This window comes from Pistacia vera, unplaced genomic scaffold, assembly GCF_008641045.1.
Source record: "Pistacia vera cultivar Batoury unplaced genomic scaffold, PisVer_v2 Contig583, whole genome shotgun sequence".
Lineage (NCBI taxonomy): Eukaryota > Viridiplantae > Streptophyta > Magnoliopsida > Sapindales > Anacardiaceae > Pistacia > Pistacia vera.
The window spans coordinates 51,615-123,703 of record NW_022196427.1 but is presented as its reverse complement, the minus strand read 5'-3'; the positions used below and the strand labels follow the sequence as shown (position 1 = coordinate 123,703).

General features: G+C 34.0%; 6 protein-coding genes and 1 long non-coding RNA gene across 10 annotated transcripts; 6 read left to right on the top strand and 1 right to left on the bottom strand.

The window, feature by feature from the left end:
* Window positions 1-2,339: 2,339 nt before the first annotated feature.
* LOC116109584 (mediator of RNA polymerase II transcription subunit 18-like) lies at window positions 2,340-6,405 on the top strand. Of its 3 annotated transcripts, none has more exons than XM_031395813.1 (6): window positions 2,340-2,480; window positions 2,907-3,041; window positions 4,233-4,332; window positions 4,985-5,042; window positions 5,121-5,477; window positions 5,874-6,405. In XM_031395813.1, the coding sequence occupies exons 2-6, from the start codon at window positions 3,006-3,008 to the stop codon at window positions 5,974-5,976; spliced, it is 654 nt and encodes a 217-aa protein (XP_031251673.1). In that variant the 5' UTR covers window positions 2,340-2,480; window positions 2,907-3,005; the 3' UTR covers window positions 5,977-6,405. The 3 variants fall into 3 exon arrangements, with proteins under 3 accessions (XP_031251673.1, XP_031251672.1, XP_031251674.1); XM_031395812.1 differs by having other exon boundaries at window positions 2,343-2,480; window positions 2,943-3,041; XM_031395814.1 differs by having other exon boundaries at window positions 2,344-2,480; window positions 2,958-3,041.
* A 1,594-nt stretch (window positions 6,406-7,999) lies between these two features.
* LOC116109585 lies at window positions 8,000-8,328 on the top strand. Its single transcript, XR_004124776.1, has 3 exons — window positions 8,000-8,031; window positions 8,135-8,179; window positions 8,278-8,328. It is a non-coding gene; the product is annotated as an uncharacterized LOC116109585 (long non-coding RNA).
* Window positions 8,329-17,031: 8,703 nt separating this feature from the next.
* Window positions 17,032-19,073, top strand: LOC116109583 (linamarin synthase 2-like). Its single transcript, XM_031395811.1, has 2 exons — window positions 17,032-17,631; window positions 18,082-19,073. Exons 1-2 carry the CDS (start codon window positions 17,124-17,126, stop codon window positions 19,011-19,013), a joined length of 1,440 nt encoding a protein of 479 aa, XP_031251671.1. The 5' UTR covers window positions 17,032-17,123; the 3' UTR covers window positions 19,014-19,073.
* Window positions 19,074-30,698: 11,625 nt separating this feature from the next.
* LOC116109600 (linamarin synthase 2-like) lies at window positions 30,699-33,246 on the top strand. Its single transcript, XM_031395834.1, has 2 exons — window positions 30,699-31,234; window positions 32,094-33,246. Exons 1-2 carry the CDS (start codon window positions 30,727-30,729, stop codon window positions 33,032-33,034), a joined length of 1,449 nt encoding a protein of 482 aa, XP_031251694.1. The 5' UTR covers window positions 30,699-30,726; the 3' UTR covers window positions 33,035-33,246.
* A 13,644-nt stretch (window positions 33,247-46,890) lies between these two features.
* Window positions 46,891-50,202, top strand: LOC116109601 (linamarin synthase 2-like). Its single transcript, XM_031395835.1, has 2 exons — window positions 46,891-47,495; window positions 49,205-50,202. The coding sequence occupies exons 1-2, from the start codon at window positions 46,979-46,981 to the stop codon at window positions 50,149-50,151; spliced, it is 1,464 nt and encodes a 487-aa protein (XP_031251695.1). The 5' UTR covers window positions 46,891-46,978; the 3' UTR covers window positions 50,152-50,202.
* A 2,711-nt stretch (window positions 50,203-52,913) lies between these two features.
* LOC116109592 (periodic tryptophan protein 1 homolog) lies at window positions 52,914-60,538 on the bottom strand. 2 transcript variants are annotated; one of them, XM_031395824.1, is made up of 17 exons: window positions 60,487-60,538; window positions 59,781-59,926; window positions 59,444-59,640; window positions 59,081-59,160; window positions 58,902-58,997; window positions 58,632-58,755; window positions 57,211-57,269; window positions 57,025-57,111; window positions 56,385-56,455; window positions 56,164-56,260; window positions 54,363-54,437; window positions 54,095-54,193; window positions 53,776-53,919; window positions 53,658-53,687; window positions 53,512-53,574; window positions 53,305-53,382; window positions 52,914-53,210 (listed from the first exon to the last, which is right to left on the bottom strand). In XM_031395824.1, exons 2-17 carry the CDS (start codon window positions 59,900-59,902, stop codon window positions 53,133-53,135), a joined length of 1,500 nt encoding a protein of 499 aa, XP_031251684.1. In that variant the 5' UTR covers window positions 59,903-59,926; window positions 60,487-60,538; the 3' UTR covers window positions 52,914-53,132. The 2 variants fall into 2 exon arrangements, with proteins under 2 accessions (XP_031251684.1, XP_031251683.1); XM_031395823.1 differs by lacking the exon at window positions 60,487-60,538 and adding an exon at window positions 60,169-60,467.
* A 383-nt stretch (window positions 60,539-60,921) lies between these two features.
* Window positions 60,922-62,551, top strand: LOC116109602. The gene is made up of 2 exons (XM_031395836.1): window positions 60,922-61,843; window positions 62,350-62,551. Exons 1-2 carry the CDS (start codon window positions 60,985-60,987, stop codon window positions 62,397-62,399), a joined length of 909 nt encoding a protein of 302 aa, XP_031251696.1. The 5' UTR covers window positions 60,922-60,984; the 3' UTR covers window positions 62,400-62,551.
* The last annotated feature ends 9,538 nt before the right edge of the window (window positions 62,552-72,089 follow it).

The following is a 72,089-nucleotide window of genomic DNA, read 5'->3' as shown; positions in this document are numbered from 1 at the left end:
GATTAATTTGTAAATACCTAAATATTTTAAATGTCTACATATATATTTTGTATCAACACCCATAAATTTATAGTGGTATGAGGGTTTATTGTGCTATATGATCAATAAAATGTATGATTAATTAAGTTATTATGTTATTAAATTCATCATGTTATATATCATTTGTTATACAATATGTTATATTCATAAATTTGTTATACTATATTTAATTAAGCTATTATATTATTAAATTTGTCATGCTATATATCACTGGATTATACAATATGTTATGTTCATCAATTTACCATACTATATTTAATTAAACTATTATGTTATTAAATTTGTCATGCTATACATTAGAGCTGGGCATTTGGGACCGGGCCCAAAAGCCCAGCTCTAAAACTCGGTCCTTAAGAGGACCGGACCTAGGAGGCCTAGTCCCAAAACGGGACCAGGCCTAAGGAGGAGGGCCCGGGCCCTCCACTGGGCCCTCCTCTAAGGCCCGGGCCTGGGCCCAAATTTTTTTGTATTTTTTTAATGTAGTCCCCTGCCAAATTACTAAAACCCCCTGTTAATTTTAAAATAAATATAAATTATGAGGGCTAAAATGAAATTTTATAAAAAAATCTTCCAGGTCAAAAAAATTTATAAATTTTACCCTTAAAAAATACTAAAAACCCCCTATAAAATTTCGTTTTGCCCCTAAAATATAAAAAAAATTGAGGGGGGAAAATGAAATTATCTAAGACCCATGGGACCGGTCCTGGGCCCATGGGACCAGTCCCGACCAGGCCTAAGGCCTGGTCCGGGTCCTGGTTTTTCTCATGGGCCTGGGACCGCTCCTAGGCCCATGAGTGACTGGTTCCATTTGGGACCAGTCCCAAACGGGCCCAAGCCTGGGCCCGCAAGGGACCAAGTGATGTATAGTAGAGGTGGGCAAGGGACCGATCATCATACAATATGTTATATTCATCAATTTACCATACTATATTTATTATTTATTAATTGAAATGCTATCTCATAATGTTTAATTGTTGATTACATTTGGAAAAATATGAAACCATTATGTTATTAGATTTGATATGTTATATATCACTTGACTATTATGTTATTAAATTTGTCATGTTATGTATCATAATAATTTATTATTTTTTAATTAAATTGATATATACTTATATATTTAATTATTGATGACATTTTAAAAAAAAATCCAAACATATTACAGTAGAATCTCTCTATAATAATACTCTATAATAGGAATAACCTCCATATAGTCATAAAAAATTATGGTTCTAACTTAAGCCAGTGAACTTGCCTCTACATAATAATAATTATATGTATATTGCAACCAAAAAAAAAAAAAAAAAAAACATATGCTATGTTACACTAAATGTTTAAGATATCTAAAGTTGTTTGGGACAGTGATTTATGTTTTATAGTTGTTATTATATATTTTATCTTGTGGGTATGTAATAAGTCGTCAGCATGGACACCTTATTATTGAAGCCTAAATATTTCTAGCTTCTCAAGTATGTTTAGAGTTTCTTGACACAAAACTTTTGATATTTTCATACTATCATCCTCAAGATTATCTTCTTCATCTTCTTGTCTAATTCCAATGATAATTTCTTCTTCAGTCAAAGCATACACGACTTGTTACTTATTTGGATATTAATATTCATTTCATTAGTATAGTGAAGTTGTTGAATTTGTTCATTCAATTTATTTGTACTCCTGAAACATGAATTATAAAATAAGAAATCAAAACAATAATTTTTTTAATCAAAACAACAATTTTTGTAACTACACCTCTATTAAGTTATAACCTCCTTATAGTAATAAATTTAGTTGATCCCAATATTATAACTATAAAAAGGTTCTATTGTATATATATAAGAAAAACAAAAACATTATAGTATTTTATTATTGATTACTATTAAAAAAATTCATCTAAACTAAACCAAACATAATATAAAAAAGAAAAAAATATAAATATATATAATAATATATACCATGTTTTTTGAACATAAACGAACGAATAATCGAACAGATTATTCGTGAATGGATGGATTAGTCAAACGCAGTATGTTTGCGAACATAATCGAACGAACAACATATGTTCGAACTCGGATCAAACATATTATCGAACGACCATCAAATTGTTTACAAACAGTTTGTTATCAAGTCCAATCAAATGGTTATCAAACAAATATCGAACTGTTTACGAACCGAGCTCGGTTCGTTTGCAGGCTTAGTTCAAATTCAAGTTTCCGAATTTAAAAAATTAAATAGTCCCACCGACCCACGCTGGGGATAAGACTGTGTTACCCTTAATGTTGCATTAAATTACAGAAAACCAATAAAGGTTTGCTCATTACTGCGATCATCCTCGCTAAACTTGCTTGGCCACTGCCAGAATCGGCGTTTGGTAGAACAAGTCACAGCAGAAACGACGTCGTCATCTCCCTAAACTCCCGATAGTTGTGCGTCGTTCGTCACAGGTTCCACCTCTAGACTAACGGTTCTTTCTGTAATTTCTATTCATTTATATCTTTGTGTTTTATTTGATTTTCGAGGGTTTTAACTCAACTTAATTGGGTTTTTATTAGAATCTATGTTTTGAATTTATTTGAATAGTGTTTTCTAAAGCCTTTTAGTTCTCTGATTTGATCCATCTAAATTTAGTTGTTTTTTTCATTTACAAATTCTGGACCAAATTAGGACTTAATACAGTTGATTTTATATTGCTATGTTATAGATGAAAATATGCATTCTTGTGGACTCTTTGTTCAATGAATTATTATGAAACTTAACATAGTGGGGCTTGTTTGTGCTGAGCCAAAAATGAGGTTGAGCCTTAGGGAAACCCCACTGTTTTATTTTTATTTTCTTTGTTTTATTTTTATTTTGTTCTTGTTTGATTTCAGTTGTTTGATAAATACTGTTGCTCAAAATGTCTATTGTCTTTGGCAATTCAGGCTCTATGTGCATCAAAAACTTTTGAGATGAACTAAAAGTTTATTTTGATGGAGTGCATCGTGCAAGGAATTATAGAGACACAGGTAAGTTACATAAACACAGAGAATGTTTTTTAGCTTTATTTAAATCATGCAGATTCTAATATATATATATGCACACACAATTGCACAATGGTAAGATTTTTGAGTGTTAAATTTATTGAGGACGGCCCATCTTGCTTTTAGTTTTGTTTGTGTGAGTTTGATTGTGGTACCCTATCTGAAGTGGACTAAGGAGAATTAGTAGCGTGGGAGAAAATGGTGTCGGTGTTGATTTTTGAATGAAATTTGACTACTGATTTTCAAAACTGAGATATTTCTCAAAAATGATTACAGTGATATGAAACTTTTATTGTTATATTGGGACACAAAACCAAGTCTAATTTATGTCATATATGCTGTTGGGTATTATGCTTTACTTTAAGATTTTGTGGACTTTAGAAATTAAGTGATAAAAAGAGTGGGAGCTTTTAAAAATTGGTGCTGCCATTTCCATGTTTCTTTTCCTTGTATGTTGACTGTTTCATTGGGATAGAGTTTGCTTATTTTTCAATCTTGGTGTTTAATTTAGTTGTGTCAGAATTTTACCAAATAATACTGTGCAATTATTATGGACTAAGTTGTACTTGCCGGACTCTCTGGTGAGAGGTACTCAATAGTGTAGTTTCTGCTGCTGCTTTATAATGCTTGGTCATTGTGTCTAAATGTGTGTATGTCATGGACTTGAGTGCTTCCAAGCACATGTTCATTAGATGTATGTACAAAAGTAAGTTTTTGATTCATTTGTCAAGCTTTAACAAACCTTGAGATGTTTTAGCAACCCACATTGTAGTTCATTAATGTTTTCAAATCCAAAGTACTTAATCTTTTGATTTTTGAAGTTTGGCTCAGTATTGCTATGCTGTCTTGCTGTTTGTCTTAGTTAACTACTTCGTTTAGTATCTTATGTTTCCATTGCCCGGTCACACTTGGTACTTATTGGTCTCAATTGATTTTGTCATTAGGATAGAAATGATGTAAAAACATTAGCTCAATTAGTCCTTACATGCTCAAAAATATCATTTATGATAATCAGTTTCGTTTTTTTCTTCTGTTTCTCACCTGATAAACTTATTTTCTTCCTTTCTAAAGACAAAAGGGAAAAAAAAAAAAAAACATAAATTTTTTCTTTTCTTTTTATTTATGTGAAGATGGTGCTGGTAGGAATTTCTTTAATATATAGTTCTTATCTTGCAGCATGTGGAGGCCCTTGAGATTCTTCTTCAGGGACTATGTGGTGTTCATAGAGAACGCTTGAGGATCCATGAAATTTGCTTAAAAAATTCTCCCAACCTTGGTAAGTATTTAGATCTTCTGTAATTTAAGCTTCATAGAAGGATGATGCACAAAATTTTAGAGCATGGGTAAATTAGGATGAAGATGAAACTTGTATGGTTTTAATATTGACTCATCTAGAATCTTATTTTGGTGCTATACACAATTGCCGGCTCAAATAACTGTCAGTCTTTTTTTAGCCAATTCTCTTTTTATATATTTTACAATTATATTGCTGTTGAAGAAGAAAAATAAGATTGTCACCCCATCTTATTCATTGATTCATTCTTATTTCGCATTTGACTCTCACATTAAGTTCACATTAACCAGTTACCCTGATTTTCTCGTTAGTTTAATTAACCAGTTGAGTTTTTTGGAAGCTAAATTTATGACTATAACCTAGAATGCATCAGATATATTATCATCAATCATGCTTTGCTTACTGGATAAATAAAATGATCATCATAAACCTCATTCATCCAAATATTACATGGATATATGTTGGATTACATGTTTAATACTTCTCATTATACGTACCCTAATGGTACTTCATATTTAGAGACACTTTCAACTCCCATATCTATATTTTCACTTAGAAAGCCTAGTGCTGATTATATATAATCTGGTCGTTTTACTTTTTGCTGACATGTAAGCTCATGAACTTCATTTTCCAGGGAATGTTGCTTCAGAGATTAGACTCTTATGTGATCTTGAGCAGACTGAACACATGTGGTAAAAATTGGAATTTTTCCTTTTAGGTGTAAAATTTCGTGTGTTTTATGTGGTTGAGAAATTTTATTTGTGTTGTAGGACTGTTAAACATGTTGGGGGTGCAATGAGGGGTGCTGGTGCAGAGCAAATCTCTGTTCTTGTAAGAACTATGGTGGAGAGCAAAGTAAGCAAGAATGTGCTTCGTCTATTCTATGCACTTGGCTACAAGTTGGATCATGAGCTGCTGAGAGTGGGCTTTGCCTTCCATTTTTTAAGGGGTGCTCAGATTACAGTTACTGTGTCATCTATTAATAAGATGCTAAAATTACATGCAACCGATGAGGCTGTGCCAGTAACTCCTGGAATACAAGTAGTTGAAGTGACAGCACCTGCAACCTCTGAAAATTATACTGAAGTGGCTGCTGCAATGTCATCATTTTGCGAATATCTTGCACCGTAAGAACTTTTGTTCATTCTCAAGACATATTTAGAAATCCTGTTGTGACTAGTTTTGAGTAATCCAATTGTATGTCATATGCCAAAAATTAAAATTTCTGTGCTTGAAACTTGTCACTGTGGTATATCCTGTGCTTCACATCAAGTTACCTTGTGATCCAACTGTTGTGGATATCAGAAAGGCTTGACTGGTTAGTCATGCTTGTAAGGCTGTATAAATAAATGTATAATACTGCTGCATGTATTAAGATATTTTGAATACATAGTTATGATTATATTGGTACGATTAAGTATGTTCAGAATCAAATGAAGGTCAAAGTTGCATTTCATGAAACTTGGTTCACTATTGATTCTATTTAAGAACTAATATGTAATCTTCTTGCTTTTGCTTTGCAGGCTTCTACATTTGTCAAAACCAGGTGTTTCAACAGGGGTTGTTGCTACTGCTGCTGCTGCCGCTGCGTCTCTTATGTCAGATGGTGGAGGCACAACTTTGTAGCCAGGTTGTAAGATTGCTAGGTGTTAGATACATTTTATTAATACTCGCTTAATTATCGATTGCTGCTTTTAAATCGTCGCTCAAGATGCCTGTGCTGTAACCACTTCAGAACGGCTGATATAGTTGTTTTCATTAACTTAAAACAAGATATGAAGTGGATATGGAAGAGTATGATGTTATTCAGGGCTGTACCTTTCAAAGCTCAATTTTCTGTAGATTTTCTTCATGCACAGGCGTAAGGAAAGAGTTAAGCGTTGGATTGACTGGCTGAGCCTGGAATGAGAAATTTTAACTGTGACAGCTTGACAGAATTGCTTGCAAATGAAGAAAAAGAGGAAAAAGCATGGTTGTTGAATGTGAGGGACACATATTGGCATAAATCTTAAAATGGTTCTTGTGGAGTAGGTATCTTTTTCTGTCTTAAATATTTTCCAGCATTGAACAAAGAAGGTTTCATTGTAAGACTTTCCACAATGGTTTACGGTATTGGTTGAGCCTTATTATATGCACGACATGGGTTAATACTCTTGATTGAAAGATCAAATACTTCATGTCGATGTATTGTTATTGCTCTTGGTATCTAGGCACTCCAGAGTTAGGATTAAGACCTATATCTGCTGTACTGTGATGAACTTGAAATTTATCTCAAGTCTGCATTTTAGAATATGTTTTAAATGTAGAATTTAGTCTTTATCCAAAATAATTGCATAATTTTGGAGAAGCACAGACTGATGGTATATTATATGCTGGATATGAAGTGCCTTTTCTTTCGAAGTTGGATCTTTGGACATCAATCATCGAGACTATTACTGAATTTTTGAAAAAGTGTAAACAATAGAGGGGATGAGCTGAAATAAATCTTTTACATCATATGATCATGGTAAGTTGCTCTACTAAATTAGAGGTTTAAAGGGTTTATTTCATTCACTCTCGTGAAGGGTTTTTATTTATTTCGTGAGAGATGTTAAGTTGCCACAGCCATACTCTTGATCATGGGGTACTTATAATGTGTAGGGTGTTTTTGATATCTATAAGGGATTTTTTTTTTTTTTTTTTTTTTTTTTTTTTTTTAAATCTTGAAGGGTGTATATATTTAGTGGTTGGTTTTGATAATTGGGGAAGTATCTTACTTGCTCAAGAGAAAATGAAACTAACCATGGTAAGTCTTAACTATCTTCAGGGGTGAAAGAAGTTAACCCATGGTTAAAACCATACTTTTGAGAATATTCAATGGATATAACTACAATTTGATAAGTAGTTTCACCTGTTTAGCTATTGGATTTGATCATTCTCAATTTAACATAAAGTTTGTGTATCTGAACAGGTGGTCTAAGCCAACAATGACAACGCAACATAGCCGAGTTGAAGCTGCTTTGCTTCTCACGGCTTCAAATCCGTTTTAACTACCTCAAGTCGCCTACCACCACACAAGTTTAACCCGCCACATCTGACATACTGAAAAACAACACTACACAATCCACATAAAATTTCTACGCAAAAAAACTCATGGCCTCTCTGATGTCCTCTCTCAAACTACTCTCTCGCATTCTTCTTCTTCTCCAAAACTTCTTCTCTTACTCTTAATCCTCTCTTTTACACCAAATCTCTCTTTCAAACCCTACAGAAATCTATCTTTATCTACAAAAAAATTTTCAGTCTCAGCTTCTTCACAGTCTCTTCAAGCTCTCATTTTGACTGCGATGAGTCATTCTGAATCCGAACACTTCATCGCCAGCTTACAACGATGCCTTTACTTCAACGTCCGTTGCGACTCTTCTTTCAGCAACCCTCCACTGGGGCTCTGAGTTTATGATGTGCTACAGAATCAAATTGGTGGTGGCAAACCAAAAATGAGATGGTCTTTTCTCACAAACTGTATTCATTTTTTCTATCTTAACTTTCTGTGATTGGTTTTGGGTATTTTAAGGTACTTTAAGAGAATGGATGGCCATCTTCAACCATATCGAGAACCCCCAGAAAACGATGACGACCGAAGCAAATTGATTGATACACTTCAGTACAACAAATAAGGGTCGGTTTTCAGTTACTGTTTGGGTTAGTAGTTAATTTATGGTGATGCTTATTGTTGGCAATTGATTATAGATATTGAATTTTAGTTACTAAAGAGTGTTTGATACTCAACTGTTTGTGTTTTGAGGACTGGAAAACTGAAAGATACAAACAAATTATCAAATCTGGAACTGTAAGGAGAATTTTAAATTACTTTATACAGATTTTCTTTTTCATTGTGGATTTTGTTGTGTATTGATGAGATTTGCTGGTGTGATGGCATTTGACCAGGTGGAGCCTAGACCTGGAGTTCTTAGATTGATGGATGAAGCAAGGCCAATGTAAGATAATACTTTATTGTTATTATTCAATTGTTGTATCATGGTAATTGAAATTAGTCAGTCTTCATGTCTATCATCTGTTAGTTGGACTATGTGGTTTCTGTTTCTTTCTTTAAGATTGTATTACATTTTTCTATTTTGTGATGATAATTTGTGATTTAATAGCTTTTATTCTGTTTTTTAATCACAGTTTCATATTTAATATATTCTTCTTGTAGTATTCTTTTTTCCTGCTGCATCACAGGGAAAAAAACTGGCGTGTGTTCTGCAGCAACTAAAAGGTCAGTTATCTTTGTCTTGAAACCTTATAGGAATGGTAAATTCTTTCGCTAGCTATATGAAATGGAGGTGTTTTCATCCACAAATGTTTGTTCATTGTTATATGTCCTTGTTAAGGAGCGGTTTCAAGTCTTGATTGCTCTCGGGGTGTCATTAAATTGAAATGAATAGCTATGTAGTTTGCTAAAAGATGTGCATACTCTTGCTGACAGTATGAATGCTTTTCTAAGTAGTTTACCCTAGCTGAACCTGGCGGCATATAATATTATTTGGTGCGCTTGAGACTGTGAAGCTCATGTCGTGATACATACGGAATATAGCACATTGATGCCAAATGATTTGTTTCAATTTCTTTTAAATTAACCTTCTACAAACTTGTACCCACAAACTGAGGTCAAATATGCTACATCCTCATATTTCTTTCCAGATTAGCTCCCTTTAAGGTGTGTGTTCTGTTTGATCCAATTTTTTTTGTTTGATTTTATTCTTAATGATTTTGACCCATATATTAGCCTTGTTTTGCTTCTGTACTTGCAGGTGATGATGTAAAACAAAAGAAGCCTGATCGTCATTTATGGACAGCAGCTAAGGTAGTTAATGTAACATAGTATGAACTACAACTTGTTCGATGAAACCATAGAGTTCTGCATACATTGGTGTTTATTGGAAATTGATCTTAAATTTATATTCCTTGCAGAGATAGGCGTGTCAGAGAAAGATGTTTGGTGGTTGAGGACAGTGTCATAGGGTTGCAAGTAAGTAATCTATTGTTGGATTACATTATTTATTTGCGGCCATTTAAAACCTTGGAGAATCCTCTTTTCAGTTTCTATATCACTTTGAGCAGATCATGATTTAGAAACCAATGAGTACTTATATGTAATTAATTGGCCATTCAATCACAAATTTCAAGTCTTAGCTTCAATTTTATCCTCCATTTTATTGGCCAGTTGCACATTAAAAACAAGTTCATTAACCATATTAACCTCTAAAGTGAAGCAAGTTCATTTCTGCAGGCAGCAACAAAGTGCTGGAATGTCATGTGTGATTACCTACACATCGTCAACGGCAGACCAGGTGAGGCCTTACCCTCCCACGAGATGATCATAAATACGTGTTCAAACAATAACACCAAGATCGCCTCGAGAGATAACGATCCTATTTTTAATTAAATACAGGATTTCAAAGATGCTATAGCAATACACCTGATTTGAGTAATGTAAGGTAAGGTTTCCAAAATTATCAGCGGTACATATTGGTACTTTCAGTTGACATTCTTCAAAAGCTATCCTTGTCCTCTGCAGATTGAAGGACTTAGAGTTATTGCTTCAAATGTTGTGCTGCCAGTTAGGATTCCGCATTTCCTTAGAACCAGCGATAAGAGCTTGTGTGCCTTTAAAGAAATTGGTGCCTGCGGTATTTGGTTAATGGCATTGATTCTTGTACAACTCATTTAAATGCATCGCCTAAAATTCAAAGAATAAAATGTAACATTAATTACTAAGATGTGCTAATATATATATAGAATATTTTGTAAATTTTTTAATTAAAATAAAAAAATCATTACAATAAAATAATATATGACATAATTTTAAAAGTATATACTCATATAATTGGTAAATTCATGTTTAAACTTTGATATTATAATTATTAATATCAAACAAACCGAAATGAAATAGCTTTAGAATATGAAAGAACAAACTAATTCTTTCAAAACTAATACAAATAGATTGAAGGGAGAGAGTATCCACTCTAACTCAAATGCTAAACTAATTATCACTAGGTTCGTAATGAACTCTTAAGTTCATAACTTTCCACAATGGATCAAGTGTCCAAACATATTAGGATGAGTAAAATACAACTTACAAAAACTTATACAAGTCATCCATACAAAGTAACTAAATTCCCTATCGTTATTGAGCCATTAGTGTGTCGTTAGAAATTATAATATGACCGGTTAATGAATATTTAACAATGCCCATCTGTCGTGTTTTTTTTAACACAACTTAACAGTTGGGGGATTTATTATTTATAACTAAAACGGGACTTTGTTGTTTAATTATATCTAAGGGGGATTATTGTTATTAACCTTTTAAAAAATATTTTTTTCTTTACTGATAACACTAAAAAAAAAATATATACATAGGAACTTTTATCCATCCAAAAGAAAAAAATATATAACAGTATTTTCTTATATCACTTGCTGCGATTTTGTTTCAATTTTATAGTACAAGCTAACAATTAAAAAAAAAAAAAAGCCTCGCATGCCCCACCTCCTCCCACCTCATGTCATCCCTACCCTTATTGTAAACACATATATGACAAATGCTCCTAGTGGGGGGTGAATAGGAGATTAAAGAATTAATGCGGAATAAAAAAGATTGATTGTTAATTGATATATTTTGATCACCTTTAATGTAATTAATTGATGTGTGAGACAAGGTTAGGTAGACGCTATATGCCAACTTGAATAGCTCTTTGAATGAAGAATGATGTATTTGTGCACACACCTGTTGAATGCGAATTGGTCTTTGTTACAACTGCTTTTTGTTCTAATGGGTTTTTAATTATTAGACTAGACTAGTGTTAAAGATATTTGGTGTAATCCGCCGTCAAATGATAATACCTTAATAGTGGAAGTAGAAACCGTAGAAATTGGATTGAGATAACAATGGATTGATTATTGAATATAAATTGGATTATTATGGTAAATTGGATATCATTGTTTTGGTTCATTGGTTTTAATTCAATTGAATATTGGTTTTTGATAGTTTATTTTTATTTAGTATTAGTTCTTCAATTTTACTGAATTTATTAGTTTCATTAAGGCATGGTATATTAGGATTAATTGAATGCTTACAAATCTCTTCGGGATGACCTTGCAACTAGATATCGATTGTGCACCTTACGGGAACTAAAATTGTTCATCATGTGTTGGTTGGAAAAGCTGATGAATAAGCTAAATTTGAGGTGGAGCTCCGAGATAGCTTGAATTCAAGGTAGCTTGATATTCCATAAACCACAAAAAGAGCAGATGTTGAGGATCAAGTAGAGTTTGGGCAGATTCACATGGAAACATACCAAGTGCTCAAAGATAGAACAATGAAGACTTTTGAAACGACTCTGAGGTATGGTCATGCAGATCTCATTTCATGTGCATTGTCTTTTGCTAAAGAGATGGATGAAGATGGACCTGAAAGCTTTAAAGAGGCGGTGAGCTGTAGAAAGGAATCTTAGTGGTTGGGTTCCATGGTGGACTCATTGTTGAATGAGTCCTGCGTACTTGTAGCTAAACCACTAGACCAAATGAGTGGATTCTCAAGAAATTCGAGTGTTTTCCTAGAAGACAGAGATCATCTAGAAGTTAAGGATCTCCCAAGAAGAAGAAATCTCAATTTGTGTAGAAGATCGATATGGTGAAAGTAGAGGTAATGTAGGTGAGGTAGTGTAATGCCTGGAAGTAGTCACCTCGAAAGTTGTATCTCAGGTTTGATGATGAGTTTACGACCAGGAATAAGTATAGAAGAAGTATGAAACATTAGTTTGTGTTTATTTAAAGGTGATAGATAGTCATGTGGGAGTCTTTTTGCTTCTATATGTGAAAGACATGGTTATTGTATCCACTGGAAGTGGAGAGGTCTAAAAATTGGAAGAACAATTAAGGGACGTGAGATGAAGAATTTGAAAGCTACGAAGAAGATCTTAGGGATGGAAATTGAAAGGTGTCCAAAAACAAGAAATTAAAAGGTGTCCGAAAAACAGGAAATTGTTTATTTCTCATGAGAAGTATATCAACAACGTCTTAGAGAAGTTTGGTGTGGCAAGTTGTATACTAGTCTTGTCACCATTGGTAGCTTACTTTAAGTTATAATTAGATGAGTCGTTGAAGACAAATTCTTTATGCAAGTGTTATAGGTAGTTTTTTGTACTCTACGGAATTCAGTTTTTGCTGCAAGCTTGATGAAGTGGTTCATGTCTAAGTCTAGAAAATATTACTGGCAAGCTGTAAAATGGGTTCATTTATTTTAGAAGAAACTGTTTTGACGTACTCTATGAAATTGCTAGAGCGGATAGTGAGGAGCTTAGAGAATATGTTGGTTTTGAATTTGCAGGGGATCTTCATAAGAGAAGGTCTTTAACAGGTTACACATTTACACTATAAAAAACTTCTTCCTTCTTTATGTTCGCTTTCTTGGTTGTGCGATTGCCTTGTTGTGGCCAAATTCTATGTGCATTTGCCTTGTTTAACAACACTAATTTATAGGAATTTGAGTATTAACAAAAATCTGGGATGTATTGGTTCCTTTGAAGCAACCGAATTTTTTGTTTTGTGAAAGTCTTATTCCTTAAATACACATTTTAGCGATAGGTCCAAAGGGCTCATGTAGTGTGTATGTACCAGTTAACACTTTTCTACTAAGCATTATCTTTAAAGTTTTCTATTGATTTTAAGCATTATCTTTTCTATTGAACTTGTTGAGCCAATGTGACATTCAATTTTTCTACTGGGTTGTGAACCATTTTAAGATATGTAAATTTTACTTGACCCCACAAATTAAGTTAACGAGTTAAGTTCGGATAAGAAAATTTTAGCACGACAACCGGCACAATGCATCAATTATTATTGAGTCAAGATATAAACTAAAAAACATATGTAATTGCGGTACCCGAATTTCTCTAAGGGCATAATGATAAATTCTCTATATGATATTACTTGCCCATCAAGTGAAATATCAAATGGATATCCTTCAATAAAAGATATAGAATTACAATTAAATAGGGAATCAAGGTGAATAGGAAGTGAATGTGACAAGACATGATTCCTCCTAAAACTCCAAGAATCCTTCTACAACCTAAAATCCTATAGAGACAAGGAAAGCAACTCTCTTAAACCCTATTCTATTTCTTAATGATATAATCAAATATTCATACGAAAAAATTTGCACTTAGAGCATTCCGGATTGAAGCTGACTGTCGCCATTATTAGCCTCTAACCCTCACAGTCCCGCAAAAAGCCTTTTTTGTTTTCTTACGAGGTACAAATCAAGTTTTCTTATCAGGATAGAAATCAAAGACAGTAAGTCAATGGATCGAGGGTAGAATTGTGAAGCCATTGTGTTCTCAAGGGCAAGACGATCAACCCCAGTTTGGTGCGAATTTGGCATTAACAGTAATATTACTCAAACTCAAAATAATATTTAGTATTTAATATTATAACAAACTCTAATACAATTGAAATCGTTAAATATGTACAGTTAAACATCTGTATAGTGATACTCTATATAAGAATAACTTTTATGTAGTCATAAAATATTCTTTAAGATAATTATAAATAAAAATAAATTTTACATTATAATAATTTATAATTTTTCTAATTCTTATCTTAAGAAAATTGCCTCCACATACATAGTAATAATTATTTGTATATTACAACAAAAATATGTGTTATGTTATATTAAAGATTTAAGATGAAGTAAAATATTTATCTAAAGTTGTTTAGGATAATGATTTATGTTTTAGAGCTGTTACCACATCTTTTAACTTGTGGGGTATGTAATAACTCGTTAGTATGAACACCTTCTTGTTGAAGCTAAAATATTTTTAGCTTTTCAAGCATGTTTAGGGCTTCTTGGCATGAAACATTTTGTATTTCCGTACTATCGTCCTCAGGATTATTTCTTTTCTCTTCTTGTCTAATTGTGTACTGAAGTTGTCGAATTTAATTACTTAATTTTGCAATGACTCTATTATTATCCTCATCTACTTCATTTATAACTTGCAATTCATCGACATCAGATATCTTAGATATTATTGCTTGTGATACCTTAAGACCATGAGTATCTTCTAACCACTTCACAAGATCTTTTTGTTTCAAGTTGGGGTTTGAATCTTTAATTTTGCACAACTCAACACGAATATTTTTAGTCAATTGAGTTTGTGTATTAACTTTGGGCGGCATGGTTGATTTGCAAGAGGAAGAAGGAAATGTATCACTTGAATTGGTTGAACATTTTATTGAAAATCTGATTGAATAAGTTGAAACATAACAAACGTGTCTTTAGTAGGCTAATAATCATAATTCTACTAGGAAAAGTAAATAAAAAATCATAATACTACTAAAATAATGAATTAAAATCCTAATACCACTAAAACATGAATTGAAATCCTAATACTACCAAAATAAAAATTATAAAATAAGAAATAAAGTAATATTAAAAGTAAATAAAAAATCATAATACTACTAAAATAATGAATTAAAATCCTAATACATACTACTAAAATATGAATTATAAAGTAAGAAATTAAAACAATAATTTTTCTAATTGTACCTCTATTAAGTTATAATCTCTTTATAATAATAAATTAGTTTGATTCCACTGTTATAATTATAAAGGGTTTTACTATAGTATAGTTTCTAAACTTAATCACACAAATATGGTAATATGAAGTAATATTGTACTTTTCAATTGTTTTGTTTATTTCTCTTATTATTCAAAAAAGGCTACCTGTTTATTGCCGTAAATTGGATTTGAGTTATTTTTTAAATTTAACTTAAAGATTTTGTGTTAATTTAAAATTTCACTAAACTTTGACGTGTACTTGTTTTAAGTATCCAATAAATACAAAGACCTCGTAAAAGTCAAGGCAAATGGAAAATAATAATGATAAGTGAGAGGGTGTAGAATCTCTGGTTTGCTCGAGAGGTAGATTGGAATTTCACCCAAAAAAAAAAAATTAATAATATTGAGGAACTCTATCCCACCCACAAAAGAAATCGCTGTTTAGAAATTGTGTTTCCAATGCCTTTTTATATCCCTAAATGATATTAGTATTGTACCTATTTCTACTTTGTATTGTTATATATATTGCTCTTGATGTTAATATTACTATTATATTTGTTATTAATTCTAATTCTAATTATGATGGAAGGAAGCCCGGAGGGTGTTTATGTCTGTACACTGAAGATTTTGTTGAGATGACCCAAAATCTTCAAACATTCGTCAACTTCAAGGAAGAATTTTTTTATCTTTGGAAAAAGCTGTCCTTACCTGATAGTTGGAAAAACTACAGGCACTGAAAATTTCCTTGCCCACAATGTCGTAACCAACCAAGACTCTAGTACCACGATAATTCATTAGTGTTATGATGAGGACATAAATGTTAAAATATTTAATATATGGACACCCAATTCCAGGTACTTTGGCAGGCAGTGTCCCAAACGGCATGGCAGCTCCACTACGCTGACAAATTGAATGAGCTTAGCTAAACATGACATGGTTCACTTGGTTCTACATCAACCACGTATTTATTTTAACCAAATTGGTTTGCTTGCTAAATTCAAACTATTCACTGTTTGTCTTCACCGAGCGATAAAAAAAGAGATCCATATATTTTTAGAACCGAAAAAGATACAGCTATCGAAGGTTATATACTGAATTTATGCACCGAATAACATGATAAAATCTTGACCGTTGATTAATATTAAGTTAAAATTAATCAACGGTCAAGATTTTGTTACGTTATTCGATACATGAATTCGATGTATAATCTTCGGTAGCTGTAACATTACTCTTTCAGAACACTCTATGACATGATTGACGGCGGCGCTATGATTAGCAAACCAATAAATCCATCACACACGGCCACTAAAGGCAGATCATGCTTATCTTTGTTTCCAAATGTGGAAATCTTGTATAACTTTAAAGCATTACCGATTGAGATAATACAAAGATAAATGATATATATATAATTTCATTTAATCTAGTCAACACACCTGTCTCTATTCCTCTAAATTTTCATATATGGACAAACTTAGAGGTGGGTAGTGATGAGGAAAGAGAATTAGAAGAATCTCTAGGATATTAGAAAAAAAACAATTTGCTATTATGATCAACAATCTTATAAACTAGGATATTTTGTTTAATTTCCTTTTCATCAAATTATTAACAACACCTAAATAGTACTATTTATATATGTATTCAACTATCATATAACCATAGTATAAATAATTCCAACAAGTAAAATAAATTATTTGATAATAATGATCAAAATTTACACAAGAAGATATCTATTTTCTCGTTCCGAAATAAGAAAAAGATTATATTATGAAAAACAAAATTCTCAAATTGAAGTCTATCATATAGGATAAAAAAGAGTTCTGAACTAAGCATGTGTTTTACAGTTCCATTTGTTCTATAAGCATGTTACAATTACAAATTATCTATAATGGAAATTATAAATATAGATATATAAAATGTAATAAGACATATAATTTTGTTAAAAGGGAACAAATTACATAACCCGACTACACCGATTTCCCATATGATGGGGTAGCGACCTAGAAATACTCAAACATACTGTAGTTAGTTGTGTATAAACTGATGTCTAAACTACTAAATATAAAAATTATTGAGATTGATGTTCAACAACAAACAAATGAATTAATCCAAATCAGCTACTTAAGTCTCCATAATTCTCGATATTGAATCCATACGAGAATTGCGTGATTTGATAAAGATGGAACCAAACCAAGAAACAAAAACCCATCTAGTCTGTGTTCCATATCCATCTCAAGGCCATGTTACTCCCATGATGCAACTAGCCAAACTTTTTCACTCAAGAGGTTTTCATATAACCTTTGTCAACACTGAATTCAATCACAGACGTTTAATCCGCTCCAAGGGTCCGGACTCCGTTAAAGGCTTACCCGATTTCCGGTTTGAAACCATACCAGACGGACTGCCACCTTCTGATCGTGATGCAACTCAATATGTTCCGGGTTTGTGTGATTCTACACGAAAGAATTGCTTGGCTCCATTTTTAGAGCTGATTTCTAAGTTAAATTCATCAGCAGAAGTTCCCCCAGTTACTGGCATAATTTCGGATGGAGTCATGAGCTTTGCTATTAAGGCCGGGGAACTATTTGGTATACCGGAGATTCAGTTTTGGACAGCCTCAGCCTGTGGCTTCATGGGATATTTGCAGTTTACTGAACTTATCAAAAGAGGCATAGTTCCATTCAAAGGTGTGTTTCATTTAAGATATCTACAATTTTTCTTATAACTTGATCATGCATAAATATTAATACTTTTGTTTGGATCAGTAAGGGAAGAACTAGGATTTGGTTTGCTAACACCAAATATCACTTTTCTTTGCAAAAGAAAGGAGACAATAAGATTTAAAAAAGAGGGTCATTGCGAATTAGATTTCATTTCAATTTAGTCATATAATCATATAGTTGTTACTTCTACCATATGTTAAAATTATTTTATGTCATTATAACTTTCAAAATCTGATGCATAATTAATGTCTGATAGGCTCTGTTATGCTGATATCTAAAACGCAAGTTTCTTTGATTCTGAGGGGATTAATTGGTTTCCCGGTCATATAACTTTATGTCACCTCATTTTACTACTTAACAATTTTATGGCCTACAAAATATCTGACCCATCATTTCAAAATTATTGTAATTCAGATGAAAAATTCCTTAGTGATGGCACTCTAGAAACACAGATTGATTGGGTACCTGGAATGAGCAACGTTCGGTTCAAGGACTTGCCAAGTTTTGCCAGAAACACTGATCTCAACGAGACTATGTTCGATTTCATGGGATCAGAAGCACAAAACTGTTTAAAATCTTCTGCAATTATATTCAACACTTTTGATGAGTTTGAACAAGAAGTATTAGAGGCTATTACCTCCAAATTCCCCAACATTTACACAATAGGTCCACTTCCCCTGCTCTGTAGGCACGTCCCTGATAGCAGTTTCAAGTCATTTACATCAAGCTTGTGGAAGGAAGACTCGGAATGTCTTAAATGGCTTGACAAAAGGGAACCAAATTCAGTTGTATACGTTAATTATGGTAGCGTGACTGTGATGACTGACCAACACTTGAAAGAATTCGCATGGGGTCTGGCAAATAGTAAGCACCCATTTTTATGGATTGTTAGGCCGGATGTGGTGATGGGTGATTCTGCTGTTTTACCTGAAGAATATTTTGAAGAGATCAAAGATAGAGGACTTATAGCAAGTTGGTGTTCTCAAGAACAAGTGCTCACACACCCATCAGTTGGTGTTTTTCTAACACATTGTGGGTGGAATTCTACACTAGAAAGCGTATGTGTCGGCGTGCCTGTGATTTGTTGGCCTTTCTTCGCTGACCAACAAACGAATTGTCGCTATGCTTGCACAACTTGGGGCATTGGCATGGAAGTCAATGAAGATGTAAAGCGTGATGACATTGAGGCTCTTGTTAAAGAAATGATGCAAGGAGATAAAGGAAAGCAAATGAGGCAAAAGGCTCAAGAATGGAAACAGAAAGCAGAAGCAACAACAGATATTGGAGGGCAATCTTATAATAATTTTAATAGATTGATTAAGGAGGCTCTCCATCATCGTAACTAACAAAACTACGTGGGCATGTCCTGGTTATACGCAATGAATGTGCACTACTTTTATGTGTCATCCGATGTATTATTATTCTCAAATTCACTCGTTTGTTGTGTTTCAAGACTTCCTATGTATTATTATGAAACCGAAGAATTGAAAATAAGGTACTAAATTGTGGGTGCATGCAAACTGGTTTATATTTATCAAGCGAATTCAATAGATTGTCTTTAAATAGGGACAATCAAGGGCTGTGAGGTTGAGCCTCGGTATGCTCTCCCAACACAGCTTAACCCACGGTATGTTCCCTCAGTCAAGGGATCGTGCTGGAAATTTTAAATCTTGGTCAACTCAATTGGCGCATTCTTTAAATTTTTTATGTATTAATATTAAATTTAATAAAAACAAATTAAAAAAAATTAATGAGATTGGCTCTTTATCCAGGGGTGGGCGGTTCTAGGTACCTACCCTTTTTTTGGAGGAATAAGAACCCGTCGATTCCTTTGATTTGGAACCGGAATCAAAACCGATGATTTCGATTTCTAAAAACTTGGAAATGAAACCTGTTACAGGTTTTGGTTCCAGTTCCAAGTACCAGAAAAAATATTAATTACCCCCATATTTAAAAAAAATAATAAATAAACCCTTATAAATTAATGATACCCCGAAAGTTTTTTGAAATGACAAATACACCCTACAAACTTTACAAAAATTACAACTATTCCAATATCCATTTCAACCTCCCAAAATTAAAATTACATAACACTTTGAAACTTTAAATAACACAAGTACAACAACATAATAACATATCAACTATCAAGTTTCACCCTCCCAAAATTAAAATTACATAACACATTAAATAACACAATAACATCACATAATAAGTTAATAACATATCAATTTTCATCCTCCCAAAATTAAAATTATGTAACATTTTAAATAACACAAGTACAACAACATGATAACATATCAAGTTTCATCCCCAAAATTTGCAGTGGTAATAGCGACAACAAAAAAGAAAAGAAAAGAAAAAAGGAAGTCAATTAGTAATTTAGTATGTTAAAAAATTGAATAAAACTATATTAACTAAATGAAAATATAAGACATTGATATTAATAAGTTACCTAAATCATAAGTCTCTGCATCCACCAAGTAATCTTCAAAAGGAGTAGGTGTGGGTGCACATCTTAACAAATCTTGTGTACAAATTAACGCTTGTATAGACAACACCCGGAGATAAAGAACTCTGAAATTGATCAAATACATGACCCAATATACTGAAAGTTGACTCGAAAGCAACTGTAAACACTAGAATTGCAAAGACATCTCTTGCCATATGCGAGAGAACCTTATTCTTTCCTTTATTTGATTTCCACCAATCCAAGATACTCAACTCACACTTCAAGGGTTCACGTTTCTCCTCAAGGTACCGCTCTAACTCTGAATTGTTAACATCAAGTACCCCTATATCCATCTCCTCCAAAAATGTGTCCTTGACAAGGTGATACTTAACAGTAAGCATTAGGAAGCAACAACACCATCTAAAGATTGATTAGTTCCCATTGGTGGAAAGGAACTGGAAGCTTGACTTTGTTCTACACTTGAGGCAAGTCGGTCATAAAATCCAAACAATCGTTCTAATACATCTCTCAAAATTGTAGTCATCATTTCAGCTTTTTCCAAGTCATTAGCGTAAATCTTTTTATAGCATCAGCTCACATATATCATCTTATACCAAGGATCTAATATCGTCGCAATCAGCACCATCACATTGGTTTTGTCAAGACTCTCATAATACTTGTCAAACTTCTCTCTCGTTTTCTTAAACATGCTGTGAAGACAAGGATTAAGGTCGTTCTCCCAATCATTCAAAGTAAAGACAATGGAAACTATCTCATTAAAATAATTGTTAGAAGTCACATATTTTGTCCTTGACATCCTTTTAGTAGCTTTGAAAAACATTTCCAAGAATTTGGCAAACACAATTGCTTTTTCCTAATCATAAGCCGAAGGAGTTTCATGTGACAAATCAATAGCAAAGTTGGGGTCCTCATCTTCCAACCTCTAAAAAGCTTTCCTGAATTTTATTGCAATATCTAACATGAGATAAATGGAGTTCCATCTAGTGGCCACAGCTAGACACACACCACCTTTATAAGTTATTTTTTCCTCTTTCACACATCTTTCAAATGCTAAAGCTCTACCAGGAGAACTCTTCACATATTTAACTGAACTATGGATACGACTAATATTATCCTTTACCTCACTAAGACCATCCCTCACAATCAAATTCATAATATGAGCAATGCATCTCATATGAAAATATTGACCATTCATAATTAAGACATTCCTATCCACCAATCTATCCTTCAAGTAATTGATTACCACATTATTAGCACTAGCATTATCCATCGTTAAAGTAGACACATGATCTTCAATACCCCATTCAAGAATGCATTTCTCTTCCATTTTCCCTATCTCCGTACCTTTGTGACTACTAATGGTCACAAAACTCAGAATCCTCATATGTAACTCCCAGTTCTCATTAATAAAGTGAATAGTGAGACATCAATAGCTATAGTTCTAAATGGAAGTCCATATATCAGTTGTTAGAGCAATCCTAGACTTTAGAGAACTCAGCTGTTTTTTTAATGAAATCTTCTGACAATTGTAAATCTTCAAACAATCCCTAGCCACTGTATAACAGGAAATATGCTTCCATAAAGGTTGCAATGAACTTACATATTTCCTAAAACCTGGCCGCTCCACCTTTGTAAATGATTTTTCATCAATAGTTATCATCTCAGCAAGCAGTTGCCTAGAGACCTCTTGACTAAATCTCCAAGTGGTAACCATACTACATTCCTTGTTATCTTCTTTGTTTGTGCTTCTAAAAGATGAGAGAATTGTCTGGCTTTTATCAGCATTGTGGGGGTATTTCTTACAACTTGATAAATGCTTGTGCATAGATGAAGTTTCATTAGTCACACTGTATGCCAAGAACTTCTCACAATAGAAATACTTCATCTAGCAAAAGGCTTGCATAACATAGATAGCCAAATACTTGAAGGTGAAATATGTGGAGGTTTGTGATATAATATTTAAAAGGGTGATTGGAGGTAGGAAGTCTGTTGAGAATATAAGTAGAGGCCAAGATACATTCTCCCCAAAAAATGGCAGGTATGTGAGATTGAAATTTTAATGTTATGGCTATATTAAGGATGTGTCTATGCTTTCTCTCTACAATGTCATTTTGTTGAGGGATATAAGGGCAAGAACTTTCATGAATGATTCCATGTGAATTGAGAAAAGTTGTAAAATCATTGCTAAAAAATTCAATACCATTGTTTGCCCTGATTCGTTTGATGGTAACACCAAATTGATTGCTAATCATGAAGACAAAATTTTTGAAAATAAGAAATGTATCAGATTTAACAGTCATCAAATATGTCCATGTGGCATGACAATGATCATCCATAAGAGTTAAAAAATATTTAAAGCCATTATAAGTGGAATGTTTTAAGGACCCCATATATCAATATGAACTAAATAAAAAATGTAATTAGTAGAAGAAATGCTAGTAGGAAAAACTTGTCTGCATGGCTTAGCCAAAGGGCAAGTTTTACAATATGAAATAACATCTTTGACAAATAGGTCATGTAAAGAAGAAATTGGTTTCAACCTATAGAAGCATGACCTAGTCTATGATGTCATATTACACTAAAAATAGAATTATATGCAGTAATGATTTTATTGTAAGATGAAAACAGACTAAAACTTTGTTGTTTAATCAGATAGTACAACCCATGGTGCGCTTTACTAATCGCTATTGTCGATCCATTCCATAAGTCCTAAAACAGACAAAATTTTGGGGAAAAATGACATGGACACTATTATCTTTACAAAACTTAGAGATGGATAACAGATTGTATTTAAATTGTGGTATAAAAATGACTCTATGTAACATAAGATTTGGAGATAGACAAACATCACCAGTATGAGTGACCAAAACAGATAAACCATTTGGCAATCGAACATTATGATGTATGGAAGAAATAATATGGTTTAACATTATTCAAGCAATAGAAATCACATGTCATATATATGTTCATTAGCCCCGGTATCTAAGATCCAAGCACTACTCAAGACAGAGGCCCTAAGAGAAACAAAAGTACCTGCAACATTGGTTGAGATATCAATACCTTGCACAACATTCGCAATGATAGGAGATTTATCTTTCCCCAAGAGTTGCAAAATTTCTTGATACTGTGTAAGAGAGAAGATTGAGTTACTGACAGTTGCAAAAGGTTGTGAAGGTTGAGGTGAAATTGAAGATTGCTCCTCTAATGTGTAGACAGTATTATGAGCTGTGGGCGATTTATTGGTTTTCTTATTCCTGTTCCTCTGTTGATTATCAAGATAGCTATGAAGCTTCTAGCAAAAATCAATTTTGTGGTTCTTCAAATGACAGAAATCACATTGCATCATTTTCTTCTTAAAGAGATTATCTCTGTTACTCATATTAGATGAATGGGTGATAGTGTTTTGAGTAAGAAAAGCCGCAGCATTAGACTAAGTTTGGACAGAATGGGTGATTCCCTCAGTTTTTCTTCCTGAATAAGCATACCAACCATATTCATCGAAGGCAAAGGATTCATTAAAAGAGTAGAACTGTGAATAGCGACATATCCTTCATTCAATCCCATCAAAAATTGCATGACCTTTTGAGTTTTCTCATGTTCTTTATAGATGGTAGAAGAAGCGCAGGTGCAAGTTGGGGTAGGTACCATAGATTAATATTCATCCCAAAGAACCTTCAATTTCATATAATAAACAGAAATTGAGTTTGAACTTTGCTGCATTGTGGCAATTTCTTGCATAATTGGGTATATTCTTGAACCATTGATTTTGTCAGAAGTCTCCTGAAGAACTTGCCAGATCGTCACAACACTGGTCCCATAGATGACCCTAGCCACTAGATCTTTAGAAATAGAATTCATGATCCAAGACATTACTGTAGCATTGCTGTGATCCCATTGTTGTGCTTGGAGAAGATCAATAGGATGTTCAATGGTTCCATCAATAAACCCTAATTTGTTCTTCGCAAGTAATGCGATCTTCATTGCGTGACTCCACGTACTATAATTGTCACTGCCAGTCAAAATTTGACTTACAATCTGACTTCCCAGAGTGTCCGAAAGATGTATGTACAATGAATTTTTGTAATAGGTGGCCAAGATTGTAGCATGAAAGGTTCTAGAGTAGTGAGATTCCATTATTGAGAAAAGTTTCCAAGAAGAAAAATTGGGAATTGATTGAGTGAAAACAAAAGAATACAAATTGATTTAGTCTCGATTTTGAAACAAAGTAGCAAAAATTTAGTGGTTTAGACCCAAGATTGAAAACTCTAATACCATGTTAGAAACAGTGCATAGGTCCTAGGGAGAATAAAGAAGAATCAGGAAGACGGAGTTTCATTTAATCAAGTCTTCTATTTTACAACTAATGTCGTTGTCTTAAATAACTAATCACTATGATCAATTACATTGAGACATTTGGACTTACTATTCGCTAACCTGTATTTTAAAAATATTTATGCCCTATGATTAGATTTACCTAGTAATGTAGTTAAATATAAATGAATGCGCGGAATCATGTGAAGAATTAATAATTGCGCACTGCCGAAGAAAGCAATATTTTACAAGCTGGACCTGATTGAAAGATGAGGCATGGTTGATGAATGATGAACATATTCCGGTTCACGTATCTCACATGCTCTAATATTTACAAATTATCTTATTAAAAGATAAAACTAATAATGCCCACTGAAATTGGCAACTCTGATTGGGACAAAGCTCAAATTTGATGCTGAGGTAGAGATAAAATGTTTTCATATGTAACAGAAATCGAATAAATAATTCTACACTATTGTACTAGAGATGAGATATGGTCTTGTCATTTCAGCTATTAATTATCACTAGAGAGTCCTGTAATTTAGTGATATTTAATAGCTAGATGATGACAGTATGAGTGTATGACAGACACATGCTCCTATAAGCAACTCGTACAGGCATGCGTATTAATTAGCAGCCCCACTAACTTATAGTTTTGAGAAAGTTGGAACATTACGGGATTAAAAAAAATCAAAGGTTTAAAAACATAAATAAATTTAGCACGTTTAGAAATGGAGTATAATATAATATTCTATTAAACAAATCCATTGGCCAGTGAGAATTCAAATCATCAAAGGGCATCCATTAACAAAAATACAAAATTATTTTATGGGAATTAAGTATCTTGTTCTACCCCACTGATTCCCAAGTCAAACACTTCTCCACACCAGATTAAGACTTAGCTAAATTTAACTGTAATAAGGACAGTTCAGTAATAAGATATGTTTAACTAAATGAAAAAACAATTATCACGAATTAATCTCTTGCAATTTTCTCTTATAGCAGCCAAATAATGAAACTCTTCTCTGCCACCAATCCATATTACTAACAAATTGCCAATGAGCAATGACGGAACTATAACTGTTCTAAAACCTAAGACTAATTCCCTATAACATAATTGGTGATGCAAGTTCAAATTATATTAAAATTAATATATATATTTTTATAATATGACCTCCCCTATTAAGTTATTGAATACTATTATATGTACAAAGTTTTCTTTATATATAATGATGTGATGCAAAGTTTGTATACAAACTCAATTTTATAAATACTAATTAAGATAGACGAACGATATAGTAATAAAAAAGTAATATCACCTAAGTTTGTATATGTAATTTATATATTTAACACCACTCAACATGAAATGATTAGATATCGAATATATTTTATAGTTACTGATCTACTATAGTAACAATTTCTTTATAGATTTATCTCTATTGAAAAATAAATAAAAATTGTGCTATAAAAATTATAGAACTAGGATTTGTGAGTTAAAAATTATAAAGTTAGCAAGGTATTCAATGAAGATGCTTGCTAGTTGAGAAAATATCCTTTTGCTTTTGTACGTGGTTTAAATATTTTTGTTTTAATTTTGGTATCATTTGTTTTTCTTTTTTTTTTTTTTTTTTTTTGAGAATGTGACGCAACGAGTTAACGTAACAACAAAGATAGCATTCGACTATACCTTTAGAATTGATAAATAAATCTCAATCACCAAAACTTAAGTCATAAAATTTGAAGTAAAATCTGAATAATCATTGAATAATTTCCAAAACAAATAAAATGTTTATATGGGGTGATGACAACCAACCCTTATAAGACTCCCAATCAAACAAGGAAATAAAATCCTAATTAAACACGCAAATTAATTAAAAGAATAAATCCTGATTGTTGACTAATTATAAAATAAGAAATTACTCTAAATAAAATAGGAAAAAGGCTCATATAATTTAAACAACCCCGAAACATGCGGAAACAGTAGATTTTGGCCTTGAAAATGACCCCTAATCGGAGGACAAGGTTGCCATGACATTAGGCTCGAAACGAATTTTCCGTTGATATTTTTACGGGTCCCATAACTTCTCCCGAATCAAAAGTTATGAATGTTTTAAGTTTATTTGTCTACGTTTGGGCTTTTGATGCTCGACCCTCACCAGGAATTCATCTATTAGAAGTTTTACATCAGAAAGAATGAGTGGAATTAGTGTAGATGGACTATAAGTATCAGTAATATTTTTTTCTTTTATTGAGAGGAATTTGTATGTAAATTGTATTCTAACTACTACCGGAAATTGCATGCATGTATAGAATAGGTAGAATTGTATTTTTTTTGTTAAATTGAAAGGGTTTTTCTATCTTTCGTTTGGTAGAATTAATTCAATTTTATAAAAATTATTTTCTTACTATTTTCTGATTTTATATCTATTATAAAACCAGGGAAATTGTTTTGAAATATCTTCTGAATAAGACAAGAAGGATAATATGGTACTTGCATAAAGTTGTCAGTTCAGTAACAGGATATGTTTAACTAAATGAAAGAACAATTATCACGAATTAATCTCTTGCAATTTTCTCTCATAGCAACCAAATAATGAAACTCTTCTCTGCCACCAATCCATACTACTAACAAATTGCCAATGAGAAATGACGGAACTATAATTGTTCTAAACCTACGACTAATTTCCTATAACATAATTGGCGGTGCAAGTTCAAATTATATTAAAATTAATATATATTTTTTATAATATGGCCTCCCCTGTTAAGTTATTGAATACTATTATATGTACAAAGTGTTCTTTATGTAAACTCTTTCATATTGTTGGGGATTGACTAACACATTTCGGTGTTAAATTATCCATTTTAACATGCAACGGAAGTATTATCAAGTTGTTTAAGAGATTTTCAATTTTTAACCACACCAAACACAAGTGCAAAAAGTAAAGAATACAGCCATATACATGGTTCGACTAAATCCACTTTTAGCCTACATCCATGGGACCTTGTCTAGATTGAAGCAAATCCACTAATTAACAAACATTACAATATATAGTTCAAAGTTGATCTAAAATATAGTAAAAAGAACTCCCTGTTTAACTTTACACTTAGCACCACACTCTGAATCTCTAATGTCTTGTTGTACCACAGATCTCTTCACACCAGCTTCACTCTTAGAAAACGCTTGAGCTTCAACCAAGCTTCAATCGTTGAAGACACGCTCCAACATCAGCAAAGGAGCCATGTTCCAGTTGCCATTCAATAATGAAGATAAACAAGAAAGTTTCTAGCATAAACCCATATAAAAGAATCCAACCATGAACAACTCTCTGTAAAGTTCAGAGCACCAACGAAATTTATATTCAGGTTCAAAAAGAAAAAACAAACAAGGAAGAAGATGAACTTCCTTTTAGCTCAACAAAGATGAAGGATGATAAGCGTTTAGCACAAAAACATATGGGGAACCTTTACGGAAAAAACTCTCTAAAAGTTTCAGAGCACAAGGCAAAAACAAACATAAAGGTTAGTTCACAAATGAGCAAGAATGATGAAGATATAGACTAATTTCGTGCTCCCCAATTCTTGTCAAGTCAGCAAACAAGACTTGACATATGTTGGTCCAGAAATGGAAAATATTCTATCTATCTTTTGGGACCACAACCAAAAGGGAAAAATGTTGATTTTCCCTGGACCACAAGAGGATATTGGGACACCTGTAAGTGGTCTTCATGATAGCACAACAGATGGGAAAAAATATCTCAACTGATAAAGATAAAAACGCAATTTGTGCAAAATGAGTCAGATATGCGATGCTAGCACAGCAGAAAAGTGTGCGCACACACGAATTGAAAAAGCAAAAAGACATAAGTCTGACATAGCTGAACATGTGGAGGACAAAAACAATTCAAACTTTTTGTTGGACCACAAACATATCTTTTCTCTTTCTTGGGGGACCACAAACAAAGTCTTACAACCTTTTAGGGGAATTGTGCTACAAAAATTATAGAACTAGGATTCGCGAGAAAAAAATATGAAGTTAGCAAGGCATTCAATGAAGATGCTTGCTGGTTGAGAAAATATCTTTTTGCTTTTGTAGGTAGTTTAAATATTTTTGTTTTAATTTTGGTATCAAATATATATATATATTTAGAATGTGATGCAACGAGTTAGCGTAACAACAAGGATAACACTGACTATACCTTTAAAATTGATAAATAAATCTCAATCAAAGAAACTTGGGTCATAAAGTTTGAAGTAAAATCTACATAATTTCCAATACGAATAATATGTTTATATAGGGTGGTGAAAACCAACCCTAACAAGAGTTCCAATCAAACAAGGAAATAAAATCATAATTAAACACACAAATTAATTAAAAAAACAAATCTTGACTGTTGACTAATTATAAAATAAGAAAGGACTCTAAATAAAATAGGAAAAACACACGGAAAACTTAAACGACTCCAAAACATGCTGAAACAGTGGATTTTAGCCTTGAAAATGACCCCCACCCAAAGGACCAAGTTGTCATTCATGACGTTAGACTCGAAGCGAACTTTCCGTCGGTCCTGTAACTCTTCTCGGATTAAAAGTTATGAATGTTTTAAGTTTGTCTATCCACGTTTGGGCTTCTAATGCTCGGCCCACTCTAGGATTTCAGCCGCTATAGATTCTACGTTAGAAAGAATGAGTGGAAGTGTAGATGGACGGTAAGTATCAATAATATTTTTTCTTTTATTGAGAGGAATTTGTATGTAAATTGTATTCTAACTACCTCCGGAAATTGCATGCATGTATAGAATAGGTAGAAGTGTAATTTTTTGTTAAATTGAAAGGGTTTTTCTATCCTTCGTTTAGTAGAATTAATTCAATTTTATAAAAATTATTTTGTTACTATTTTCTACAGTGGTGAATCCAGGAATTTCACTCGATGGGGGCAAAAAATAAACAAAACAAAAAAATTAAAACCAATCATAACCATACTTTTTTTTAATTACGATGAGCTTCAACAAAAAGTTATAAGATACAAATAAATATCTTTAAAAAATAAAACAATTTTTGTAAAAATAAAATAAATTTTCTACAATTGTCCTCAACAAGTTTCATATTTTGAAAACGTTGGACAATCATCTCATCATCAATTGTATCAAATACATCTTTCTCAATATAATTACTAAGCAATCATTCATCCATTAATCTCCCATTTGATTGCGTAACCGACTTTTTACAAGATTCATTGCAGAAAAAAACTCTTTCAACAGTTGCAGTCACAACTGGTAAAACCAATGCAAGTTTCACAAGCTTATACACCAACGTATACAAAATATCCTTTTTAAACCAAATTCTTTGTAACTCAGCAAATTCATCACAAGAACGCATGGTTATAACATAAGTCTCAGTTTGGTTCTCAAGTACCATCAACTCAAGTGTAGAAAAATCAAATAGATAAAACTGGTCAAACCCATTATTTCCTCTCTTCTCTTTTTCCCTTTCCTTTGCTTTTTCTTCCCTTCTTCTTTACGGGGTTTTCTCTCTTCTTCTTTATTTTGGGCGAACAATCCACTTTATATATAAAACAGCTTCTTTGAATTATGAACCTGTCCCAAAATTCTTTTATTCACCATGACCCCGCCACATTAACTTTTTGTTATAAAAATACCTAGATTTCTCTCCTTAGTTACATGTAAACCCATCAGTTCTTATTCTTTTCATTTTCATTTCCAATAAAACTTTTAAAAACTAACAAATCCTTTTACATAAAAATAAAAATCACAAAAAATATATAATATATATATTAGGATTAAAAATAGGGTTTTACAAAAACAAAATCCAAACGTACTGTAGGTGTCGTTTCATTCCCAAAATCTCAAAATTCTTTACGGACAAAATTACATATAAAATAAATATGAACTCTGAAATTTTTTAAAAATTGAGTGGGACCGTGGTCCTCACATGTCATTCATTGGATCCGCCATTAATTTTCTGATTTCATATCTATTACAAAACCAGGGAAATTGTTTTGAAATATCTTCTGAATAAGACAAGAAGGTTAATATGGTACTTGCATAAAAAGTTGTGTCAGATCAATATTGATATCAATGTCCTTTATCTTAAGGGCGAAAGTGTTTGTTTCGAGAATCATTGGGGATGAGAGTAGACTAACTAAACTACAAGGGTAAATATGTCATCCCGAATCACTGATCTGCTCTATAAAGTTCAAACTTCTGGGGAAACCCAACACAGGTCCTGAACTTAATCCTCAAAAAAATCTCGGCCAAAAGATGGGTTCAGTTGAAGCAACAAAACCACATGCAATACTAGTTCCATACCCAGCACAAGGCCATGTTAATCCCATGTTTCAACTAGCCAAACTTTTACACTCCAAAGGCTTTCAAATTACCTTCGTCAACACCGAGTTCAACCATTCACGTTTAGTCCGTTCCAAAGGAGAAGACACTCTCAAAGGTCTACCAGATTTTCGATTCGAAACCATACCCGATGGTTTACCCCCGTCCGATCGTGATGCAACGCAAGATGTTCCTTCCTTGAGTGATTCTACAAGAAAAACTTGTTTGGCTCCATTTGTGGAGCTCATAACTAAGCTAAATGACTCACCGGAAGTGCCGAAAGTTACTTGCATAATTTGTGATGGAGTGATGACATTTGGAATTAAGGCCGGGGAAATACTTGGGTTACCAGTGGTCTCCTTTTGGACTGCCTCTGTATGTGGCTTCGTGGGATATTTGCAGTATACTGAACTCATCAAACGAGGCATTGTTCCATTCAAAGGTACTGTTTTATTTTCGCTTTGTGATTGGAATTGTTTCTACTTAAATAAATAATCACTGGATTATTAAAGTTATGATTCTAAAATGTTTGGTAGATCACATTTTAAGGTTTAAGTTGAATATTAAGCTGCTCCAAATAATAACTTTTAAAAGTCAAATTATTTTAAAAGCTTATTTCGTTACCTTAACAACATCATAACCAATATAAATTGCAAAACAATTTACTAGTGTAATATTTTCTTTCTAAAATAATTTAATGATTGATGAATTATTTTTAAATTGTAAAAATAATTTATCAAAAATATTTCCACGAAGTTCTTGGTGTTTGATTAATTCATCCAAGAAATTTATGTGTGATATATGAATTTCAACTGAGATTTATTAAAATTTTAATAAATTATTTCATTTTATAAATATAGTCTGATATTATTATTATTATTATTATTATTAGGCACCCTGTTTTTCTTTTGAATCGTTTTAACTAAAAACCTAGGAAGCAATAAAAAAATTAGTAATAACCGAGTACCAATAATAATAATTTAAAAAGCATGCTTAATTATCTAGAATTCTCACCATTGACCATACTGTGCCAAAATCATTCAAAGAAATTTTCCAAATAGATTCACTATCCTTACATATTTTGGACAAAAAAAAAAAAAAAAACTTATAAGTTCTAGCTGTGGGCCTTGTGGCCCATATATTCTATTGAACATAAAAGATAAAACTGATGTTTACAAAAATATTGAGGTCAATTAACTTGAGTTGGTTTATAGTATTGTTCTTTTTACTCTCCGAAATTAGCCGAAATTCCAAAACTATAATTTAAACTAATTAACATTATTATATTTATCTACTTTCAGATGAAAGGTTCCTTAGTGACGGCACTCTCGATACACCTGTTGATTGGATCCCCGGTGTCGACCACATGCGGCTAAAGGACTTGCCAAACTTCATGAGAGTTACTGATGTCAACGATATTATGTTCGATTTCTTGAAAACAGAAGCCCTCAACTGCTTGAAATCTTCCGCAATCATATTCAACACATTTGATGAATTTGAAGCTCAAGCATTAGACCTTATCGCTCCCAACTCTCCCAACATTTACACAACAGGTCCACTGCCCTTGCTCTCTAAGCATCTGCCTGAAAACGGTTATTTCAAGTCATTCAGGTCAAGCTTGTGGAAGGAAGACACAGAATGCCTTAAATGGCTCGACAAAAGAGAACCCAATTCAGTCGTGTACGTTAATTATGGTAGTGTGACTATGATGACTGACCAACATTTGAAAGAATTTGCATGGGGTCTTGCAAATACCAAAAAGCCATTTTTATGGGTGGTTAGACCGGATGTGGTGAAAGGTAGTGACAATTCTGCAGACTTACTTGAAGACTTTTTTGAAGAGATAAAGGATAGAGCGTTAGTAGTGAGTTGGTGTCCACAGGACAAAGTTCTCTCACACCCATCCATTGGTGTTTTTCTAACACATTGCGGGTGGAATTCTACGCTAGAAAGCGTATGCGGTGGCGTGCCTGTAATTTGTTGGCCTTTCTTTGCTGAGCAACAAACGAATTGCCGATATGCATGCACAACTTGGGGCATGGGCATGGAAGTCAATGAAGATGTAAAGCGCGATGACATTAAGGCTCTTGTTAAAGAAATGATGGATGGTGAGAAAGGGATGAAAATGAGGCAGAAGGCTGAGGAGTGGAAAAAGAAAGCGGAAGAAGCAACGGATATTGGAGGAAAATCTTATAATGATTTTAATAGATTGATTAAGGAGGCTCTCCATCATGGTAATTAGTGAAAAAGTGGGAGGGAAAGCATGGATTATTAATTACAGAAGTATTTGTTACCTATAATAAAGACATCAGCCGAGGCTTTCCTGTGTCAATTCTCAATAAATTTATTCTTCTGATGTATTTGTTGTACTTTCAAAAACTATGAGATTGTTCCGATAATGTAACAATGAAAACTATATGAAGTTCGATAATAATAATCACTATCTATTCCATAGCTATCAAACCAAAATTATCAATACTACCAAATGCCTAATAAGTTGTTATTTGATTTCTAAGAAGCGTAAACACATATATCAACTGAGATATGGAGTATGAGTGAATATAACAGCAACCCAGAAGGAAGACTTTGTATGAATCTGAATTTTAACTTGGTTATTTTAATTCTTGTAGATGTATAAAGGTTAATTAATTAATTCATCCTTATAATGACATTAGACTGGGCAAACGGGTGGGTACGGGCAGATAGCTATAAGTAACGGACAAAACAGACACGGGTAGAAAAATGATGACCCATACCCGTTGTGTGGGTACGGGTCGACCCCCAAGTCACCCGTTTATTTTACTTTTTAAAATTTTTCCTCTCTAAGTTTTTATTTTAGGTTTTTTCTCTCATTTATTTCTCTTTCATCTTCGCCGCTTTTTCCCTCACTCTAGACCTGGCAAACGGGTGGGTACGGGCCGGATAGCTATAAGTAACGGACAAAACGGACACGGGTAGAAAAATGAGACCCATACCTGTCTGTGTGGGTACGGGTCGACCCCCAAGTCGTTATTTTACTTTTTAAAATTTTCCTCTCTAAGTTTATTTTTAGGTTTTTTCTCTCATTTATTTCTCTTTCATCTTCGCCGCTCTTCCCTCACTCTCCAATTCTCTTCGGCTTCTTCTTCCCCTCTCTCAATTCTTCTTTGTCTTTTCTCCTTCCCCCCTTTTGCATAATTTTTCCCTCTCTCCAATTCTTCTTCGTTTTTCTCCCTCTCCACTTTTTCATATTTCTTTTCTTCGTCAGTCTTCACCTTCCAATTCTTCTTTGTCTGATTGAGAGAGAGATTGAGAGAAATGGGCGTTGGTCTGTGTGTGAGAGAGATTGGGAAAAAATTTTAGGGTTTTAATTTTTTAATGATTTTTTTAAATAAAATGTGGGTATCCGCAGGCATTACTTGGCCCACCCGTATTTTTCACGGGCAAGCTGTGTACGGATAAAATTTTCACGGGTAAATTTTGAGGGTATACCACCCATTTGACACGAGTACCCGTTGACCCATGGGTACAAGTACCTTTTTGCCAAGTCTAATGAAATATGACGTGTTTATTTGACGATTTACACAAGGGAATGTCCATTCATTTGTTTTCTTTGATTTTTTCGGGGGAATGGCCATTCCATAGGATTTCCAAACATTGTTGATTCTATAAACAATATTTTGAAGATGGCTCGTCGTCAGGCATTAGCACATACACCATTATGGGTTCAATTGAACCCACTCAACTTAAAAAAAAAAAAAAAAAAAAAAAATTTATATATTATAGAATTTACAATTTTGACTCACAAAATTTGAATTAATTAACATTTTTTTTACCTTTTCTCTTTTTTTAATTTCCTCTCCTCTCCCATATTTTCTTCTTCCTTGGTTAAATTACTCAGGAGAGGTTATTCCTTTAGAGGTTACAAAATAAGATGATGCTCCTTTTTTTTTTTTTTTTTTTTTTTTTTTTTTTTTTTTTTTGCTTTCTTAATTGATGAAAAATCATGAATAGGTTTTTGTTGAGTTTAATAAATGCGTTTGAAATTGGAAGATTAAATTTCTAGATTATGAAAAGCCTAAGTTATAAGATTTGCATTTCAGTATATATTTTATTATAAATTTATCAACTTAGATGTTTTGAACTCACTCACTCAAAATCTTGGCTACGTCCTTGCGTTTGCCCATTACTATGATTGATGAATTTCTTTGAAAGACATTTCAAATTGGTTTAATGATCGGCATGATGTGGCAATAGAGTGAAACATTTACCTAACACATTGGCAAATAATGAAGTCGAAGAAAGTTTAACATAATCAGTTAATTACTTTGGTTTTTTTCCCCATTGATGGTATTGTGTTTCAAGTGTGTGATGATAAAATTGATGGTCTTGTTAATCTTAACAGTCGTACATGTAGTTGTAAGAAATGACGAGTAAGTCAATTGGCAGGTGGTCACCTCTTGGCAGTTTGTAGAAATTGGGGATTGAGTTATTATTATCAATGGTGCCACAACATGTATACACAAGATATGTTCCTAATAGCTTATAATGATTCCATCATGGCTTTAGGATATTACTCTTAATGAACTATTCAGATGATGTCAAAGCCAGACATGTCTTGCCACCAATTTGTGTGCATCGACTTCATAGAGGCCTTCAAGAACAAAGAATTACATCTAGAGATGAAATCATCCAGTTACACAAGTATGGGGATGTGGATCTCAAGGCTACAATAAGAGAAAATGTCGTTAAACGAGCCTTCCAAACTGTTAGAATTGAGAGAAGAGCTTTGATACCGTGTTAAAATTGAGAGGGCAAGAGAGGTAATTGAAGAGATCTGGAGTATGCTCGAGAGATACCTTTGAGAAGGAAAAAGAGGCAATTGAAGAGAGTCGGAGTATGTTTGAGAGATATCTTTGAGAGGGCAAGAATTGTACTCAATTGAATTGAATTATTTGTATTGAGTTGTTGTATTTGAGTTGTGAATACACAACTTATTTATACAAAGTTTGATAGCTATATAAGGATATAAAATACTACAAATAATGGTACAATCTCAATAATAAAACAAAGAAAATCATATCTTAACATAATTAGGAATGAGAATAATTCACATATTCTCATTCCATGTCCAAATGATATGTGAATTAATGTCACATATTTTCTTCCCATATTTGTATGTCAACACTCCCCCTCAAGCTTGTGATTCGTATAAGTCATAAACTTCAAATTTGCGTAGTGGAGGTGAATATTGTCTGCCATTAGATTAGAGTGGATTTATTAGCGGAAGCTTGATTATGGAAGAAGTTATCTAACTCGAGTGCCTATGTATCTTGCAAGTTGAAGCATAACTTGAGGCTAGAATAGGTTGTTTAGCGGAACAACTCAATAACCCGCGATAGTAGTAAGAGCTGAAAATGATTCAATATGCACCAAGAAAATTTTGAGGAAACACTGGAGAGGTGACAAATGGTCCCATTTAAAACCCAACCTCTTTCGACATTTATTGTCTTGTTGATATAATTTTCCTAGACATACATATATCCATATGAATAGCTACTCACTGTCCTAAACCTATATGCTATAATATCATGTCAGAATTGAGATGACAAGAGAGGCAATTGAAGAGAGTTGGAGTATGCCCAGGAGATATCCTCATGTTCTACTTCAACCTGCAAGATACATAGGCACTCAAGTAATTAGATGACTTCTTCCATAATCAAGTTTGGGTGATTGTTCTATTGTGAATGTGATGGGAAAGGGTGATATTAAGATAAGAACCAAGAATGATTTTGAAGAAACAATTTCCAATGTCCTCTATGTTCCTGACTTAAAAAGCAATTTGTTAAGTGTTGGTCAATTGCAAGAAAAAGGTTATGTAATCACTATTCAGAAGGGTGCTTATAAGATATATGATCCTACTAGAGGAGCTATAGTTGTTGTTCAAATGAGTTCAAATAAGTTGTTTCCACTGAAGATTGAAAGTGTTCAATCTTGATTGATGGCTAAAGTGAAAGACTTTTCATGGTTGTGGCATTTTCGCTATGGCCACTTGAGTTTTGGTGGACTAAATACCATTTAACAGAAAAATATGGTCACAGGTCTTCCTCAAATTGTTATTCCTTCCAAAGTTTATGAAGAATGTGTTGTTGGCAAATAATATCGTTCTCAATACCATCAAGGCAAGCCATGTAAAGCAAAAACTATCCTAGAGCTAGTTCATTCCGATATTTGTGGGCCAATAAAACCATATTCTAATGGAGATAAAAAAATACTTAATCACTTTCATGGATGATTATGCTAAAAAAACTTGGGTTTATTTTTTACATGAGAAATCATAAGCTTTTATTAAAAGCTTCAAGGCATGATTTGAGAATGAAATAGGAAAGACCATTAAAACTTTTCGTACTAATCGTGGTGGGGAATATTGCTCAAAAGAATTTGAAGTTTTTTTGTGAAGATCATGGCATTCGAAGAGAGCTCACAATTGCTTATACACTATAACAAAATGGTGTATCGGAGAGGAAAAATAGAACCGTCCTCAATTTGGTGAGAAGCTTGTTGGCAAGAGGGAGAATTCCAAAGATTTTTTTGGCAAAAGCAGTAAACTGGAGCATTCACGTCTTAAATAGAAGTCTTACTTTTGCCGTTCAAAACATGACACCAGAAAAGGCTAGAGTGGGTGGAGACCAGCTGTAGATCACTTTAGAATTTTCGGTTGCATCACATATGCACATGTTCCAAATGAGAAAAGAAAGAAAGTTGATGATAAGGGTGAAAAATGTGTCTTTCTTGATGTTAGTGAAGCATTCGAAGCATATAAATTGTTCAACCTGTTGACAAAAAAGATTGTGACCAATAGAGATATTGTTTTCAATGAAGAATGCACTTGGGATTGGAATAAGCGATAGCCTACTCCAATCATTTTGGATAATGATGCTGAAGGAAAAATGCAGCCAACTCTAGTAGCCTTTATGCCCGAAATTTCAACTTCAACAATTGTTGAAACTTTACCAATAGTATTAGAAGCTACTGATGCAATATCACAATCTCTTCACTATGTTCGAAAAAGGCCTGCATGGATGAAAGACTATGAGGTAATCGTAATTGATCAAACTGAAGATCCAATCACCCATTTAGCTTTATTTTCATATTGTGACCCTACAACTTTCAAAATTGTTGCCAAATAATCAAAATGGCTAAAGGCAATGGATGATGAAATTGAAGCCATCGTTATGTGATCTTCCAACAGGCACAAAACCATTGGCGTAAAATGGGTCTTCAAAACAAAACTAAGGGAAAATGGTGAAGTTGATAAGTATAAGGTGCGATTGGTGGCCAAGGGATACAAGCAAGAATATGGGGTCGACTATACAGAAGTTTTTGCTCCAGTTGCAAGACATGATACAATCAGATTGGTGATTGCGTTGGCGGCACAAAATTCTTCACCTATCTTTCAGCTAAATGTTAAATCTACTTTCTTGCATGGACACTTGGAGGAACAAGTATTTGTAGAACAACCTCTTGGTTATATTAAAATAAAAAATGAGCATAAAGTGTATAGCTTAAAAAAGGCTCTTTATGGATTAAAACAAGCCCGACATGCTTGGTATAGTCGCATTAAGGCTTGTTTTTTGAAAGAACGTTTTCAGAAATTTCCATTTGAGCACACACTTTTTGTTAAAATTAGAGATGAAGGGAAAATGCTCGTCATCTGCCTATATGTAGACGATCTTAAATTTACTGAAAATAATAGTGTCATGCTTGAAGAGTTCAAGAAGTCTATGATGGTTGAATTTGAAATGACTAATCTTGGTATGATGCATTACTTCCTCAGCATAGAAGCAGTGTAGTCTACTAATGGGATCTTTATTTATCAAAAGAAGTATGTATGAGGAATTTTGGACAGGTTTCAGATGAAAAATTGCAATCCTGTAAGCACTCCAACTGAGTTTGGCTTGAAGCTAAATAAAGATCATGGAGGAAAGAAAGTGAATAGCACAATTTACAAGCAAATTGTGGGCAACTTGATGTATTTAACTACAACAAGGCCAGACATAATGTATTTTGTGAGTCTAATAAGTAGATATATGGAGAACCCAATAGAAACGCATTTGTTAACTGCCAAAAGAATCTTTCATTACTTGGAAGGAACTAGAGATTTTGGACTATTCTATAAGAAAGGTAAAAAGTTAGTTTGTTCAGTTTACTGACAATGATTATGCAGGAGATCAAGATGATAGAAAGAGCACTTCGGGTTATGTTTTTATGTTGGGCACAGAGGTTGTTTCACGGTCTTCCAAAAAGCAACCAATTGTCACCTTGTCAACTACTGAAGCTGAATTTGTTGTTGCAATAGCTTGTGCTTGTCAAGCTATCTGGCTTAGGAGAATTCTTGAAGATCTACATTTCAAGCAAGTAAGAGCTACTACAGTGTTTTGTGACGACAACTCAACCATCAAACTCTCTAAGAATCCTGTGCCACATGGAAGAAGCAAACATATTGATGTGAAGTATTATTTTTTAAGAGATCTCATCAATGATGGAACAATTGATATGAAGTATTGTCAAAGTGAAGATCAGTTGGATGATATATTTACTAAACCTCTCAGACCTCTTCCCTTCCAAAATCTAAGAAGGTTGTTAGGCATTTGCACCTTGGAAAGTTCTAATTGAAGGAGCTGCACATATAAACTGAAGCTTAAAAGTTATTCAGTTTAAGGGAGGGATTGTTGAATAATTCTTTGCACATTTTTATATAATTTTACTAAGTCAAGTTTGTCCTAGTCTTTAGGGAATAGATTATTATTATTTTGCAGAACATGGTCAAGTAAACTAGTTTTTAGAATGTGATTTTGCTATTTTCTGTTGGATATAAACCTATAAATAGGCTATAAGTTTTCTAAATAAAGTAGTAGCTTGAAAGCAATTTCATTTCTATTAAAGTTAACAATATGAAAACATGAAAAAAAAAAATATTAAAATAAAAACATCACTGTCTTTAGTGAATATGAAAATCGATTAATAACCACTAAATTCCATAAACTTTATCTCCCTTTGACTATGGGACGAGAGCTTTATCATTTCAAATGGTATTTAAAAATATAGAAAAAAACGTATTAAAACCTTTCTTTGTTATTATACAAAAAGGATTTAATTTGCCATTATTCAGGTAACACAACTCTTTTGCGAAATTCAATACTCATCCAACAAAAAGATAATTATAAATATATGATTCGGGTCCTTTTAGAAACTATCCATTAAATATTTATGAAAGAAATCGCATTTTACAAGGTGGATGGTTGTATCTAATAAATGAGGAACAATTAATAAAATGACAGTGCTATTTGGATCAGTTGATCCGAATCAAAAACATTTTTGGGAAGGTAAATTTACAAATTTATTCTTCAATAAAATAAATTTATTTTTGTCTCATAAACCCTACCTTTTGGAGGGAAAACAATTCCCTCAATTGACATTATGGAAGGATGAGAGAGAAGTAATAATTACTTCAATACTAAGAACAGAAGTTGGAAAATTGTAATTAATTTATTGTAATAATTAAATTTCTTTTTTCATTTTAGAAAAAAAAAAAAAATATATATATATAAACTCTTTCGTTGAGATTTTATCATTTCCAAAGTTGTTACATTTGCGACGATGGATGACATCAATACATATCTCCAATAGATAATGCGAACCTTAATTTCATATTAAAATGCTATTGTTAATAGTCTTAAAATATAATATTATCATTAATGGTCTTAAAAGATAATGCAAACCCTAATCTCATATTAAAATACTATGAAAGTCATATATTGCTATACTATTAATGCAAGTAAGGCGATTTTTTAAAATGGCATGTAGATATTCTATTTAAAAAAAAAATTATGATTCACAAAATCATAGACATAAAAAAAAAAAAAAAAAAATAGTTATATTACTATGTAAAATTTGTGACAAACATGTTATATATATTGCCATAGATACTCAATACTACATATGATACATTATATATATGATACACTATATACAAAATCACATAGTACAGTAGAACCTCTCTATAGTGATACTCTATATAGGAATAACCTTCATGTAGTCATAAAAAATGTTGGTCTCAACTTGGGCCATTTATAAATAAGAAATTTCATATTGTAATAAGTTATAATTTTTCTAGGTCCCGTCTTAAGAAACTTGCCTCTACATAGTAATAATTATATGTATATAACAAAAAATATATGTTATGTTACATTAAAAGTGTAAGATGAAATAAAATATTTATCTAAAGTTGTTTGGGACAATGATTTATGCTTTAAAGTTGTTACCATATTTTTTATCTTGTGGATACGTAAGAAGCTGCCAACATAGACACTTTCTTATTGAAGCCAAAATATTTCTAGCTCTCAAGTATGTTTAGAGCTTCTTGGCATAAAATTTTTTGTATTTCTGTACTATCATCCTTAGGATTGTCTTCTTCCTCTTTTTGTCTAATTCAAGTAATGATTTCTTCTTTAATTAAAATATACACGACTTGTTGCTCATTTGGATAATTGAGGAAGACATTAATATTTATTTGATTAGTGTAGTGAAGTTGTCGAATCTGATTACTCAATTTTACAGTGACTTTTTGATATCTATTTCCGTACTATCTTAATACTACTAAAACAATGAATTGAAATCATAATACTACTAAAATATAATTTATAAAATAAGAAATCAAAACAATAATTCTTGTACCTACACCTCTATTAAATTATATCTTCCTTATAGTAATAAATTTAATCGATCCCAACATTATGACTATAGAGAGGTTCTACTGTATATGCAACATGTACGTATACTCAATTCTAAAATGTGAAATACAACATGTAAAGATAAAGATATTTATATATGGTACACTATTTAAAAAATCACATAATAAGTTAATACTATATGTCATATTTATCACACACACACACACACACACACACACACATATATATATATATATATGGCATGTAAAGATATCTATGATATATAAAGATATACAGTATGTTAATACTTTTAATTCATTTATCACATATTTATGCCACATATATATGGTACACTATATATATATATCTGTGTGTGTATGTGTGTCTGAGACAAGTATATGTATGGTACTCTCTCTCTCTCTCTCTCTCTCTCTCTCTCTCTCTCTCTCTCTATATAGTATCTATATATCTAGAGATATATATATATACAAGGTCGTCTTAAGGAAAGTAGAGGCTTAAGGCGAAAATTTCTAATTTAGGCCTTCTCTCGTGCTTAATTAAAAAAATCATTGAAATTTTATATGCAAATTTATAATATACTAGCATTTTATTATTAAGAGAAAAGTATCCATCAAAATTTGATTAAAACACTAGGCAAATAAATATCTATATTAGGTTTTATATTTCAAAAACTTTAGATTTTGAAACTAATATGTATACATGTGAAAAATATTAAATATGGTCACCTTGAAATTTTTAACTTTCACACTAGATAAGAACTATATTAATTCACTGTCTATAGTATTGAAAGAATATTATGAAGAAAAAACTAAAAAGAAGAGAATGTGATTGTTTTCTTCTATTATTTTTCATAAAAGACTGAAATGGTTTTTTTTTTTTTTTAATGACTGGGGGTGTCCAGACAGCTCATGTGCACCTTAACTAATCCTCAGGATACTAAAACTACCAACGGGGTAAGAGTTCTAGTGACTATCCCTATTAGCAACTAAGGGAGGACTCGAACTCATGACCTCTTGAGTAATGCACCCAAAAGTCCCTATTGAACCACTCGACCACTCATAGATAGTTAAAAAAAGAAAGATTGAAATGTTAATGTCACATAGGATGATACATCACATGGGAAGTAAAATTTGGGATAAAATTTTGAGAAAAATACTATTATTGATGTTATAATTAAACTTTGTTGGCATAAGTCATGTGTATAATAACTCTTATTATATAATTAAATTGACATTAACTTTTAAATTTACAGTAAAGCCTAGATTACGGACTATGCAATTATGAAGAGCTAGTGTTTTTCCTTGTAATGGAATATAGATTTTATATGAAATTGAATTTTTATCATAAATGTCTTGATTATAATTAAACTTATAATTGTTGGCATGAGTCATATATATAATAACTCTTATCATATAATTAAATTAAAATATTGGATTTGTTCTTGGTAACAAAACTAATATTTTACAACAAATCTAAGATTTTGAAAATATCTCATTGAAATTTAATTTATAGACTTAATGATAGAGAGAAAATTAAATGAAATTTGAAATCACTTTCATTTAATTCTCTCTCTCATATCATTAAATTACTTTTTTATTTCTTAATTCACGACAAATAAGTATTTTTATATATGAATCATCTTATAAAAAGTTAAATATATCCCTATTTGATCCAGATCAATTGATCCAACAAGCATTTTTGTTAATAAAAAAGACACATATAAAATTGTAATATACTCTTAGTGATAGTAGCCAATAAAAGTGAGCAGTTTCAATAAAAACAAAGCTGAAAGGTAGTTGGATGTAGACCAAATCCATTTAGTTTTTTTATTGAAATCTTTGTTACGTATACCTAGAGATACTCATGGTGGAAGCAGGTGACACGATTTCTATATTATAATTAACCAATTAAGGAAGTAGAACTCTCTATATGATACTCTATATAGGAATAACCTTCATGTAGTCATAAAAAATGTTGGTCTCAACTTGGGCCTTTATAAATAAGAAATTTCATATTGTAATAAGTTATATTTTTCTAGGTCCCGTCTTAAGAAACTTGCCTCTTTTGCGAAATTCAATACTCATCCAACAAAAAGATAATTATAAATACATGATTCGGGTCCTTTTAGAAACTATCCATTAAAAGCATGGAGATTCCAAAGTAAATATTTACGAAAGAAATCGCATTTTACAAGGTGGATGTGCTGTATCTAATAAATGATGAACAATTAATAAAATGACAGTGCTATTTGGATCAGTTGATCCGAATCAAAACAATTTTTGGGTACGTAAATTTACGAATTTACTCTTCAATAAAATAAATTTATTTTTGTCTCATAAGCCCTGCCTTTTGGAGGGAAAACAATTTCCCTAATTGACATTATGGAAGGATGAGAGAGAAGTAATGATTATTTCAATATTTCTAAGAATAGAAGTTAGAAAATTGTAATTAATTTATTGTAATAATTAAATTTCTTTTTAGAAAAAAAAAAAAAAAAACACGTAAAGTCTTTTCTTGAGATTTTATCATTTCCACAGCTGTTACATTTGCGACGATGGATGACATCAATACATATCTCCAATAAATAATACGAACCCTAATTTCATATTAAAATGCTATTGTTAATAGTCTTAAAATATAATATTATCGTTAATGGTCTTAAAAGATAATGCAAACCCTAATCTCATATTAAAATACTATGTAAGTTATATATTGCTATACTATTAATGCAAGTAAGACGATTTTTTAAAATGACATGTAGATATTCTATTTAAAAAATTTTATGATTCACAAAATCATAGATATAAAAAAAAAAAAAAAATAGTTATATTACTATGTAAAATTTGTGACAAACATGTTATATATATTGCCATATATACTCAATACTACATATGGTACATTATATATATGATACACTATATACAAAATCACATAGTACTATATATGCAACATGTACGTATACTCAATTCACAATTCTAAAATGTGAAATACAACATGTAAAGATAAAGATATTTATATATGGTACACTATATAAAAAATCACATAGTAAGTTAATACTATATGTCATATTTATCTCACACACACACACACACACACACACACATATATATATATGACATGTAAAGATATACATGGTATATAAAGATATATACCATGTATCTTCTATTATTTTCTTCTTCTATTATTTTTCATAAAAGACTTAAATTTTTTTTTTTTTTTTTTTAATGACTAGGGGTGTCCAGGCTAGCTCACCCGCACCTTAACTAATCCTCATGATACTGGAACTACTAACTGGATAAGAGTTCTAGTGACTATCCCTATTAGCAACCGAGGGGAAACTCGAACTCATGACCTCTTGAGTAATGCACCCAAGAGCCTCTATTGAACCATTTGGTCACCCATAGATAATTAAAAAAAGAAAGATTGAAATGTTAATGTCACATACGATGATACATCACTTGGAAAGTAAAATTTGGGATAAAATTTTGAGAAAAAGTAGTATTATTGATGTTATAATTAAACTTTGTTGGCATGAGTCACGTGTATAATAACTCTTATTATATAATTAAATTGACATTAACTTTTAAATTTACAGTTAAGCCTAGATCACGGACTATGCAATAATGAAGAGCTAGTGTTTTTTCTTGTAATGGAATATAGATCTTATTTGACATTGAATTTTTATCATAAATGTCTTGATTATAATTAAACTTATAATTGTTGGTATGAGTCATATATATAATAATTCTTATCATATAATTAAATTAAAATATTAGATTTGTTCTTGGTAACAAAACTAATATTTTATAACAAATCTAAGATTTTGAAAATATCTCATTGAAATTTGATTTATATACTTAATGATGAGAGAGAAAGTTAAATGAAATTTGAAATAGCTTTCATTTAATTCTCTCTCATATCATTAAATCACTTTTTTATTTCTTAATTCACTAAGGGCAAATAAGTCTTTTTATATATGGATCATTTTATGAAAAGTCAAATATATCCCTATTTTATCCTCATCAATTGATCCAACAAGCATTTTTGTTAATAAAAAAGACTTATATAAAATTGTAATATACTCTTAGTAATAATAGCCAATAAAAGTGAGCAGTTTCAATAAAAACAAAGCTGAAAGGTACTCGGATGTAGACCAAATCCATTTAGTTTTTTTTATTGAAATCTTTGTTACGTATACCTAGAGATACTCATGGTGGAAGCAGGTGACACGATTTCTATATTATAATTAACCAATTAAGGAATCGATGTAGATATACCCTCAAATGCTGGTGGTATTTACGAAATAGTTTCCCTATTTATTGAAAACAGGTAATTAATTTAATTGATTAACCCATCAATTTGGAGACAAACAAGAGCACAAGACGGCAGGAACACATAATATGATGATAATTAAACTATTTTAATCATTAATGTAACGATTAGATGAGATCACGAAATAGTAATTTAATAATCCCATTCGACAAATAACACATCAGTTTCCAGCAGAAAGTACAAATAAATATTATTTTTAATCGCCTTGATAAACTATGCTTTCACATGCACAAGATTCATTACATAAAATCTTGGAGATGAAGTTGAGACTCAGTTAAAATAAACTCATGACTCATGACTTTTAATCTATTTTGAGTCCAATTTTTTATTTTATTTATGTCTACAATGAAATTATCAATAAAGGTTTTAGTACAAGTACTAATTTTATAAATTGCTTTACTATAAGAATAAGAATATGCCATCTGACTCTCAGTTTTTGTCTTTGAGTTTCGAATTTTAAGTCGACTTATTTGTCGACAAAATAAGCGCCACTAGAAGCCACAACAACTGGCCGGCATATATATAGTCTTAAAGTTAAATTTATATAAGACAGCATTTTTTAAATGCTATTTAATACAATTTTTATATATTTGTAAAAATTTCCATAATTTATTTATTAAAAAAAAAAAACAGTCTAAGTGTAAGATTCCTACAGCTTTAGCTAAAATAATTTTTTTTATAGTATTGCATTGTTATAAAGATAATAAATTATGAAAATAAAAAGGTTTGAAATTTGATTTTTGTATATTCTTTAAAGTGAAGTGGTTGAGTAGTGTGTCAGTGTGACCACGTCATACACGTGGTTATGACTTTATACCCTTATTGCCTCAGTCAATAGTTTAAATGGAATTAATTAGTTAATATATTAAATAAATTAATTAGATAAATAAGAAAGAAAATTTTACATTGACTTGCTGTCCTGTTAAGTTCTGGTGGGTTCAAGTTCAACCACGTGGGAGAAGCAAACACCAACATTATTGGGAAATTATTGAACAAATAATATTAAGTAATACCCATGAAAGCTACCAAGTTCTCTATAAAATACCATAACATTTCTATAAGAAAACCTGCACTGCCCTTCATACCTAATTGAATCTGCTTACTTCATCTCTTCATTCAAGATGGGTTCGATTGATCACCAAACACCAACAAAGCCTCATGCAGTACTAATTCCATACCCAGCACAAGGCCATGTTACTCCCATGATGCAATTAGCCAAACTTCTACATTCTAAAGGCTTCCATATTACGTATGTTAACACTGAGTTCAACCATAAACGTTTGATCCGGTCCAGAGGATCAAACGCTCTCAAAGGCCTACCTGATTTCCAATTCAAAACCATACCTGACGGATTGCCGCCGTCTGATCGCGATGCCACTCAAGATATTCCAGCCTTGTGCGCTTCGATAAGAAAAACTTGTTTGACTCCATTTGTGGAGCTAATATCTAAGTTAAACTCATCAGGAGAAGTGCCCCCAGTTACTACTATAGTTTCTGATGGAGTCATGACATTTGGTATTAAAGCTGCGGAAATACTTGGTTTACCGGTAGTTACATTATGGACTGCCTCAGTCTGTGGCATGTTGGGATATTTGCAGTATGCCGAACTTGTCGAAAGAGGCACAGTTCCATTTAAAGGTATGTTGTGCTCTGTATCTGTTTTTTTTTTTACTCTTTCTTTCCCTTCCATTGAAGCCAGCATTCAATTTATATAGTTTCTCCCGTTAAAATAAATTTAGTAACTCTGACTTACGACTTGGTATGCAGAAAACAGTTGAGATTTTTGTTAGAAAAAGCTAACTTAAGATGGAATTTCGTATAAAGTTCATATGGAAAGATGTTAATTATTTACAAAATCCAGTTTATCTGAATCATTCTAATCGATTTTATATATAAATTAAATGTTGATTGTTACTTTATGTATTACATATTTCTGTGTGTTAAGTATTTGTAGTTAATCTTTGTCTATTTCAAGCATAAAATAATCAAATTTAATGCGTGAATATGAACGTTTTCTGATATATGAAAAAACTTTCACCACACAACTGCATACCATCGCTATATTTCATCACTTCCCATATAAATTATAAACTTCCTCGGTGTTTAATTTTTAAATTACGAGGTTAGGTGAGATTTAACATCTTCTTATTTTAAAATTAAAAAAGATCAAGAATTGAACTATGACTCCTCACTATCCCCAAGTTTTCTCCCTATGCCTGTACCTCCGTGTCTATTTCTGATTGTTTTTTCTAAATCTCCGGAATCAATAAAAAGTTCCCATTTTTTTAATTTACAAGAAAACTTTAACTAATTTTTTATGTGATCTAAGCATGTGATGAAAAAAGATATGAAGTGGATACATATCTTCATCTTTTATTAAAAATTTATGATTAGCTGTCCTTTACTCCTTTTACCCCATAGGTAGGACTGTAAACGAGACAAGCTGAGTCAAGTTTTTGACTTATTGGGCTCGGTTCGTTTGCTACAGGATTGAGCTTGAGCCTGTCGAGTCTGAGAAAAGGGACTCGAACTCGAGCTCGATCGAGTTCGAGTCAAGTTCGAGCCCACTCGACTTCATTTTCATCATCTCCATCATCTTCTTCTTCATCCTTTTCTTCGTATTTATCTCCATCATCTTCATCTTCATCTTCATCTCATCTTCATCTTCGTCTTCATCTTGCAGAGCATTACTGCTACCATCTCCATCTTCTTCATCTTCATCTTCATCTTCATCTTCTTCCTCAACACAACCATTATTTTGATTTTGATTTTGATGTCTGATTATGAATATTTGAAAGAACAAATTTAGGGGTTAGGGTTTGTCGATTTGGGAAATCTGATTTGTGGGTTTAATTTCGTGTTATAGAACTAATTACATCGGGGGGTTAAATGTCATTTTTACAAACTTTTTAAATTAAAGAATAAAGATAACACTTTAGTCCCCATAGTTTATAAAACTAATAAAAGGAGCCTTGCTTAGGCAAGCCACCTCAGGCTCGCGAAACTGCAAGTCGAGCCGAGCTGAGTTGGCTCATCTGACAGCCCTACCCATAGGCTATTGGGATACCAAAATCTTAATATTATTATTAATATTGATGTACTCTTTCCCTTTTCTCTAAATTTACATATATAATGAATGAATATATGAACATATAGTGATATGGTATTATTTTTTAAATAATTTATTAATTAAGGATTTTTTTATATTGATTCCATCATTTATATTTTGTCGTATCAATTTGTATATGTTCTTTTTTTTTTCCCTAAACATATGATGCACCAACAGTCTAATTAGTAATTAAGATTGTTTTCATTTTTTATTTTTATTTTTTAATTTTGCTTTCCAGATGAAAAGTTTCTCACGGACGGCACTCTTGACACACCTATCGACTGGATCCCGGGCGTGAACCACCTACGATTAAAGGACTTGCCGAGCTTCATGAGAGTCACTGATGTTAACGACATCATGTTTGATTACTTGGGCACAGAATCACAGAACTGCCTGAAATCTTCCGCAATCATATTTAACACATATGATGAATTTGAGCATGAAGCTTTAGAGTTTATTTCTTCTAAATTCCCTAGAAATAACATGTATACAGTAGGTCCACTTCCCTTGCTTTGTAGGCATTTGCCGGAAACCAACCATTTCAAGTCATTTAGAACAAGCTTGTGGAAGGAAGACTCGGAATGTCTAAAATGGCTTGACAAACAAGAACCCGATTCAATTGTTTATGTTAATTACGGTAGCATTACTGTAATGTCGGACGAGCACCTGAAAGAATTCGCCTGGGGTCTTGCAAATAGCAAACACCCGTTTTTATGGATTCTTAGGCCTGATGTGGTGGAGGGTACTGACGATTCTGCGATCTTGCCTCAAGAATATTTTGAAGAGATAAAGGATAGAGGGTTAATAGTAAGTTGGTGTCCGCAAGACCAAGTGCTTTCTCACCCTTCAATTGGGCTATTTTTAACACATTGCGGGTGGAATTCTACGATTGAAACTGTAAATGGTGGTGTTCCTGTAATTTGTTGGCCTTTCTTTGCTGAGCAGCAAACGAATCGTCGATATGCATGCACAACTTGGGGCATGGGCATGGAAGTCAATGAAGATGTGAAACGTGATGACATTGAGGCTCTTGTTAAGGAAATGATGGAAGGAGAGAGGGGAAAACAAATGAGACAGAAGGCTCAAGAATGGAAAAAGATGGCTGAAGAAACTACGGATATTGGAGGAAAATCTTATAATAATTTTAATAGATTGATTAAGGAGGCTTTTCATCATCATAACTAGCTATAATATAAGGGAAGCAAAGGGCGGCATGCTGAGGAAACTAAACGATTCTGTTCTCAACCTTGATCTTCCTCCTATGCGTTTATTTGTGTTTGTTTGTATTTCCATATGCTTTGAGGTTTGTATTAATGATTTAGATTTATGTTGTTCTAACGAGATGCTTCAGAAATAATATGTCATGCTTCCAAAATTGGATGGTTCGATGGAACCTCTAGGTTCAAATTCAGGCTGCAAAACGAACACAGAAGATTTATGGATTATCAAAAACATAATAACTCGCCCTGTACGCTTGGATAAAATTTTTAAGCAATGGCTTCACTGATTGTGCTGCAGAGTGAGCTTCACAAAATTATGAGTAGGGATCATTCCATGTTGAGTCCATTACATGAAAAACTTGAAAGTCGTTTGTTACTTACAAAAGTTCCAAACTTCAAAAGTCATTTATTACTTGGGGAGTAAGGAGACAAAATCACTTAGGTGCTTTGCTTTTACGATAAGTTCTTTGGTACGGTCTTATATGGTAAACATTGTCTACCTTCCTTGCACTATTTTAAATCCGCTCCAGTTTAGGTTTTAGGGGGTTTCTATAATTTAAAAGTATAGGAACTTATTGAAATTTTCTAGGGGTGTTTTAAAGATTTCAAAACTTTAGGGACTAAATAGTTTTTTTGGGCATTTTAAATAAACTAAAATTTTAGGGACGAAATTTTTTTTTTAAGAGGTATTTTGTAGTATACTTAAACTTAAGGGACTAATTATGATTTTTTTAAAATAATTTTGTTGCTGATGTCACTGATCCAATCGGTTGGACCAATCAACCCATAACTCGATCACCTTGTAAGGTCTTACAATGAGTCGGGTTTCAAAATAATGCTTTCTTGAAAGATTTTGATGAATTATATCTTGCAAATATTTTAGTTTAGAAGTTTTGTTTTAAAATCCGACCCAAGCCTTGACTCGATCAAGAGCCTCGGTCTTAGGTTGACCAACCCGACCGGTGGGTTGGATCAACGATGTCATCATTTAAACCCTTACACGACTATCTTCACAAGCTTAATTTAATTATTCTTAAAACTCCAAAAACGAACTTCTGGATTTTTCCAGCATCTCATTAACTCTCTCTACTAAATCTCCCCAACTAATAGAAGTTCTAATTTTACTTTGGTCAATTTCTTATCTGGTTAAAAGCTTTCAACTTTAGCGCAAAGACATACATATTGAGCTCCAAAATGAAATCAACCAAACAAAACAAAACATACCCTTAAACAAAAAAAGCACACAAAGACCCAAATTCAATTACCTTTTAATATTCTCCAGTCAATTTTTTCTCAAAATAACAAGATTAAACAAGCAAACAAACAAGCAACATGATTTACTAGCTTCCTATTGTAGATGTAAAAATCTACCGTTACAAAAAGAGGGACTGATCCTGTGAGGTTGAGACCACTAGCGATCTGCTGTACCTGCACACGTGAGAAAACAAGCATGAAGCAGACGGAAAACACCGGGGTGGTGTTTGCCGTAGGTACTTCGACGCTCAAGTCAACAAGATTGAGTGAGGCTAGTTTAGTGAGGGTTAGGGAGAGGAAAGGTTACCGGAAGTCTAGTCGGGGCTGCGACTACGACTGTAATGCGAAGTTCTCAAGTAGGAACTCCAGGATCTGAAGGTGTAATGTCTTTGTCCCCTATGAGAGGGCTGACCTCTGTTTAAATAGTGACTGTATGGTCTTTGAATCCTGATGGGACTGGGAGTCCTTGTACTGGTAGTACTCTCAAAGGGTGTAGCCTTTGGCTCTCTTATCTCAGCAGGAAAGGGAGTTCGAACGTGCCTAGCTCAAGTAGTAGTGTAGTTTGTAGGCGACTGTAGGCTCTGAGTTGACCGTAAGCTCAGAAGGTATTCTAGGATCAGGAGACCTGGGTCCAAATGGTGAAGAACTGGGAAAGCATACCAAATAGGCCTCATCAGTAGAACTCTGATTTGGGCCCTACTGGAATTGGGCTTGAACTTTCATCTTTGTTAGAGGTGTTTCCGTCTTTGGGCCTATTTGGGTCGAGGACATTTTTTAACCGTAACACATATCGCTATGGTTGAGGAGAGAATAAGCTTGTGAAAAGAAGGGCGTGGCATTTGCCAAAACAGTCAAAGAAGATACGACGTTTAAGTACATGAGCTTTCGAAACAATAATGAAAGAGAAGGGGGAAAGACCGAGTTAGTGGGTAGATCGAAAATTTCAATCAACGGAGTATCTCTTCTTTTTCTTTTTCTTTTTCTTCTGGAGCGTCTCTTCTTCTCCTTCTTTTTCTTTCTTAACAATAATGAAAGAGAAAAGGGGGAGTTCAAGTGTAGTGGGTTGACCAAAAATTTCAATCAACAAAGCGTTGGAGCGAGGAATCAAGATTGAAGATGAAGAATGAATTGTGAACAAAGAAGAACGAAGGCTTAAAAATTTTAAGGATTTTTGTTTTAAGTGGCCCTGACCCAGTTTTAGCATCAGGTCGATTGAACCGACGAGTCTCTACCATTCTCCATTCTGTCGGTTCAAATCCGACCCAATCCGACACAAACTATTTACGGGTTTTAGTATCACCCAGACCAGACAGGTGACCGACTCCCGGCCGAACTGGTCCGGGTTTCAAAACATAGTTCAGAAGAAGCCACTTCTTGAACCATGTGACCACAATCAATTGTTAAATTAAAAATCATTTTACTTTTACACCAGATAAATAAAATCATGAAAGGTAAACGATAACGTTACCCATTTGGAACACAAATATAAAATTACTTTGCACCAGGTACAAAACCATTTTCGTTTTTTTACCAACATCTAATTTACCCTTTCTCCCCATGTTTTACCATCTTTCATTATGTTCTTGTTCCGATTACATTAAACATGATAAACTTACAGAAAAAGAAAAACAAAATTTGGAATCTTAAAAACACAAGCTCTCTATGTCAGCAAACAAACATCTTCTACTTTGATCATGTCTCAGCTCTGTTGGACTTGCTGTATTTACTAAATCTTTGCGACACCCCGGCATCGGATAAAGTATCCCATACCTACAATAATTCACCAACATCAATAATCATTCTTAACTGCAAGAATCTTAGATGAGCAAATTCGATCGACAATGGAACCAGATATTCCACTCACCTCCAAATTTCCTTTGGACCCTCCAATTGCCAGCAAAAATGGACTATCCCCCGAGAAGGAAACAGAAAAAATAGATCCCTAACAACATTTAGAACATATAGTGTTAGACCCATCTCATGCTAATTAAAATACAAACAAATATTATTGTTAATGCTTCTCTACCTCTTAACAATATAACTTAATTAATAAAAACTATGAATAACTTACTGCTTTAGGATTCCTGGATGCAACACATGAAGGTTGGTTGTTTGACAAATCCCAAAGTTTTACCTGCATCAAACCATAATAACACTTAAGCACTGGCAAGCCCATGGTGGATAGGATAGAGAACAGAAAATCAGCTTCAAAGTTACCATTTTATCAGTAGATCCAGTCGCAAGAAGCTGTTGAAAATCAGAAGGGAAAATTTATTACAGTTAAGATTATTTTTCATAAAATCTAGCAAACGATTGAGGTAGGATAAATATGTACGTTGGGTGCTAACGGATTATAGGAGACGCTACAAACAGCCTTGTCATGAGCATGCAGAGTAAAACTTGGTTGTGATTCTGAAGCAGGATCTGATTTGGCGATCCGGATATCAAAACCTTTTACTGTACCATCTTCAAGACTCACCTATAAAAACATGAAATGATTGTTAACCAACTGGGAATGCCTAAAACCAAACATATCCCAATCTAAATTTACAAACAAAATGAATTCCAGTCTATATTCATTGTTCTTCAGACTTCTGAAATTATCTATAAGAAGATGGTCCTAAAATTAAAAAAGAAGAGAAGAATGCACACACCACAAATGAATGCTCGTTGTGTGGATCCCATGCCAAGCTTTCTACATCAGCTGTAATTGACCACTTGAAACCAGAATGCGTAGATATCCTTGCATCCTTCTGCAATGCATAAAAATAGACAACACGTAAACATATCTACAAAGAGAAACTAAAAATAACTTACAGGTCAAAACCTTAAAAACTTGGATTTCTCATCTCAAAAACGAGATTCTCCACCAATGCCTTAATAACTTACATGATAAGTTAAGCAAGTAAACAAGTTCCTTACCATGACAATTGAACGATCAAAAGATCCACTAAGAAGAACTTGGGGTGCATAATGATTCCATGCAACTGCTTGAACCTGGAAGAATTAGTAAGAAAAGCAAAAACTCAGTCAACTTAAACAAGTGTCCAAAAGTTTGCCCACTTCATACAAATTTACTAAGGTTACTATCAACAGTAGTCTAAATTTGGTGCCACCATCCATATTTATATTATTTTAAACCATTAGGCATTTTGTACTGGTGTAGAAAAAAAGGCATCCTCATTGTCAATTCTCTATGTTATGAATTCCACATAAATCAAGAACTTTTACTTAAACAGTTAGAATAGCAACAATGCAGGCATGCCCTCCCCACTTTGTACCTAAATCTCATTTTACTCCTCATAACCAACACCATCCTTTATTATGTGGATCTGAATGAGTGTCTGTGGAATCCTCGGATGGGAATTGGCTTCCCCATCCCTGTCATGATTCCATGCTCAGCCCTTCTAAATTTCCAAATAAGAAACAAGAAAAGCTATTTGTATAAAAGGAATGATAATTTACAAGAAAGGGATTGAATAGAGGACAAGAAATCCCAAAAAACAAAAAAAAAAAAAAAAAGGGAAAAAAATAAAAAACCTGGATGATTCCAAATAAAAATAGGAACCTTGTTTTAAATTTACATGTGCAATAAAGTTCAAACAATTACTTATTGATAAAAAGTTGGTTTCTTCATATATTTCTTAGAAAACTGAGAACAAATATATACAGACCCAAATGCCTAGATTAAAAAGAAAATTAAACTCATACACCATTTAAGGAAAAGGAAAGAAACAAATAAAATTTCTATCTCATCTTCCAACCAAAAATACAAAAATAACTTACTAGTTTTCTCATTTGTCTGTAACTCAAGCTTCAAGAATGATCAAACAACTTTTCTGAGATACCAGATTTGCCAAAAAGTTGCTTGCAAATGTTTTAGGAGCCTTTAGTTTAAATTTACTACATCATATGGGCCAACACCACCTGGCCATGCCCCTAATCGCAGGCTCCTTTCCCACCATATCCCCAACTATCCATAATTCCTTCTTCAAAAGAAATATCTAACCAAACTGTGGGGCTGGAATTCCAACAGTTTGTCTGGATTATGATCTTCAAAACAATTTTCCAAAATTAAAATAAACCCAAAGTTGAGTTCCCCCTTGATATTTTACTATCCAAAGATGTGTTTGCAACAATATTCTAAAATGTTTACAAAGCTAAAATTACGAAAACAGTGAATCTTTTTCCCCCTCTTTTAGAATTCTACAAGTTTTTAGGATTGTATCCAAGAGGGATATTTGAAAAAATCACCACAAAACGCATTTCTCAAAATTCCTTGTATCCCTTGTCCTAAAAACTAAAGAATTGTATTTAAATTCTATATCAAAAAGTACATAACATATCAAGTGTTTTCTAATCTTAAATGTCTTCTTTAATATCTAAATGGTGGAGGGTAAACTGTACTCAGTTGCAACAAAAAACGCCATTCAGGAATTGAGCTGTACCATAGTACGAGTAGATTTAGCTTCAAAATCAGGACGATAAGAATTGGTATCATACATCAGGATTGTCGCATCCCCAAATGCTTATCCTCTCTCTCATTAATATTGCTTTTAGAATTTACAAGGATATTCCACCATGAATACTTTCTAGATCATTTAATAGTTGTAAATTAAGAGTAGAGGTATGCATAAACTGTACCAACAAATAGGTTTGTTATAGTACATCATACATATATGAGTGAAAGATAAATTCAAATGGTGTGAAGGTAAATACTTGCCTTATCTGTATGATGCTCCAAGGTAAAACTACATTTTCCTTCAACCACATCCCAAATCTTAACAGTTTTGTCAGCACTTGCACTGGCTAGGATATTCCTGTTTTTTATTCCAAATTATAATATAAAGGAAAAAGAGAAGCAAAAGATAAATGAACATTAATATTGTAAGAACATTACAATGAAGCAAGAACTGCAAACTACATTAGAATGATTTAACATACCTGAACTCTTTGTTCCAAGCAAGACCTAGCACTGAATCAGTATGACTCCCTTCTTTGTATTCAAAGGACGACTGAACACAACACAATAGCAGGCATATGTTAAAAAAATATTAGTTACATTTATACCCACATAAGAAATTGCAAATAAAATTATTAATATTATAAATATAACTAAGGATATGCATTGAGTGAACAAATATCATAAACCTCAATTCTACATTATACTCGAGAAAAATGGCAAAATAAACAATGGATACTCATTAAAGGATGAATAGTAACTACCACTGAATGGGTTAGACATATAAAATATCTAACTAGCAAAGAACATTTGATACAAACAGAGACAATTAGAGATATAGACCCAAGCACAATCAAAGCCAAATTCAGTGCATGGTATTTTGGTGTTTGTCATTAAGTATTATCCATAAGTTTACAAAACTTATAACCATGCAATCCAGCATACTAACCGTAGGAGCTGCTAGAAATAAGAAATTTTTTGCTCCAAGAACCAATAACAAGATATCAAGTTCAAAATCACCTTAGTTGAATCCTCATTGTAGTATACACTATAGAAATGATGACGATATTTCATATTGAAGGTTTTAGAGAAATTTTACTTGGAAGGAAATAAGTAGCAAACCTTCTTGCCTTTCTTCTTCTTCTTCTTCTTCATCTTCTTCTCCTCATCAATGCCACCTAGTATGAGACATGGTTGTACTTCTTCAATCTGAAAAGAGTAAACATAATAAGAGATTTGGCAATAAAATCTCCAGTAATTGTCTAATCAACTTATATTTCATGAAATCGTTACACATAATCAACATACAATGTCAAGGTCCCATATCTCAATAGAAGGTTCCATAGAGCCAACAGCCATAAAATTCCCTGTCAGCATAAAGAAAGCTTTCATTAGCAAATTCATTACAACACATGAAGAAACAAATATATTTTGGGCAAAACAAAATACTAAGTATGCAATGCTCCAAGTTAAACTACAAAATAATCCAACTTCACTAAAAAGAAAGATGAAATTAAACTTTGTAAATATTGCTTCTCTCTCTTTTTATATATATTTTTATTACATAAGTTATTTCTCTTAGCATTTACTTCCCAAACAAAAACAAAGGGGAAGGTTGAGAAGAGGTTTTATTGACCTCCCTATGATTTGAAAAGGAATAAAGATCCTCAGTTGATCTAATTTACCTAATCATTTCAGAATAATGCCAAATGACAATTGTAAAATTATAATAAACTTGTTGCACTGTTTATATTTTTCAATTCACCATCTATCAATTAAACACCCTGTTTCATTTTTTAAAAAAAAAAAAAAAAAAAAAAAAAGCAACATTAGCTCCAAAATCTCAGCTTCCCTGCTCCCCATTCTCTTTCCTTCTTCACACAGACATCTCTTCTCCTACCTTCTTCACATGTTCTTCATTACTCTGAAAAGTACTTTCTATGTTACGTTTACTGATTTTCTTTTTCTCTTCTTAGAAGTAAACCTTCACACGTTTGGTGTGACAAAATCAAACAACAAAAAGAAAAAAAGCACTTAGGAACTTTATACCAAAACAAAGTCATTTGAAAAGAAATGAACTCTGACGACACGACTAAATGATAGAAATGTGTCACAAGATCTTTGAAAGTGAAGGTAAAACTAGATGATAAGAAGATCCTTGCCTAAATCTCCCCCAAAAGAAAAATAAATAAAGTTCAAAAGATTACACTGACATTCCCTATCACCAACTAGAATCCACTAAGTGTAACATCAAATTATTACTACGGTAATTTTGCAAGAAATAAATTTTTAAAATTTTTGTTTTTTGACTTATTTCATGTTTTAAATGTATTCTACAATAACTCCATTATCAATGAAAGTATATGTCTTTCTTTGCATATGCAACTAAACTATCATATATTCGTTATTTTTCATCAGTTTATGATTAATTGTTTAGAATACTTGTAATGAAAATTATTATTGCTAATACTAAACCCTATATCTTTTCATACTGAAAACTCAATGTTGCAGTCCATATTCATAATATAAGTTACAAGTAGAATATTAAATGAAACAATAAAATAGATAATTAACAAATAAGTGAATTTAAACTTTGCAATAAATTAGACAAACAAGATTCAGAATGAAGCGTAACAGGTTACTAGGCTAATTCATAAACATCAATGTAGCTATATAAATTGAACAGATACAACATGAATTGCAGCCTAAAAAAGTATATGAATGTCTACCTTTTTCTCCTCCTTTAAGTGGGCAATCAAGCCAAGCCATGCAAAGAGGAAATGCTGGAATGATAATATGATGGTGAACATACAAGTTTACATCACCATCATTTGATTCCTCGTATACATGGACCTATTTGCAATTAAATCTTCCATCAGTGCCCAGTGTTCATGTGTGTATAATCTGTATGTGTTAGTGAGTGTAGGCACATGCGCAAGCATGCATGTGTGAGAGGAGAGAAAGACAGAGAGAGTAAGGAGACTGTAAGCATTACGTGCCTCAAGATGACTGACATCATCCTCATTACGTGCACAAACTATAACTGCATCATTTGCATTAATGACCAGATCCTCAAGGTCTTCTGAGTCCTCATCCTGAGAGGAAGTTCTGGCATTATAAGCCAAAATAAGGAATGGCAAAAAATCAAACACAAATCAAATATGGTTGACATACTCACATCTTTATCCTTCAGGTGTGGATCCATTTGATTACTTGGGTAGTAAAGGTCCCCAATCCCCCTGCTAAAAAGCTCAACTCCTAAGTTCAACCACAAACAAATGGTCACTATGAAATATGATGGCCATTGCAACGAACATGGTCATTACAGACTCTTCTATGATTTCTTAATTTTTTTAACCTAGGATTTTATGCAGGTGAGTAACTTAAAAGTTGATTGTCAGTCTTAATAAGCATATTAAATCCCCAAATATCCCTTCAACTTAACCAACGCACCAATTACTACCCCTTTCTTCCATAACTGAGAAAAAAAAATCAAACTGAAAGAAACAATGAAATTCCAAACTTGTGCAGACAGAGATACCTTCATCCTCATCATCATAATGGTCCATGTCAAGTTCCTTCAAGCCATCAGCTATATCATCCAATTTGGCTTCTGAATTCTTTTTGGAAGTTTTGCCAAGTGCATCTGCTACAGCTAAAGCTTGTGAGACTTCATCAGTCTGCTCGACATCCTCAATATCCGTGTCTTCACCATCCTCCTCACTACGACCATGTTCACTACACAAACCAGCATCATTACAAAATAACAAAAATCCAATCCCTTTATCACCGCTATCATAGTGCTAGCCAAACAGAAAGCAAATAAGCTAAAAGACAAAAACTAAGAAATTAAAAAAAAAAAAAAAAAAAAAAATTACCTTTCCTCTTCTAAACCACCACTTTTTATCATCTCCTCAATTTCTTCTTTTGAAGGTAGTTGAGCTTCATCAGGCACGGCCTTTGATGCGCCCTTCGGCACCCATGATACTGCCGCTATCATTCTTCACAACAACGTTTTATTTATCTACAATCAATATGAAATACTATCAAAAATCCTTTAAAAAATGAACGGAAAGCAATATCCAGAAGAGTTTTTTTGCAATATCAATAGAATTGCCATATCCCGGACCTATTAGCTCAATCAATCGAAACATATTATGATTCCTGATTATAGAGACTTGTATAGCATAAACTTCAAATTAACAGCTACATTTTTGTTGGTTCATTAACAATAGAAGAATTAATTTCATAACAATCAAAACCAACCAACAGAGGCGAGTCGGTTGCCGCGATAGGCAACGGCTTGGCGGCGTCTTTGGTAAAAGTTCGCCTGGTGTTGGAAGTGACTTAAATTTGAAATAAGCAATTAGGTCTAATTTCACTGAGATTTGTGTTAAACTAGTATTAATGAAAGAAGTTTTGGTTGGAAGTTATAAAAAGTTTTTACGGGTTTTGGTCAGCAGAATAATATAATGCTAAAACCCCGGCGCCGGCGGTGATAAAGGGTTTATCTTCTGTGAAATAATCAAGAAGTTCACAAAAAATTCAGTAAAGAAAATGACCGATCAGTGTTACAACAATTACCTCCTCTGGCGCAAGTAACAAACACATCTAATGATTTCGGAAAGTAACAAGCACCCAAGGCCAAGGAGTTTGACTTTGCAGTGACAGTCTTATTTAAATACAGTAATACCCTCCCTTTTATTGCAATTTTCTATCTAATCTAAAATAAATTCTAATTTATTAAATATAAATTGAAATTTATAATCTCATTTTTAGGGTCTAAATTGGAAAGTGATCTCATAGAAAAAATCTCTCATAAAATAATCCTAACCCGAAAACAATCCTACCATGATTACGAAAACACCCTTGGTATAAAAGCCTATTTCATTCAAATCTGTGGCAGTAGTTGCAATTCTGGTCATTTGAGTAACCAATTAGACCCACCTCCAATTGATGTGGGCTTGGATTCTCTAACACTTGCATAAAGTTTTATAAATACCACCACATAATAAAAGAAGCTCAGGAAAAGCATCTATTTTTCCTTTCCAACTATACACAAATCCCTCATCAACCCAATTCATGGAAAATCACTTTTCCTTCATCTTCTTCCTCATCTCCTTCTTCGCTCCATGGTGTTGCATCTTTGCCATCAACCCCGCCTGCCGCACCACCTGTGGCTCTATAGACGTCAAGTACCCGTTCGGCACTGGTTATGGCTGCGGCTCCCCACGGTTTTACCCCTATGTAACATGCCCCAAAGACCAGCTCCTACTCAATACCCACACAGGCTCATATCCCATAACCTCCATATCCTACACAACCTCAGCCTTAACCATCACCCCACCTTCCATGTCCACATGCAGCTCCATGCAACAATCACCGAATATAGGCCTCGATTGGGCCAGCCCATTCGAGCTCGGCCCATCAACTTTCCTCCTGCTGTCATGCACACCACCAACCTCTTCTCTCACCGTCGAAGGCTCCCCCGTTTGTGACACTTCCTCCTCTCACCTATGTGACTCCTTTTACACTTGTCCTTCCGTCATCGGCCTCAGCCTGCCGCTGTTCCCACCATCCAACACGTGCTGTGTGTACTCCCCGGCCAATTTCAACAGCAAGGGGGAATTGGACTTGCGTGTGTTAAAATGTGGAGGATACACATCAATAGTGTCACTTGAGGATTTTCCGACGGACCCAAACCAGTGGCAATATGGGGTGAGCTTAAAGTACACACATGGAGCATTTGACAACTATTACATAGATAATAAATGTAATGCCTGTGAAGAGAGTGGTGGCGTTTGTGGATTTTCTCCTCCAAGTGATTCATTTATTTGTGTGTGTAAAAATGGTTTCAATTCCACCATACAGTGCAGTTACTTCAATATTGATTATCAGGGTGATGAGGATATGTTTGGCAGCTCTGCTTCGTCATCAACTTGTAAGTTATCTTTAGATTAATAAATATAAATTTGCTTCAATTTTTAAAAATTGAAAATTCTCATACAAATGTCTTGAAATTTTTAATGTGCCGATCAAAGGTGAAAGTCTAGGCTTTCATTTTTAATTGTAGAGTTCCAGAATCGATTAGATGCTTATCTGCACATTAAAAATTTCAAAGACATCCGTATTTATTAAATGACTAGTATAAAATTTGGTAAAAGTGAATTGATACACTTATTGGATGAGCACAAGATGCTTACGCTATAGTAACTGGTATTGTAAAACCACTTTCTGTTGTTGTTATTTAGAGGGGAATAGGAATATGCCAAAGTGATTTGTCTTGAGGCATAAAGACAGTTTCTTTTTTTGTGGAAAAAAAAAAAAAAAAAAAGACTAAACTGAAGTGGGTGATTGCAAAGCATAAATTTAAAGCAAGCTTTAACATTATGATTTATTAATTTGTATTTTAAGTAATTAGTTATTTATGTTTGAATGGTTTTGCAGGGACGAGTTGGTTGGGAATTTTGGGTGGCATGATGTTATTATATATGTAATGTTACATCTTTTGTTGGGCTTTTCTCTTTGGTGATCTCTTTGAAAATTTTTAAGTTTGAAGAACTTTTGTTTTGACATGAATTTGTAGTCAATTGCAATGTAGGCGAAGCTAGTAAAATAGTAATATAAAGTAATAAAGCTAGCAGTATGGGAGAGATTAATTTTATGTATTATAGATATATAAAAATATATTAATGTATAAGAACAGAAATTGGCTGTGAAAGTGTCATTTTGGATGTATGTAATCCAATCCAATGAAAATTAAACACATGGTAACTTGGTAAGTAAAAATATATATTCTACTGTGAAATTTGCGTTGGTGCATGTTTGACACGTGACATAAAACATTAAACAAATTGTATGGCATTGCATATTGTATTATATTATATAATATTATGTTAAATGTTGTATAATATTTGATAGAACATTACATTGTATTATTTTTATACTATGTTATATTTGGTATATGAATTACATTGCATAATATTATTTTTGTTATTTAACAAAATTCATTTATTAAAAACTAATATATTTTTCAAATATTATTTAACTAATTATTAAAAAAATTAAAGAATGAAAGGGTTAGTGGTCAATGCCGATCAACGAAGTCAAAATAGTGGTCAAATATTAGTCAATATCGGTTAAAAATAGGTCAAACACTGGTCAACGTTGGTCAAACAGTGGTCAATGTTGTTGACTGGTGTTGACCATAATTTGACCAGCATTGCAAATTTAAATTTATAAATATTAAATTAATCGACAATGTTTTTTTTGCTTAAAATTAATGTTGAGTAAATTGCATAAACTTATGCCATGATTTAACTTGTTATTATTTTATGAAGAGTATACCGCATTATTTTAGTCTTGATATTATAACACATTATTTTGGACTTGATATTATTTAATACTATGAGTTTTGTCACCAAACACAACATTACATTATTTACTGCTATGCAATTTATCTAATTGTTGTGTGTGATTTTTCCATTAAGCTCGGAGAATGCAAGGTTATAGTTTGACTCAAAATCAGCTCGGCTCAACACTTGTCTGACCTAGCATAAGTTAGTCGCAACCAATCCTGACAGTTGTTCAATCAGATCACAAATAAGCTTAGATCCCGGATATTTCGAAAGGGATCAGATCAACAACAATAATGGCGCAATCTTAGCGCTCAATCGCAAGAAATATTGGAGTTACATTTCAATCTTAATTGTAATTCCTATAATTTTGCTTTTTCCTTTGTAAGAAACTTGTATATAAACCCCTTCCAACGATGGAACAAGGGTTAGCAAATTATTCTAAGCACTATATTATTTTCTTGTAAGCTCTCAAAGCAAATAAGAAAAACAGTGGACGTAGGCTCAAGATTCAAACTTGCCAAACAACTTAAAAAACCTTTTGTGTTCTTTACATTACTGCATTTATATTCTTACATTGCTGGTTATCTTTAATCACGCACACATCCGTTTCAATTCCACTAAGGTCAATCAGATCACTCTAGTTGGTGTAAATTTTGTATCAACATTTTGGCACTAGAAAGAGGGCCTCCGCCAACATTCAAAATTTCTAGTAATATATTTTAGTGACCCGATCACCTGAAAGTTCAAATGGCCCATACCAAATCAAAAACTACCACCGAAAACCACGACAACGTGGAAACTGCCAATCAAGAAATCCATCAGATTGCTCCCTCAGGTCAACCTGCCGCCAGTGCAGCAAATCGCGAACCAGCAAGGGGTAAGGATGTCAAATCTTGAGAATGGTCAGCTGGTGGAAATGATAAGAACATGGTTGTGCAGGTGGTGCAACAGAACATGGCTAAATTAAGGAATCAGTAATCGGCCCCCCAAGACCTCGACTAGCCATGCTTCATGGAGGTTACTCCAATAGATCGTAACTTAGTTAACGACCAATCTGGCTTGTCGGCACCAAGGAGCGACCAACACCCTTGACACTATAAGGTACATTCTGCTGACAAGCGTGAATCCTGTAGGCAAGTTAACCCTGAGAGGTGACCAGGAGAAGAACCTACGAGGGAGAATGAAGTCCATGGTCGACAAAGGAATGCTCGCCCTAGTCGACGACACAACCCACACCAGCGTGCCGATTTTAACCCATGCCAAAGGCGGGCTCAGACCTCGCAAGCTCGCGAGATGAGTCATGCGTGCCAATCTGGTAATGACCAACGTTCTAGTTTTAACCAACATTGCGAGTAGCGCACAGATGAGTATGATAGCACCTACCAACCCAACCATCATGACTCTACGTTACGCAGCGATGAGCACGACAGAAGAGACTCACAATCAACTATGAACTCACCTGCTCGAGGCAAGGGTGAACAAAGCTTGCAACCAAAGTACTCCTCATGATGAGGACTTAGATCGAGTGAAAAAAAAGCTCGACGATTTGAGAGCCCGCCAAAACAACGTGGTGGAAGAGATAGTGAGTTCTTCGTTCATGAAGGAAGTTCATCACGTACTCCCCTAAGGATTCAGGGTGCTAGAGAGCAAGTTCGATGGGAAAAGGGATCCCAGAGACCACCTTGACTCTTTTAACGTCCTAAGGGAGCTACATCAGGTCTATGACTTGGCAAAGTGCCTCTATTTCATGGTCACTTCAACAGGATGCCAAGAGATGGTACAAGAGGCTCAAGGAGAACTCAATACAGTCTTGGCAATAGTTCTCCTAGCTGTACCTACAACAATTCTAAGCGAGGAGACATTTTGTAATGTCGCTTAGCTATCTGGAGCAATATTCGTCAGGAAAGAGACAAAACTCTAACCTTGTATTTAACGAGGTTCCAGAATGAACAAGCAAAGGTCGTGGATGCACCTGAAGAGTCAATCCGAACTTTGCTAATAGCAGGAATAAGGTCGCAGACGGAGTTATGGAAAGAGCTCTAAAGCGAAGACTATGTGAGCCTAGCCAAGTTCTATTAGATGGCCGCTAAACATCAGCAAGTATAAAGCTTGCTAGCGACCTTACCCAAAAGCTCGCCAAGAGGAGCTCTTGACAAGTGACAAGATGCTCAACAGATAAATGAAGTGGCCAAGATCGCAATGATAAGGACCAAAACAGGTTCCAAAAAAGACAGAGAACAGAAAACCGCAGGGAAAAGCAACTTTTTTTCATTGTATGTGGAGTACACGCCCCTAACTCAACATGTAGCTCAAATCTATGAGATCTCTCGTGAGGCTAAGAAATTGCCCATGCCAAAAAGAATAAGGGGGTTGCCAGGCAGAAGAGATAGCCAAAAATACTATCGGTACCACCGAGACATCAAGCACAACAGCAGTCAGTGATGAGCTCTAAAGGACGCATTGAAGATCTGATCAGAAGAATCCACTTGAAGGAATTTGTCAAAGAGACACCAGCTCACAAAAATCCAAGCAAGTAGAATAATCAAATCCAGCAAACAACGATGTACTAGTGGGTATGATCTATGAGGACCCAATGTTGTAGGGATTTCCAGGCACTCTCGAGAGCAATATGCGCAGGAGGCCAGGACGGACTCAATCCCCCAAGTAATCAGCTGTGAGCAAAAGCTGCCAAAGCAGTGTAGGCAAGAAAGTAAGGTGATAGGATTCACCAAGGAAGAATGTGAAGAATCTCGCCACAACCATGATGTGATTGTAGTCACATCAAGGGTCGTCAATGCCCGAGTACTCAGGGTAATGGTTGACAATGATAGTGCAGCAAACATCGTTTTCTTGGGAGCTTTCCAAGAAATGAGGCTCATAAAACAAGACCTGAGGGCATCTCTGTTGCCATTTGTACGAATTCACCGAGGATAGCATAGTTCCCAAGGGAACAATCGACTTGCCCGTGACTCTTGGAAAAGAGCCTAAGATCAGGATGGTGATTACTGAGTTCTTAGTGGTCGACTGTCGACCACCTATAATGTGATTATCCGAAGGCCAATCCTGGATGACCTAAGCATAGTTACCTTAGTTCACTGCCAAGTAATGAGATTCCCAACTCCAGGTGGGGTCGTAACAATCGAGAGTTGTAGGAAAGATTCTCGAGAGTGTTATAATCGGGCTATTCATGCTACACAAAAATGGTCGCTCCTGAGAGCCATGGTCATTGCTGAGTCCGAGCTAAAGCTCGACCTCTAGAAGACACCATAAATCCTCGCATCCACAAATAAGAGCCCACTATAAGGCCAACATAAGAGCTACGGGAAGAACTGATCAACAAGGAAGACCCAACTCGCGTGCTGAGAATTGGTAGCAGTCTAAGTGACGAGGTGGCAAACAGTCTTATGGGGTTCTTAAAGAAAAACATTGACGTGTTCGCTTAGGTCATGCAGACATGGTGGGGATCAACCTCGAGGTAGTGTACCATAGATTAAACATCGATTCAGGGGCTCAACTAATAGGACAGAAGAGAATATCTATGGATGATGAGCGATCTAAAGTGCTTAAGGATGAAGTTGATAAGCTCTGAACATCAACTTCATTTAGGAAGTAAAATACCCATACTAGCTCGGCAACTCGGTCTTGGTGAAGAAGTCGAATGGCAAGTGGCATATTTGCGTCGACTTCACTGATCTAAATAAGGCATGTTCTAAAGACAGTTTTTCGCTACCTATGATCGATCAACTAGTAGATACGATAGCCAAAAACGCACTACTAAGCTTAATGGATGCATATTCGAGATACAACCAAATCCTAATGTATCAACCCGATGAATAACACACCTCCTTTATTACTGATTGGTGTATTTATTATTACAAGGCTATGCCATTTGGCTTGAAGAACGCTAAAGCGACCTATCAACGTTTGATGAATCAAATGTTCGCCGAGCAAATTAGAAAAACAATAGAGGTTTACATTGATGACATGCTCGTCAAGTTAAAGGTCGCCGAAAACCACATCGAGCACCTAAGGAAAATATTCGACATCCTTAGAAAATACCAAATGAGACTAAACCCATTGAAGTGTACTTTTAGGGTAAGCTTGGGGAAGTTTCTGGTTTTCCTAGTACATCAGCAAGGTGTTGAAGCTAACTTAGATAAGATTCAAGCTCTCTTGAACATGAAGAGCTTGGTTAATATAAAGCAGGTTCAGAGTTTGACAGGGCGAGTGGCCGTACTAAGCATTTTCGTCTCTCGAGCTACAGATAGGTGCTTACCTTTCTTTGAAACCTTGAAAGGGAACAAGGGTTTTAAGTGGATAGAGGAGTGCGATAAAGCATTCCAGGAGTTGAAGAAACACTTAGGGCAGCCTCTTTTGCTGTCAAAGCCCATCCTGGGTGAACCCCTATTATTATACTTGTTGGTATCTAAGTCCGCAATCAGCATGGCTTTGGTACACAAAGAAGAGACATTATAGTGGCTAGTGTACTATGCGAGCAAGCGGTTGCTCGATGCCGAAACAAGGTATCTTGAGATGGAGAAGCTCGCCTATGCACTCATCATAGTCACTCGAAAATTGTAACCCTATTTTCAAGCATACTTTATACATTTCCTAACAAATTTTCCACTAAGAAAAATAATGCAGAAGCCCAAGAAATCGGGTAAATTGATCCAATGAACTATGGAGATGAGTCAGCACGACATCAAGTACATCCCAAGAACTGCAATTAAGGGGCAAGCTTGGGCTAATTTCATTTTAGAATTCTCCTATCAACCCGAAAGGGAAGTAAGCCCGCAAGAAGCAAGCACATTGGAAGAAAACAAGTCAATGAAGCTGAATCTTGACAATCTATGGCTGTGGACCTTGTATGTAAATGGGTCCTTGAATGAAAAGCAGGTGGGAGTCGAGCTCCTGCTTGAATGTCCTAAAAGGAACCCAATCCGAGTTACAATCAGATTTGGGTTTGTCGTCTCGAATAATAAGGCAGAGTATGAAGCTATGCTCACGAGGATCCGCCTCGCCACAGAAATGGGGGAGGAGTCAATCGAGATCTGCAGTGACTCCCAGTTCGTTGTCCACCAGATTTCTAGAGAATATCAGGCGAAAAAGGAGAGAATGTTGTCCTATCTCCAGCAGGTAAAATCTAAGCTCGAGCAATTCAAGACTTTCACTGTTTTACAGATTCCGAAAGAGAAGAACTCAATGGCCAACACTTTAGCTCTCCTAGCTTCAACAATGAGCAGAGAAGCAACTAATTCTATTCCTGTCAAATTTCTTCCAAGTCCTAGCATCCTCGCATCATAGGAATCGGTCTTAGTAATAGGACAGAGATATAGTTGGATGGATGCAATAATAGCGTATGTAAGGGATGGGATAGTGCCCGAGGGAAGAAATGAAGCCAAAACCCTTCGAGCAAAATCAGCTTGATATACACTTATCAACAACAAGTTATATAAGCAAGGATATAACTCTACACTGTTGCGATGTATTGATCACAAAGATGTGGAATACGTCTTGAAGGAAATCTACGAGAGTATTTGTGGGAATCATGTAAGGGGTAGATCTCTGGCATACAAAGTACTCTGCTAGGGGTATTATTGCCCAACAGTCTTCGACAATGTGGCAGACTTCGTACGCAAGTGCAACAAATGTCAAAGGTTCGCGGATATTCTATGAGCTCCACCCCAAGAATTAATCACTTTGACAAGTCCATGGCCATTCACGATCTGGGGGATCAATCTGATAGGCTCTTTGCCTCGAGGAAAAAGGGGTGTCAAGTTCATAGTGGTCATGGTTGATTACTTCACCAAGTGGGCAGAAGCCAAGCCTTTAGCCACAATCACGTCAAACAAGCTGAAGGATTTCGTCTACAAGAACATCATTTGTAGACTCGAAATCCCCCATACTATCATAATCAACAACGGAAAATAGTCTGATTGCAAAGATTTCAAATTGTTCTATGAAAGTCTTGGAATCAAGAAAAGTTCTCCGCTGTCTACCAATCCCAAGCCAACGATCAAGTAGAAGCTGTAAACAAAGTAATTAAGCACACCATCAAAAAGAAGCTTGACTCTCTCAAAGGAAGATGGGCTGACGAACTGCCTACGGCCCTATGGTCTTACATAACAATCGTTAGAAGCTCAACAGGAGAAACCCCATTCTCACTTTCACATGGATACAAAGCAATGGTCTTGGTGGAATTAGGGATTAGTTCGTTTCAAAGATAAGTTTTTAATGAAGAAACAAACAAAGATCTTCTCCACCTAAGGTTGGATCTTATCAAAGAACATCATGTCAAATCTCAACTAAGGCTTGTTTCCTATCAATAGCGAGCCAAACAGTACTTCAACTCTAAGATCAAAAACTTAGACTTTAGAGTGGGCAACCTAGTTCTCAAAAAGGTCATCCCAGGTACATAGAACCTGAACTTGGGGACACTTGGCCTCAAATGGGAAGGTCCTTATAGGATCTCAAAAAAGCTCGCACCAGGAACTTTCCACCTAGAACACCTCAATGGTGAAGTTGTACTGCTAGCATGGAATGCTGAACATTTGCGAAAGTACTATCAATAATCAGCTGAGTTTCAATTATGTTTATCTTCTTTTTCCTAACCAATGTAAGGTCTCTTACGGCCAAATCTCATTTATTAATAAAGAGGCATTATTCATAACCTTCGTTTTGTTTATTATTACTTATTTGTTGTTTCAAAATCGTGACTTAAGTGATCACATCCAAAAACTTAGAGTCAAGAGTTCAAAAAAAAAGGCAACTTGGTTTTATAAACCACGCCAAAATTCAACTCATCAAGGGAGAATTCCCCAAATCAATGAAATTAAAACTCAGGAAACACTTAGGCAAAACATGTCAAAAGAAATCAATCATATTGGGGACCAAAACTCAAGACGGACAATTGGTCCAAACTCGACGTTGTCATACGAAACATTTTCTTTTTTGTTCAAAAAGTTTCTAAAAAAGCGAGCCAAGCGTAACTTAGAGCTATTTCGTTCCTAAAAAGGTGGGCTACGCATAACTTAGAGCAAATTCAATTTTTTTATGTTAAGTTCGATCAGAACAATTTAAAATGACTCTACATAAATGAAATGTTGCTCGACAAAAATGGGAAAATCAAACTTCCATTAATTCAAATAGTTTAGTTACAACCTAAAAAAAAAAAAAAAAAAAAAAAAAAAAAAAAAAGATAGAAAAAAAACAAAAAAAAAAAAAAAAAAAAAAAAAAAAAAAAAGATAGAAAAAATCTAAACAACAAGAGTAGGAGCATAGTCGGTAGCGGGAATCACAGTAGCATCCTCAAGAGTAAGAGCCGAGAAATCTTTGAGAGGCTCGGTCGAAGGAAGGTCGCCAACGATAGTTGGGAGCGAGGCTAGAGAGCTTGAGTCTTCAACCTCTTGTTTGACTTCAGCTTATTTCTCCTCTTCTTTGATCGTCTTCTCATTTTCGTTGTCGGGCTCAGAGATGTTTGAATTTGTCGGGCTCAGAGATGTTTGAATAAACATACTTCAAGCTTTGTGCCTCAGTTTTCATCCTCTCGATCTCCTTCCAATAGACCGTAGAAAGGAAAGAGAAGGCAAGTGAAGGATGAGCTTCCCAGAGTTGCTAGACCAAGTAGATCGAGGTATCCCATGCATGGCTCGACTTTCAACCTTAGGTCCCTGGCATTGAGCTTGAGACGTTCAGCCACTAACTCAGCCTCTTTGAGATCTTCCCTCTCTTAAAAGATTTTGCGCGAAGCCTTCTCATATTTGGCCTCCTAATCCGAGGCAGCCTTTTCAGCCTGGCAAGTTTAAAATTAAGCTTATTGTTGGCACCCCGCTGTTATGCCAGACTCTTCTCAGTTTCGGCCAAGTTCACTTCATCTTTTGCTCAAAGGCCTCAGCCTCTTTCTTCAGCCGCTCAAGCTCGACCTATAGTGAGTCATTCTCCTTCTTCACCACCTCAACCCTAATCAAGGCATCTTCTTTCAGTTCTTTGCTTCTTGCCACCCCGCATGGGTACCCTCCAATATGGGATAGCTCTTATCGAGGAGGAGCTTGGTTGCCACGCAAGCCTGAAAAGGAAAAAGCAATTAGCAAGAAATAAAAGGAAAAGCATCTAAGAAAGAAAGGAAGGTGAACTATCAATACCTTGGTGATGTAGCTGTAGGCGTGAGCAAGCTGCTCATGAGGAGGGGCATCTCATAGGTCCATTACGAGATGGCCTCCCTGGCTGCCAAGGCTCCAACACCTATGTGATGTAGGAGCCCATCAATCAATGTGTCAAGCGTAGCCCAAGCTACCTCATCCACCTTCCCTCTACCTCCTCGCAGAGGTGAGCTTGACTTGTTTCCCACAAGAATGACAGCTTCACCCATTAGAATGAATTTCTTTTTGGCCAAGCCCTTAGTCGAGGTATTCTTCTGGCCACCAACTTGCCCGACAACTTTCTTACCCGAGCCTTCCAACTACTAGGTGATTTTTTGCTTTCTTAAGCCTCTCTATTACTTGGTCTACTTTTTCTTGTTTGAGCCCTCTTGTTGCTCGAACATTTTCTTCTTCTTCGAGCCTTTAGCTTGCTCGAGGGTTTTCTTCGCCAAGCCCTTTGAAGGCTCGAGGGCACCTTTATCCCTGACTGCCTTAGAGGCAGTTGCGGGCTTCTTGGAACTTGTGTCTTTCCCAAGTTCACCGCCACTATGCTTGAGGACTGGGTGCGAGGTACCTTGTCTAGCCTCCTTAGTAATATCTGTAGGCTACATCTTCGCTAGAATAATCGGCAGCTTCTTGGCAACCTGCAGGCTAACGCTTTCTTCTTCAAGTCCTTGGGTTTTTTAGCCCA

Coding starts and splice junctions, on each gene's coding strand:
- LOC116109584 (XM_031395813.1), top strand. CDS start 3,006: ATGGAGTGCATCGTGCAAGGAATTATAGAGACACAG. Junction 3,042..4,232: donor AAGGAATTATAGAGACACAG/GTAAGTTACATA, acceptor CTTATCTTGCAG/CATGTGGAGGCCCTTGAGAT. Junction 4,333..4,984: donor AAAAAATTCTCCCAACCTTG/GTAAGTATTTAG, acceptor TTCATTTTCCAG/GGAATGTTGCTTCAGAGATT.
- LOC116109583 (XM_031395811.1), top strand. CDS start 17,124: ATGGAACCAAACCAAGAAACAAAAACCCATCTAGTCTGTGTTCCATAT. Junction 17,632..18,081: donor AGGCATAGTTCCATTCAAAG/GTGTGTTTCATT, acceptor ATTGTAATTCAG/ATGAAAAATTCCTTAGTGAT.
- LOC116109600 (XM_031395834.1), top strand. CDS start 30,727: ATGGGTTCAGTTGAAGCAACAAAACCACATGCAATACTAGTTCCATAC. Junction 31,235..32,093: donor AGGCATTGTTCCATTCAAAG/GTACTGTTTTAT, acceptor ATCTACTTTCAG/ATGAAAGGTTCCTTAGTGAC.
- LOC116109601 (XM_031395835.1), top strand. CDS start 46,979: ATGGGTTCGATTGATCACCAAACACCAACAAAGCCTCATGCAGTACTA. Junction 47,496..49,204: donor AGGCACAGTTCCATTTAAAG/GTATGTTGTGCT, acceptor TTTGCTTTCCAG/ATGAAAAGTTTCTCACGGAC.
- LOC116109592 (XM_031395824.1), bottom strand. CDS start 59,902: ATGATAGCGGCAGTATCATGGGTGCCGAAGGGCGCATCAAAGGCCGTG. Junction 58,998..59,080: donor CACACCTGAAGGATAAAGAT/GTGAGTATGTCA, acceptor ACTTCCTCTCAG/GATGAGGACTCAGAAGACCT. Junction 56,456..57,024: donor AGAAGAAGAAAGGCAAGAAG/GTTTGCTACTTA, acceptor TGTTGTGTTCAG/TCGTCCTTTGAATACAAAGA.
- LOC116109602 (XM_031395836.1), top strand. CDS start 60,985: ATGGAAAATCACTTTTCCTTCATCTTCTTCCTCATCTCCTTCTTCGCT. Junction 61,844..62,349: donor CTCTGCTTCGTCATCAACTT/GTAAGTTATCTT, acceptor ATGGTTTTGCAG/GGACGAGTTGGTTGGGAATT.